Here is a 72,089-nt window from a genome sequence, read left to right on the forward strand (position 1 = left end):
AGTGTTTCAGAAAGGCTCAATCAAAAGTAAGGTTCAACTCTGTTAGTTGAATGCACAGAACAGAAAGAAGTTTCATACAATGCTTCTGTGTAATTTATATTTGAACATATTCTTTTTTCCACTATTACCCTCTTAGCGCTACGAATGTCCAGTTGCATTTTCTACAGACAGAGTGTTTCAAAACTGCTCAATCAAAAGTATGGTTTACCTCTGTTAGCTGAATGCTCAGATCAGAAAGAAGTTTCACAGAATGCTTCTGTGTAGTTTATATTTGAATATATTCCTTTTTCCACTAGTACGCTCTTAGCGCTCCAAATGTCCAGTTGCATTTTCTACAGAAAGAGTGTTCAGATCTGCTCAATCAAAAGTATGGTTTAACTCTGTTAGCTGAATGCACAGATCAGAAAGAAGTTTCACCGAATGATTCTGTGTAGTTTATATTTGAAGACATTCTTTTTTCCACTATTACCCACTTAGCGCTCCGAATCTCCACTTGCATTTTCTACAAAAAGAGTGTTTCATAACTGCTCAAACAAAAATATGTTTTATCTCTGTTAACTGAATTTACAGATCAGAAATAAGTTTCACAGAATGCATCTGTGTAGTTTTTATTTGAAGATATTCTTTTTCCCAATGTAGGCCTCTTAGCGCTTAGCATGTCCACTTGCAGTTTCTACAGAAAGAGTGTTTCAGAACGGCTCAATCAAAAGTAAGGTTCAACTCTGTTAGTTGAATGCACAGAACAGAAAGAATTTTCACAGAATGCTACTGTGTAGTTTATATTTGAATATATTCCTTTTTCCACTAATACCCTCTTAGCGCTCCGAATGTCCACTTGCATTTTCTACTGAAAGAGTGTTCAGAACTGCGCAATCAAAAGTATGGTTTAACTCTGTTAGCTTAATGAACATATCAGAAATAAGTTTCACACAATGCTTCTGTGTAGTTTTTATTTGAAGATATTATTTTTCCCAATAGAGGCCTCTTAGCGCTCAGAATGTCCAATTGCAGTTTCTACAGAAAGAGTGTTTCAGAAAGGCTCAATCAAAAGTGAGGTTCAACTCTGTTAGTTGAATGCACAGAACAGAAAGAAGTTTCATACAATGCTTCTGTGTAGTTTATATTTGAACATATTCTTTTTTCCACTATTACCCACTTAGCGCTACGAATGTCCAGTTGCATTTTCTACAGACAGAGTGTTTCAAAACTGCTCAATCAAAAGTATGGTTTAACTCTGTTAGCTGAATGCTCAGATCAGAAAGAAGTTTCACAGAATGCTTCTGTGTAGTTTATATTTGAATATATTCCTTTTTCCACTACTACTTTCTTAGCACTCCAAATGTCCAGTTGCATTTTCTACAGAAAGAGTGTTCATGTCTGCTCAATCAAAAGTATGGTTTAACTCTGTTAGCTGAATGCACAGATCAGAAAGAAGTTTCACAGAATGATTCTGTGTAGTTTATATTTGGAGACATTCCTTTTTCCACTATTACCCTCTTAGCGCTCCGAATCTCCACTTGCATTTTCTACAGAAAAAGTGTTTCAGAACGGCTCAATCAAAACTAAGGTTCAACTCTTTTAGTTGAACAAACAGAACAGAAAGAAGTTTCACACAATTCTTCTGTGTAGTTTTTATTTGTAGACATTCTTTTTCCCAATATAGGCCTCTTAGCGCTCCAAATGTCCAGTTGCATTTTCTACAGAAAGAGTGTTCAGATCTGCTCAATCAAAAGTATGGTTTAACTCTGTTAGCTGAATGCACAGATCAGAAAGAAGTTTCACATAATGATTCTGTGTAGTTTATATTTGGAGACATTCCTTTTTCCAGTATTACCCTCTTAGCGCTCCAAATCTCCACTTGCATTTTCTACAGAAAGAGTGTTTCAGAACGGCTCAATCAAAACTAAGGTTCAACTCTTTTAGTTGAACAAACAGAACAGAAAGAAGTTTCACACAATTCTTCTGTGTAGTTTTTATTTGTAGACATTCTTTTTCCCAATATAGGCCTCTTAGCGCTCAGAATGTCTAATTGCAGTTTCTACAGAAAGAGTGTTTCAGAACGGCTCAATCAAAAGTAAGGTTCAACTCTGTTAGTTGAATGCACAGAACAGAAAGAAGTTTCATACAATGCTTCTGTGTAGTTCATATTTGAACATATTCTTTTTTCCACTATTACCCACTTAGCGCTACGAATGTCCAGTTGCATTTTCTACAGACAGAGTGTTTCAAAACTGCTCAATCAAAAGTATGGTTTAACTCTGTTAGCTGAATGCTCAGATCAGAAAGAAGTTTCACAGAATGCTTCTGTGTAGTTTATATTTGAATATATTCCTTTTTCCACTAGTACGCTCTTAGCGCTCCAAATGTCCAGTTGCATTTTCTACAGAAAGAGTGTTCAGATCTGCTCAATCAAAAGTATGGTTTAACTCTGTTAGCTGAATGCACAGATCAGAAAGAAGTTTCACCGAATGATTCTGTGTAGTTTATATTTGAAGACATTCTTTTTTCCACTATTACCCACTTAGCGCTCCGAATCTCCACTTGCATTTTCTACAAAAAGAGTGTTTCATAACTGCTCAAACAAAAATATGTTTTATCTCTGTTAACTGAATTTACAGATCAGAAATAAGTTTCACAGAATGCATCTGTGTAGTTATTATTTGAAGATATTCTTTTTCCCAATGTAGGCCTCTTAGCGCTTAGCATGTCCACTTGCAGTTTCTACAGAAAGAGTGTTTCAGAACGGCTCAATCAAAAGTAAGGTTCAACTCTGTTAGTTGAATGCACAGAACAGAAAGAATTTTCACAGAATGCTACTGTGTAGTTTATATTTGAATATATTCCTTTTTCCACTAATACCCTCTTAGCGCTCCGAATGTCCACTTGCATTTTCTACAGAAAGAGTGTTCAGAACTGCGCAATCAAAAGTATGGTTTAACTCTGTTAGCTTAATGAACATATCAGAAATAAGTTTCACACAATGCTTCTGTGTAGTTTTTATTTGAAGATATTATTTTTCCCAATAGAGGCCTCTTAGCGCTCAGAATGTCCAATTGCAGTTTCTACAGAAAGAGTGTTTCAGAAAGGCTCAATCAAAAGTGAGGTTCAACTCTGTTAGTTGAAGGCACAGAACAGAAAGAAGTTTCATACAATGCTTCTGTGTAGTTTATATTTGAACATATTCTTTTTTCCACTATTACCCACTTAGCGCTACGAATGTCCAGTTGCATTTTCTACAGACAGAGTGTTTCAAAACTGCTCAATCAAAAGTATGGTTTAACTCTGTTAGCTGAATGCTCAGATCAGAAAGAAGTTTCACAGAATGCTTCTGTGTAGTTTATATTTGAATATATTCCTTTTTCCACTACTACTCTCTTAGCGCTCCAAATGTCCAGTTGCATTTTCTACAGAAAGAGTGTTCATGTCTCCTCAATCAAAAGTATGGTTTAACTCTGTTAGCTGAATGCACAGATCAGAAAGAAGTTTCACAGAATGATTCTGTGTAGTTTATATTTGGAGACATTCCTTTTTCCACTATTACCCTCTTAGCGCTCCGAATCTCCACTTGCATTTTCTACAGAAAAAGTGTTTCAGAACGGCTCAATCAAAACTAAGGTTCAACTCTTTTAGTTGAACAAACAGAACAGAAAGAAGTTTCACACAATTCTTCTGTGTAGTTTTTATTTGTAGACATTCTTTTTCCCAATATAGGCCTCTTAGCGCTCAGAATGTCCAATTGCAGTTTCTACAGAAAGAGTGTTTCAGAACGGCTCAATCAAAAGTAAGGTTCAACTCTGTTAGTTGAATGCACAGAACAGAAAGAAGTTTCATACAATGCTTCTGTGTAGTTTATATTTGAACATATTCTTTTTTCCACTATTACCCACTTAGCGCTACGAATGTCCAGTTGCATTTTCTACAGACAGAGTGTTTCAAAACTGCTCCATCAAAAGTATGGTTTAACTCTGTTAGCTGAATGCTCAGATCAGAAAGAAGATTCACAGAATGCTTCTGTGTAGTTTATATTTGAATATATTCCTTTTTCCACTACTACGCTCTTAGCGCTCCAAATGTCCAGTTGCATTTTCTACAGAAAGAGTGTTCAGATCTGCTCAATCAAAAGTATGGTTTAACTCTGTTAGCTGAATGCACAGATCAGAAAGAAGTTTCACCGAATGATTCTGTGTAGTTTATATTTGAAGACATTCCTTTTTCCACTATTACCCACTTAGCGCTCCGAATCTCCACTTGCATTTTCTACAAAAAGAGTGTATCATAACTGCTCAATCAAAAATATGTTTTATCTCTGTTAACTGAATTTACAGATGAGAAATAAGTTTCACAGAATGCATCTGTGTAGTTTTTATTTGAAGATATTATTTTTCCCAATGCAGGCCTCTTAGCGCTTAGCATGTCCAATTGCAGTTTCTACAGAAAGAGTGTTTCAGAACGGCTCAATCAAAAGTAAGGTTCAACTCTGTTAGTTGAATGCACAGAACAGAAAGAATTTTCACAGAATGCTACTGTGTAGTTTATATTTGAATATATTCCTTTCTCCACTATTACCCTCTTAGCGCTCCGAATGTCCACTTGCATTTTCTACAGAAAGAGTGTTCAGAACTGCGCAATCAAAAGTATGGTTTAACTCTGTTAGCTTAATGAACATATCAGAAATAAGTTTCACACAATGCCTCTGTGTAGTTTTTATTTGAAGATATTATTTTTCCCAATAGAGGCCTCTTAGCGCTCAGAATGTCCAATTGCAGTTTCTACAGAAAGAGTGTTTCAGAAAGGCTCAATCAAACGTAAGGTTCAACTCTGTTAGTTGAATGCACAGAACAGAAAGAAGTTTCATACAATGATTCTGTGTAGTTTATATTTGAACATATTCTTTTTTCCACTATTAACCACTTAGCGCTACCAATGTCCAGTTGCATTTTCTACAGACAGAGTGTTTCAAAACTGCTCAATCAAAAGTATGGTTTAACTCTGTTAGCTGAATGCTCAGATCAGAAAGAAGTTTCACAGAATGCTTCTGTGTAGTTTATATTTGAATATATTCCTTTTTCCACTACTACTCTCTTAGCGCTCCAAATGTCCAGTTGCATTTTCTACAGAAATAGTGTTCAGATCTGCTCAATCAAAAGTATGTTTTAACTCTGTTAGCTGAATGCACAGATCAGAAAGATGTTTCACAGAATGATTCTGTGTAGTTTATATGTGGACACATTCCTTTTTCCACTATTACCCTCTTAGCGCTCCGAATCTCCACTTGCATTTTCTACAGAAAGAGTGTTTCAGAACGGCTCAATCAAAACTAATGTTCAACTCTTTTAGTTGAACAAACAGAACAGAAAGAAGTTTCACACAATTCTTCTGTGTAGTTTTTATTTGTAGACATTCTTTTTCCCAATATAGGCCTCTTAGCGCTCAGAATGTCCAATTGCAGTTTCTACAGAAAGAATGTTTCAGAACGGCTCAATCAAAAGTAAGGTTCAACTCTGTTAGTTGAATGCACAGAACAGAAAGATGTTTCATACAATGCTTCTGTGTAGTTCATATTTGAACATATTCTTTTTTCCACTATTACCCACTTAGCGCTACGAATGTCCAGTTGCATTTTCTACAGAGTGTTTCAAAACTGCTCAATCAAAAGTATGGTTTAACTCTGTTAGCTGAATCCTCAGATCAGAAAGAAGTTTCACAGAATGCTTCTGTGAAGTTTATATTTGAATATATTCCTTTTTCCACTGCTACGCTCTTAGCGCTCCAAATGTCCAGTTGCATTTTCAACAGAAAGAGTGTTCAGATCTGCTCAATCAAAAGTATGGTTTAACTCTGTTAGCTGAATGCACAGATCAGAAAGAAGTTTCACAGAATGATTCTGTGTAGTTTATATTTGAAGACATTCTTTTCTCCACTATTACCCTCTTAGCGCTCCGAATCTACACTTGCATTTTCTACAAAAAGAGTGTTTCATAACTGCTCAATCAAAAATATGTTTTATCTCTGTTAACTGAATTTACAGATCAGAAATAAGTTTCACAGAATGCATCTGTGTAGTTTTTATTTGAAGATATTCTTTTTCCCAATGTAGGCCTCTTAGCGCTTAGCATGTCCAATTGCAGTTTCTACAGAAAGAGTGTTTCAGAACGGCTCAATCAAAAGTAAGGTTCAACTCTGTTAGTTGAATGCACAGAACAGAAAGAATTTTCACAGAATGCTACTGTGTAGTTTATATTTGAATATATTCCTTTTTCCACTATTACCCTCTTAGCGCTCCGAATGTCCACTTGCATTTTCTACAGAAAGAGTGTTCAGAACTGCGCAATCAAAAGTATGGTTTAACTCTGTTAGCTTAATGAACATATCATAAATAAATTTCACACAATGCTTCTGTGTAGTTTTTATTTGAAGATATTATTTTTCCCAATAGAGGCCTCTTAGCGCTCAGAATGTCCAATTGCAGTTTCTACAGAAAGAGTGTTTCAGAAAGGCTCAATCAAAAGTAAGGTTCAACTCTGTTAGTTGAATGCACAGAACAGAAAGAAGTTTCATACAATGCCTCTGTGTAGTTTATATTTGAAAATATTCTTTTTTCCACTATTACCCACTTAGCGCTACGAATGTCCAGTTGCATTTTCTACAGACAGAGTGTTTCAAAACTGCTCAATCAAAAGTATGGTTTAACTCTGTTAGCTGAATGCTCAGATCAGAAAGAAGTTTCACAGAATGCTTCTGTGTAGTTTATATTTGAATATATTCCTTTTTCCACTACTACGCTCTTAGCGCTCCAAATGTCCAGTTGCATTTTCTACAGAAAGAGTGTTCAGATCTGCTCAATCAAAAGTATGGTTTAACTCTGTTAGCTGAATGCACAGATCAGAAAGAAGTTTCACATAATGATTCTGTGTAGTTTATATTTGGAGACATTCCTTTTTCCACTATTACCCTCTTAGCGCTCCAAATCTCCACTTGCATTTTCTACAGAAAGAGTGTTTCAGAACGGCTCAATCAAAACTAAGGTTCAACTCTTTTAGTTGAACAAACAGAACAGAAAGAAGTTTCACACAATTCTTCTGTGTAGTTTTTATTTGTAGACATTCTTTTTCCCAATATAGGCCTCTTAGCGCTCAGAATGTCCAATTGCAGTTTCTACAGAAAGAGTGTTTCAGAACGGCTCAATCAAAAGTAAGGTTCAACTCTGTTAGTTGAATGCACAGAACAGAAAGAAGTTTCATACAATGCTTCTGTGTAGTTCATATTTGAACATATTCTTTTTTCCACTATTACCCACTTAGCGCTACGAATGTCCAGTTGCATTTTCTACAGACAGAGTGTTTCAAAACTGCTCAATCAAAAGTATGGTTTAACTCTGTTAGCTGAATGCTCAGATCAGAAAGAAGTTTCACAGAATGCTTCTGTGTAGTTTATATTTGAATATATTCCTTTTTCCACTACTACGCTCTTAGCGCTCCAAATGTCCAGTTGCATTTTCTACAGAAAGAGTGTTCAGATCTGCTCAATCAAAAGTATGGTTTAACTCTGTTAGCTGAATGCACAGATCAGAAAGAAGTTTCACCGAATGATTCTGTGTAGTTTATATTTGAAGACATTCTTTTTTCCACTATTACCCACTTAGCGCTCCGAATCTCCACTTGCATTTTCTACAAAAAGAGTGTTTCATAACTGCTCAAACAAAAATATGTTTTATCTCTGTTAACTGAATTTACAGATCAGAAATAAGTTTCACAGAATGCATCTGTGTAGTTTTTATTTGAAGATATTCTTTTTCCCAATGTAGGCCTCTTAGCGCTTAGCATGTCCACTTGCAGTTTCTACAGAAAGAGTGTTTCAGAACGGCTCAATCAAAAGTAAGGTTCAACTCTGTTAGTTGAATGCACAGAACAGAAAGAATTTTCACAGAATGCTACTGTGCAGTTTATATTTGAATATATTCCTTTTTCCACTAATACCCTCTTAGCGCTCCGAATGTCCACTTGCATTTTCTACAGAAAGAGTGTTCAGAACTGCGCAATCAAAAGTATGGTTTAACTCTGTTAGCTTAATGAACATATCAGAAATAAGTTTCACACAATGCTTCTGTGTAGTTTTTATTTGAAGATATTATTTTTCCCAATAGAGGCCTCTTAGCGCTCAGAATGTCCAATTGCAGTTTCTACAGAAAGAGTGTTTCAGAAAGGCTCAATCAAAAGTGAGGTTCAACTCTGTTAGTTGAATGCACAGAACAGAAAGAAGTTTCATACAATGCTTCTGTGTAGTTTATATTTGAACATATTCTTTTTTCCACTATTACCCACTTAGCGCTACGAATGTCCAGTTGCATTTTCTACAGACAGAGTGTTTCAAAACTGCTCAATCAAAAGTATGGTTTAACTCTGTTAGCTGAATGCTCAGATCAGAAAGAAGTTTCACAGAATGCTTCTGTGTAGTTTATATTTGAATATATTCCTTTTTCCACTACTACTCTCTTAGCGCTCCAAATGTCCAGTTGCATTTTCTACAGAAAGAGTGTTCATGTCTGCTCAATCAAAAGTATGTTTTAACTCTGTTAGCTGAATGCACAGATCAGAAAGATGTTTCACAGAATGATTCAGTGTAGTTTATATGTGGAGACATTCCTTTTTCCACTATTACCCTCTTAGCGCTCCGAATCTCCACTTGCATTTTCTACAGAAAGAGTGTTTCAGAACGGCTCAATCAAAACTAATGTTCAACTCTTTTAGTTGAACAAACAGAACAGAAAGAAGTTTCACACAATTCTTCTGTGTAGTTTTTATTTGTAGACATTCTTTTTCCCAATATAGGCCTCTTAGCGCTCAGAATGTCCAATTGCAGTTTCTACAGAAAGAATGTTTCAGAACGGCTCAATCAAAAGTAAGGTTCAACTCTGTTAGTTGAATGCACAGAACAGAAAGAAGTTTCATACAATGCTTCTGTGTAGTTCATATTTGAATATATTCTTTTTTCCACTATTACCCACTTAGCGCTACGAATGTCCAGTTGCATTTTCTACAGACAGAGTGTTTCAAAACTGCTCAATCAAAAGTATGGTTTAACTCTGTTAGCTGAATGCTCAGATCAGAAAGAAGTTTCACAGAATGCTTCTGTGAAGTTTATATTTGAATATATTCCTTTTTCCACTGCTACGCTCTTAGCGCTCCAAATGTCCAGTTGCATTTTCAACAGAAAGAGTGTTCAGATCTGCTCAATCAAAAGTATGGTTTAACTCTGTTAGCTGAATGCACAGATCAGAAAGAAGTTTCACAGAATGATTCTGTGTAGTTTATATTTGAAGACATTCTTTTTTCCACTATTACCCTCTTAGCGCTCCGAATCTCCACTTACATTTTCTACAAAAAGAGTGTTTCATAACTGCTCAATCAAAAATATGTTTTATCTCTGTTAACTGAATTTACAGATCAGAAATAAGTTTCACAGAATGCATCTGTGTAGTTTTTATTTGAAGATATTCTTTTTCCCAATGTAGGCCTCTTAGCGCTTAGCATGTCCAATTGCAGTTTCTACAGAAAGAGTGTTTCAGAACGGCTCAATCAAAAGTAAGGTTCAACTCTGTTAGTTGAATGCACAGAACAGAAAGAATTTTCACAGAATGCTACTGTGTAGTTTATATTTGAATATATTCCTTTTTCCACTAATACCCTCTTAGCGCTCCGAATGTCCACTTGCATTTTCTACAGAAAGAGTGTTCAGAACTGCGCAATCTAAAGTATGGTTTAACTCTGTTAGCTTAATGAACATATCATAAATAAGTTTCACACAATGCTTCTGTGTAGTTTTTATTTGAAGATATTATTTTTCCCAATAGAGGCCTCTTAGCGCTCAGAATGTCCAATTGCAGTTTCTACAGAAAGAGTGTTTCAGAAAGGCTCAATCAAAAGTAAGGTTCAACTCTGTTAGTTGAATGCACAGAACAGAAAGAAGTTTCATACAATGCCTCTGTGTAGTTTATATTTGAAAATATTCTTTTTTCCACTATTACCCACTTAGCGCTACGAATGTCCAGTTGCATTTTCTACAGACAGAGTGTTTCAAAACTGCTCAATCAAAAGTATGGTTTAACTCTGTTAGCTGAATGCTCAGATCAGAAAGAAGTTTCACAGAATGCTTCTGTGTAGTTTATATTTGAATATATTCCTTTTTCCACTACTACGCTCTTAGCGCTCCAAATGTCCAGTTGCATTTTCTACAGAAAGAGTGTTCAGATCTGCTCAATCAAAAGTATGGTTTAACTCTGTTAGCTGAATGCACAGATCAGAAAGAAGTTTCACCGAATGATTCTGTGTAGTTTATATTTGAAGACATTCCTTTTTCCACTATTACCCTCTTAGCGCTCCGAATCACCACTTGCATTTTCTACAAAAAGAGTGTTTCATAACTGCTCAATCAAAAATATGTTTTATCTCTGTTAACTGAATTTACAGATCAGAAATAAGTTTCACAGAATGCATCTGTGTAGTTTTTATTTGAAGATATTCTTTTTCCCAATGTAGGCCTCTTAGCGCTTAGCATGTCCAATTGCAGTTTCTACAGAAAGAGTGTTTCAGAACGGCTCAATCAAAAGTAAGTTTCAACTCTGTTAGTTGAATGCACAGAACAGAAAGAATTTTCACAGAATGCTACTGTGTAGTTTATATTTGAATATATTCCTTTTTCCACTATTACCCTGTTAGCGCTCCGAATGTCCACTTGCATTTTCTACAGAAACAGTGTTCAGAACTGCGCAATCAAAAGTATGGTTTAACTCTGTTAGCTTAATGAACATATCAGAAATAAGTTTCACACAATGCTTCTGTGTAGTTTTTATTTGAAGATATTATTTTTCCCAATAGAGGCCTCTTAGCGCTCAGAATGTCCAATTGCAGTTTCTACAGAAAGAGTGTTTCAGAAAGGCTCAATCAAAAGTAAGGTTCAACTCTGTTAGTTGAATGCACAGAACAGAAAGAAGTTTCATACAATGCTTCTGTGTAGTTTATATTTGAACATATTCTTTTTTCCACTATTACCCTCTTAGCGCTACGAATGTCCAGTTGCATTTTCTACAGACAGAGTGTTTCAAAACTGCTCAATCAAAAGTATGGTTTACCTCTGTTAGCTGAATGCTCAGATCAGAAAGAAGTTTCACAGAATGCTTCTGTGTAGTTTATATTTGAATATATTCCTTTTTCCACTACTACTCTCTTAGCGCTCCAAATGTCCAGTTGCATTTTCTACAGAAAGAGTGTTCAGATCTGCTCAATCAAAAGTATGGTTTAACTCTGTTAGCTGAATGCACAGATCAGAAAGAAGTTTCACATAATGATTCTGTGTAGTTTATATTTGGAGACATTCCTTTTTCCACTATTACCCTCTTAGCGCTCCAAATCTCCACTTGCATTTTCTACAGAAAGAGTGTTTCAGAACGGCTCAATCAAAACTAAGGTTCAACTCTTTTAGTTGAACAAACAGAACAGAAAGAAGTTTCACACAATTCTTCTGTGTAGTTTTTATTTGTAGACATTCTTTTTCCCAATATAGGCCTCTTAGCGCTCAGAATGTCCAATTGCAGTTTCTACAGAAAGAGTGTTTCAGAACGGCTCAATCAAAAGTAAGGTTCAACTCTGTTTGTTGAATGCACAGAACAGAAAGAAGTTTCATACAATGCTTCTGTGTAGTTCATATTTGAACATATTCTTTTTTCCACTATTACCCACTTAGCGCTACGAATGTCCAGTTGCATTTTCTACAGACAGAGTGTTTCAAAACTGCTCAATCAAAAGTATGGTTTAACTCTGTTAGCTGAATGCTCAGATCAGAAAGAAGTTTCACAGAATGCTTCTGTGTAGTTTATATTTGAATATATTCCTTTTTCCACTACTACGCTCTTAGCGCTCCAAATGTCCAGTTGCATTTTCTACAGAAAGAGTGTTCAGATCTGCTCAATCAAAAGTATGGTTTAACTCTGTTAGCTGAATGCACAGATCAGAAAGAAGTTTCACCGAATGATTCTGTGTAGTTTATATTTGAAGACATTCTTTTTTCCACTATTACCCACTTAGCGCTCCGAATCTCCACTTGCATTTTCTACAAAAAGAGTGTTTCATAACTGCTCAAACAAAAATATGTTTTATCTCTGTTAACTGAATTTACAGATCAGAAATAAGTTTCACAGAATGCATCTGTGTAGTTTTTATATGAAGATATTCTTTTTCCCAATGTAGGCCTCTTAGCGCTTAGCATGTCCACTTGCAGTTTCTACAGAAAGAGTGTTTCAGAACGGCTCAATCAAAAGTAAGGTTCAACTCTGTTAGTTGAATGCACAGAACAGAAAGAATTTTCACAGAATGCTACTGTGTAGTTTATATTTGAATATATTCCTTTTTCCACTAATACCCTCTTAGCGCTCCGAATGTCCACTTCCATTTTCTACAGAAAGAGTGTTCAGAACTGCGCAATCTAAAGTATGGTTTAACTCTGTTAGCTTAATGAACATATCAGAAATAAGTTTCACACAATGCTTCTGTGTAGTTTTTATTTGAAGATATTATTTTTCCCAATAGAGGCCTCTTAGCGCTCAGAATGTCCAATTGCAGTTTCTACAGAAAGAGTGTTTCAGAAAGGCTCAATCAAAAGTGAGGTTCAACTCTGTTAGTTGAATGCACAGAACAGAAAGAAGTTTCATACAATGCTTCTGTGTAGTTTATATTTGAACATATTCTTTTTTCCACTATTACCCACTTAGCGCTACGAATGTCCAGTTGCATTTTCTACAGACAGAGTGTTTCAAAACTGCTCAATCAAAAGTATGGTTTAACTCTGTTAGCTGAATGCTCAGATCAGAAAGAAGTTTCACAGAATGCTTCTGTGTAGTTTATATTTGAATATATTCCTTTTTCCACTACTACTCTCTTAGCGCTCCAAATGTCCAGTTGCATTTTCTACAGAAAGAGTGTTCATGTCTGCTCAATCAAAAGTATGGTTTAACTCTGTTAGCTGAATGCACAGATCAGAAAGAAGTTTCACAGAATGATTCTGTGTAGTTTATATTTGGAGACATTCCTTTTTCCACTATTACCCTCTTAGCGCTCCGAATCTCCACTTGCATTTTCTACAGAAAAAGTGTTTCAGAACGGCTCAATCAAAACTAAGGTTCAACTCTTTTAGTTGAACAAACAGAACAGAAAGAAGTTTCACACAATTCTTCTGTGTAGTTTTTATTTGTAGACATTCTTTTTCCCAATATAGGCCTCTTAGCGCTCAGAATGTCCAATTGCAGTTTCTACAGAAAGAGTGTTTCAGAACGGCTCAATCAAAAGTAAGGTTCAACTCTGTTAGTTGAATGCACAGAACAGAAAGAAGTTTCATACAATGCTTCTGTGTAGTTTATATTTGAACATATTCTTTTTTCCACTATTACCCACTTAGCGCTACGAATGTCCAGTTGCATTTTCTACAGACAGAGTGTTTCAAAACTGCTCAATCAAAAGTATGGTTTAATTCTGTTAGCTGAATGCTCAGATCAGAAAGAAGATTCACAGAATGCTTCTGTATAGTTTATATTTGAATATATTCCTTTTTCCACTACTACGCTGTTAGCGCTCCAAATGTCCAGTTGCATTTTCTACAGAAAGAGTGTTCAGATCTGCTCAATCAAAAGTATGGTTTAACTCTGTTAGCTGAATGCACAGATCAGAAAGAAGTTTCACCGAATGATTCTGTGTAGTTTATATTTGAAGACATTCCTTTTTCCACTATTACCCACTTAGCGCTCCGAATCTCCACTTGCATTTTCTACAAAAAGAGTGTTTCATAACTGCTCAATCAAAAATATGTTTTATCTCTGTTAACTGAATTTACACATGAGAAATAAGTTTCACAGAATGCATCTGTGTAGTTTTTATTTGAAGATATTCTTTTTCCCAATGTAGGCCTCTTAGCGCTTAGCATGTCCAATTGCAGTTTCTACAGAAAGAGTATTTCAGAACGGCTCAATCAAAAGTAAGGTTCAACTCTGTTAGTTGAATGCACAGAACAGAAAGAATTTTCACAGAATGCTACTGTGTAGTTTATATTTGAATATATTCCTTTCTCCACTATTACCCTCTTAGCGCTCCGAATGTCCACTTGCATTTTCTACAGAAAGAGTGTTCAGAACTGCGCAATCAAAAGTATGGTTTAACTCTGTTAGCTTAATGAACATATCAGAAATAAGTTTCACACAATGCTTCTGTGTAGTTTTTATTTGAAGATATTATTTTTCCCAATAGAGGCCTCTTAGCGCTCAGAATGTCCAATTGCAGTTTCTCCAGAAAGAGTGTTTCAGAAAGGCTCAATCAAACGTAAGGTTCAACTCTGTTAGTTGAATGCACAGAACAGAAAGAAGTCTCATACAATGATTCTGTGTAGTTTATATTTGAACATATTCTTTTTTCCACTATTAACCACTTAGCGCTATGAATGTCCAGTTGCATTTTCTACAGACAGAGTGTTTCAAAACTGCTCAATCAAAAGTATGGTTTAACTCTGTTAGCTGAATGCTCAGATCAGAAAGAAGTTTCACAGAATGCTTCTGTGTAGTTTATATTTGAATATATTCCTTTTTCCACTACTAATCTCTTAGCGCTCCAAATGTCCAGTTGCATTTTCTACAGAAAGAGTGTTCAGATCTGCTCAATCAAAAGTATGTTTTAACTCTGTTAGCTGAATGCACAGATCAGAAAGATGTTTCACAGAATGATTCAGTGTAGTTTATATTTGGAGACATTCCTTTTTCCACTATTACCCTCTTAGCGCTCCGAATCTCCACTTGCATTTTCTACAGAAAGAGTGTTTCAGAACGGCTCAATCAAAACTAATGTTCAACTCTTTTAGTTGAACAAACAGAACAGAAAGATGTTTCACACAATTCTTCTGTGTAGTTTTTATTTGTAGACATTGTTTTTCCCAATATAGGCCTCTTAGCGCTCAGAATGTCCAATTGCAGTTTCTACAGAAAGAATGTTTCAGAACGGCTCAATCAAAAGTAAGGTTCAACTCTGTTAGTTGAATGCACAGAACAGAAAGAAGTTTCATACAATGCTTCTGTGTAGTTTATATTTGAACATATTCTTTTTTCCACTATTACCCACTTAGCGCTACGAATGTCCAGTTGCATTTTCTACAGACAGAGTGTTTCAAAACTGCTCAATCAAAAGTATGGTTTAACTCTGTTAGCTGAATGCTCAGATCAGAAAGAAGTTTCACAGAATGCTTCTGTGTAGTTTATATTTGAATATATTCCTTTTTCCACTATTACGCTCTTAGCGCTCCAAATGTCCAGTTGCATTTTCTACAGAAAGAGTGTTCAGATCTGCTCAATCAAAAGTATGGTTTAACTCTGTTAGCTGAATGCACAGATCAGAAAGAAGTTTCACCGAATGATTCTGTGTAGTTTATATTTGAAGACATTCCTTTTTCCACTATTACCCTCTTAGCGCTCCGAATCTCCACTTGCATTTTCTACAAAAAGAGTGTTTCATAACTGCTCAATCAAAAATATGTTTTACCTCTGTTGCCTGAATTTACAGATCAGAAATAAGTTTCACAGAATGCATCTGTGTAGTTTTTATTTGAAGATATTCTTTTTCCCAATGTAGGCCTCTTAGCGCTTAGCATGTCCACTTGCAGTTTCTACAGAAAGAGTGTTTCAGAACGGCTCAATCAAAAGTAAGGTTCAACTCTGTTAGTTGAATGCACAGAACAGAAAGAATTTTCACAGAATGCTACTGTGTAGTTTATATATGAATATATTCCTTTTTCCACTAATACCCTCTTAGCGCTCCGAATGTCCACTTGCATTTTCTACAGAAAGAGTGTTCAGAACTGCGCAATCAAAAGTATGGTTTAACTCTGTTAGCTTAATGAACATATCAGAAATAAGTTTCACACAATGCTTCTGTGTAGTTTTTATTTGAAGATATTATTTTTCCCAATAGAGGCCTCTTAGCGCTCAGAATGTCCAATTGCAGTTTCTACAGAAAGAGTGTTTCAGAAAGGCTCAATCAAAAGTGAGGTTCAACTCTGTTAGTTGAATGCACAGAACAGAAAGAAGTTTCATACAATGCTTCTGTGTAGTTTATATTTGAACATATTCTTTTTTCCACTATTACCCACTTAGCGCTACGAATGTCCAGTTGCATTTTCTACAGACAGAGTGTTTCAAAACTGCTCAATCAAAAGTATGGTTTAACTCTGTTAGCTGAATGCTCAGATCAGAAAGAAGTTTCACAGAATGCTTCTGTGTAGTTTATATTTGAATATATTCCTTTTTCCACTACTACTCTCTTAGCGCTCCAAATGTCCAGTTGCATTTTCTACAGAAAGAGTGTTCATGTCTGCTCAATCAAAAGTATGGTTTAACTCTGTTAGCTGAATGCACAGATCAGAAAGAAGTTTCACAGAATGATTCTGTGTAGTTTATATTTGGAGACATTCCTTTTTCCACTATTACCCTCTTAGCGCTCCGAATCTCCACTTGCATTTTCTACAGAAAAAGTGTTTCAGAACGGCTCAATCAAAACTAAGGTTCAACTCTTTTAGTTGAACAAACAGAACAGAAAGAAGTTTCACACAATTCTTCTGTGTAGTTTTTATTTGTAGACATTCTTTTTCCCAATATAGGCCTCTTAGCGCTCAGAATGTCCAATTGCAGTTTCTACAGAAAGAGTGTTTCAGAACGGCTCAATCAAAAGTAAGGTTCAACTCTGTTAGTTGAATGCACAGAACAGAAAGAAGTTTCATACAATGCTTCTGTGTAGTTTATATTTGAACATATTCTTTTTTCCACTATTACCCACTTAGCGCTACGAATGTCCAGTTGCATTTTCTACAGACAGAGTGTTTCAAAACTGCTCAATCAAAAGTATGGTTTAATTCTGTTAGCTGAATGCTCAGATCAGAAAGAAGATTCACAGAATGCTTCTGTATAGTTTATATTTGAATATATTCCTTTTTCCACTACTACGCTGTTAGCGCTCCAAATGTCCAGTTGCATTTTCTACAGAAAGAGTGTTCAGATCTGCTCAATCAAAAGTATGGTTTAACTCTGTTAGCTGAATGCACAGATCAGAAAGAAGTTTCACCGAATGATTCTGTGTAGTTTATATTTGAAGACATTCCTTTTTCCACTATTACCCACTTAGCGCTCCGAATCTCCACTTGCATTTTCTACAAAAAGAGTGTTTCATAACTGCTCAATCAAAAATATGTTTTATCTCTGTTAACTGAATTTACACATGAGAAATAAGTTTCACAGAATGCATCTGTGTAGTTTTTATTTGAAGATATTCTTTTTCCCAATGTAGGCCTCTTAGCGCTTAGCATGTCCAATTGCAGTTTCTACAGAAAGAGTATTTCAGAACGGCTCAATCAAAAGTAAGGTTCAACTCTGTTAGTTGAATGCACAGAACAGAAAGAATTTTCACAGAATGCTACTGTGTAGTTTATATTTGAATATATTCCTTTCTCCACTATTACCCTCTTAGCGCTCCGAATGTCCACTTGCATTTTCTACAGAAAGAGTGTTCAGAACTGCGCAATCAAAAGTATGGTTTAACTCTGTTAGCTTAATGAACATATCAGAAATAAGTTTCACACAATGCTTCTGTGTAGTTTTTATTTGAAGATATTATTTTTCCCAATAGAGGCCTCTTAGCGCTCAGAATGTCCAATTGCAGTTTCTACAGAAAGAGTGTTTCAGAAAGGCTCAATCAAACGTAAGGTTCAACTCTGTTAGTTGAATGCACAGAACAGAAAGAAGTTTCATACAATGATTCTGTGTAGTTTATATTTGAACATATTCTTTTTTCCACTATTAACCACTTAGCGCTACGAATGTCCAGTTGCATTTTCTACAGACAGAGTGTTTCAAAACTGCTCAATCAAAAGTATGGTTTAACTCTGTTAGCTGAATGCTCAGATCAGAAAGAAGTTTCACAGAATGCTTCTGTGTAGTTTATATTTGAATATATTCCTTTTTCCACTACTAATCTCTTAGCGCTCCAAATGTCCAGTTGCATTTTCTACAGAAAGAGTGTTCAGATCTGCTCAATCAAAAGTATGTTTTAACTCTGTTAGCTGAATGCACAGGTCAGAAAGATGTTTCACAGAATGATTCAGTGTAGTTTATATTTGGAGACATTCCTTTTTCCACTATTACCCTCTTAGCGCTCCGAATCTCCACTTGCATTTTCTACAGAAAGAGTGTTTCAGAACGGCTCAATCAAAACTAATGTTCAACTCTTTTAGTTGAACAAACAGAACAGAAAGAAGTTTCACACAATTCTTCTGTGTAGTTTTTATTTGTAGACATTCTTTTTCCCAATATAGGCCTCTTAGCGCTCAGAATGTCCAATTGCAGTTTCTACAGAAAGAATGTTTCAGAACGGCTCAATCAAAAGTAAGGTTCAACTCTGTTAGTTGAATGCACAGAACAGAAAGAAGTTTCATACAATGCTTCTGTGTAGTTTATATTTGAACATATTCTTTTTTCCACTATTACCCACTTAGCGCTACGAATGTCCAGTTGCATTTTCTACAGACAGAGTGTTTCAAAACTGCTCAATCAAAAGTATGGTTTAACTCTGTTAGCTGAATGCTCAGATCAGAAAGAAGTTTCACAGAATGCTTCTGTGTAGTTTATATTTGAATATATTCCTTTTTCCACTATTACGCTCTTAGCGCTCCAAATGTCCAGTTGCATTTTCTACAGAAAGAGTGTTCAGATCTGCTCAATCAAAAGTATGGTTTAACTCTGTTAGCTGAATGCACAGATCAGAAAGAAGTTTCACCGAATGATTCTGTGTAGTTTATATTTGAAGACATTCCTTTTTCCACTATTACCCTCTTAGCGCTCCGAATCTCCACTTGCATTTTCTACAAAAAGAGTGTTTCATAACTGCTCAATCAAAAATATGTTTTATCTCTGTTAACTGAATTTACAGATCAGAAAAAATTTCACAGAATGCATCTGTGTAGTTTTTATTTGAAGATATTCTTTTTCCCAATGTAGGCCTCTTAGCGCTTAGCATGTCCAATTGCAGTTTCTACAGAAAGAGTGTTTCAGAACGGCTCAATCAAAAGTAAGGTTCAACTCTGTTAGTTGAATGCACAGAACAGAAAGAAGTTTCATACAATGCTTCTGTGTAGTTTATATTTGAACATATTCTTTTTTCCTCTATTACCCTCTTAGCGCTACGAATGTCCAGTTGCATTTTCTACAGACAGAGTGTTTCAAACCTGCTCAATCAAAAGTATGGTTTAACTCTGTTAGCTGAATGCTCAGATCAGAAAGAAGTTTCACAGAATGCTTCTGTGTAGTTTATATTTGAATATATTCCTTTTTCCACTACTACGCTCTTAGCACTCCAAATGTCCAGTTGCATTTTCTACAGAAAGAGTGTTCCGATCTGCTCAATCAAAACTATGGTTTAACTCTGTTAACTGAATGCACAGATCAGAAAGAAGTTTCACCGAATGATTCTGTGTAGTTTATATTTGAAGACATTCCTTTTTCCACTATTACCCTCTTAGCGCTCCGAATCTCCACTTGCATTTTCTACAAAAAGAGTGTTTCATAAATGCTCAATCAAAAATATGTTTTATCTCTGTTAACTGAATTTACAGATCAGAAATAAGTTTCAGAGAATGCATCTGTGTAGTATTTATTTGAAGATATTCTTTTTCCCAATGTAGGCCTCTTAGCGCTTAGCATGTCCAATTGCAGTTTCTACAGAAAGAGTGTTTCAGAACGGCTCAATCAAAAGTAACGTTCAACTCTGTTAGTTGAATGCACAGAACAGAAAGGATTTTCACAGAATGCTACTGTGTAGTTTATATTTGAATATATTCCTTTCTCCACTATTACCCTCTTAGCGCTCCGAATGTCCACTTGCATTTTCTACAGAAAGAGTGTTCAGAACTGCGCAATCAAAAGTATGGTTTAACTCTGTTAGCTTAATGAACATATCAGAAATAAGTTTCACACAATGCTTCTGTGTAGTTTTTATTTGAAGATATTATTTTTCCCAATATAGGCCTCTTAGCGCTCAGAATGTCCAATTGCAGTTTCTACAGAAAGAGTGTTTCAGAAAGGCTCAATCAAAAGTAAGTTTCAACTCTGTTAGTTGAATGCACAGAACAGAAAGAAATTTCATACAATGCTTCTGTGTAGTTTATATTTGAAGATATTCTTTTTTCCACTATTACCCACTTGGCGCTACGAATGTCCAGTTGCATTTTCTACAGACAGAGTGTTTCAAAACTGCTCAATCAAAAGTATGGTTTAACTCTGTTAGCTGAATGCTCAGATCAGAAAGAAGTTTCACAGAATGCTTCTGTGTAGTTTATATTTGAATATATTCCTTTTTCCACTACTACTATCTTAGCGCTCCAAATGTCCAGTTGCATTTTCTACAGAAAGAGTGTTCATATCTGCTCAATCAAAAGTATGGTTTAACTCTGTTAGCTGAATGCACAGATCAGAACGAAGTTTCACAGAATGATTCTGTGTAGTTTATATTTGGAGACATTCCTTTTTCCACTATTACCCTCTTAGCGCTCCGAATCTCCACTTGCATTTTCTACAGAAAGAGTGTTTCAGAACGGCTCAATCAAAACTAAGGTTCAACTCTTTTAGTTGAACAAACAGAACAGAAAGAAGTTTCACACAATTCTTCTGTGTAGTTTTTATTTGTAGACATTCTTTTTCCCAATATAGGCCTCTTAGCGCTCAGAATGTCCAATTGCAGTTTCTACAGAAAGAGTGTTTCAGAACGGCTCAATCAAAAGTAAGCTTCAACTCTGTTAGTTGAATGTACAGAACAGAAAGAAGTTTCATACAATGCTTCTGTGTAGTTTATATTTGAACATATTCTTTTTTCCTCTATTACCCACTTAGCGCTACGAATGTCCAGTTGCATTTTCTACAGACAGAGTGTTTCAAAACTGCTCAATCAAAAGTATGGTTTAACTCTGTTAGCTGAATGCTCAGATCAGAAAGAAGTTTCACAGAATGCTTCTGTGTAGTTTATATTTGAATATATTCCTTTTTCCACTACTACGCTCTTAGCGCTCCAAATGTCCAGTTGCATTTTCTACAGAAAGAGTGTTCAGATCTGCTCAATCAAAAGTATGGTTTAACTCTGTTAGCTGCATGCACAGATCAGAAAGAAGTTTCACCGAATGATTCTGTGTAGTTTATATTTGGAGACATTCCTTTTTCCACTATTACCCTCTTAGCGCTCCGAATCTCCACTTGCATTTTCTACAGAAAGAGTGTTTCAGAACGGCTCAATCAAAACTAATGTTCAACTCTTTTAGTTGAACAAACAGAACAGAAAGAAGTTTCACACAATTCTTCTGTGTAGTTTTTATTTGTAGACATTCTTTTTCCCAATATAGGCCTCTTAGCGCTCAGAATGTCCAATTGCAGTTTCTACAGAAAGAATGTTTCAGAACGGCTCAATCAAAAGTAAGGTTCAACTCTGTTAGTTGAATGCACAGAACAGAAAGAAGTTTCATACAATGCTTCTGTGTAGTTTATATTTGAACATATTCTTTTATCCACTATTACCCACTTAGCGCTACGAATGTCCAATTGCATTTTCTACAGACAGAGTGTTTCAAAACTGCTCAATCAAAAGTATGGTTTAACTCTGTTAGCTGAATGCTCAGATCAGAAAGAAGTTTCACAGAATGCTTCTGTGTAGTTTATATTTGAATATATTCCTTTTTCCACTATTACGCTCTTAGCGCTCCAAATGTCCAGTTGCATTTTCTACAGAAAGAGTGTTCAGATCTGCTCAATGAAAAGTATGGTTTAACTCTGTTAGCTGAATGCACAGATCAGAAAGAAGTTTCACCGAATGATTCTGTGTAGTTTATATTTGAAGACATTCCTTTTTCCACTATTACCCTCTTAGCGCTCCGAATCTCCACTTGCATTTTCTACAAAAAGAGTGTTTCATAACTGCTCAATCAAAAATATGTTTTATCTCTGTTAACTGAATTTACAGATCAGAAATAAGTTTCACAGAATGCATCTGTGTAGTTTTTATTTGAAGATATTCTTTTTCCCAATGTAGGCCTCTTAGCGCTTAGCATGTCCAATTGCAGTTTCTACAGAAAGAGTGTTTCAGAACGGCTCAATCAAAAGTAAGGTTCAACTCTGTTAGTTCAATGCACAGAACAGAAAGAATTTTCACAGAATGCTACTGTGTAGTTTATATTTGAATATATTCCTTTTTCCACTATTACCCTCTTAGCGCTCCGAATGTCCACTTGCATTTTCTACAGAAAGAGTGTTCAGAACTGCGCAATCAAAAGTATGGTTTAACTCTGTTAGCTTAATGAACATATCAGAAATAAGTTTCACACAATGCTTCTGTGTAGTTTTTATATGAAGATATTATTTATCCCAATAGAGGCATCTTAGCGCTCAGAATGTCCAATTGCAGTTTCTACAGAAAGAGTGTTTCAGAAAGGCTCAATCAAAAGTAAGGTTCAACTCTGTTAGTTGAATGCACAGAACAGAAAGAAGTTTCATACAATGCTTCTGTGTAGTTTATATTTGAACATATTCTTTTTTCCACTATTACCCACTTAGCGCTACGAATGTCCAGTTGCATTTTCTACAGACAGAGTGTTTCAAAACTGCTCAATCAAAAGTATGGTTTAACTCTGTTAGCTGAATGCTCAGATCAGAAAGAAGTTTCACAGAATGCTTCTGTGTAGTTTATATTTGAATATATTCCTTTTTCCACTACTACTCTCTTAGCGCTCCAAATGTCCAGTTGCATTTTCTACAGAAAGAGTGTTCAGATCTGCTCAATCAAAAGTATGGTTTAACTCTGTTAGCTGAATGCACAGATCAGAAAGAAGTTTCACAGAATGATTCTGTGTAGTTTATATTTGGAGACATTCCTTTTTCCACTATTACCCTCTTAACGCTCCGAATCTCCACTTGCATTTTCTACAGAAAGAGTGTTTCAGAACGGCTCAATCAAAACTAAGGTTCAACTCTTTTAGTTGAACAAACAGAACAGAAAGAAGTTTCACACAATTCTTCTGTGTAGTTTTTATTTGTAGACATTCTTTTTCCCAATATAGGCCTCTTAGCGCTAAGAATGTCCAATTGCAGTTTCTACAGAAAGAGTGTTTCAGAACGGCTCAATCAAAAGTATGGTTCAACTCTGTTAGTTGAATGCACAGAACAGAAAGAGGTTTCATACAATGATTCTGTGTAGTTTATATTTGAACATATTCTTTTTTCCACTATTACCCACTTAGCGCTACGAATGTCCAGTTGCATTTTCTACAGACAGAGTGTTTCAAAACTGCTCAATCAAAAGTATGGTTTAACTCTGTTAGCTGAATGCTCAGATCAGAAAGAAGTTTCACAGAATGCTTCTGTGTAGTTTATATTTGAATATATTCCTTTTTCCACTACTACGCTCTTAGCGCTCCAAATGTCCAGTTGCATTTTCTACAGAAAGAGTGTTCAGATCTGCACAATCAAAAGTATGGTTTAACTCTGTTAGCTGAATGCACAGATGAGAAAGAAGTTTCACCGAATGATTCTGTGTAGTTTATATTTGAAGACATTCCTTTTTCCACTATTACCCTCTTAGCGCTCCGAATCTCCACTTGCATTTTCTACAAAAAGAGTGTTTCATAACTGCTCAATCAAAAATATGTTTTATCTCTGTTAACTGAATTTACAGATAAGAAATAAGTTTCACAGAATGCATCTGTGTAGTTTTTATTTGAAGATATTCTTTTTCCCAATGTAGGCCTCTTAGCGCTTAGCATGTCCAATTGCAGTTTCTACAGAAAGAGTGTTTCAGAACGGCTCAATTAAAAGTAAGGTTCAACTCTGTTAGTTGAATGCACAGAACAGAAAGTATTTTCAGAGAATGCTACTGCGTAGTTTATATTTGAATATATTCCTTTTTCCACTATTACCCTCTTAGCGCTCCGAATGTCCACTTGCATTTTCTACAGAAAGAGTGTTCAGAACTGCACAATCAAAAGTATGGTTTAACTCTGTTAGCTTAATGAACATATCAGAAATAAGTTTCACACAATGCTTCTGTGTAGTTTTTATTTGAAGATATTATTTTTCCCAATAGAGGCCTCTTAGGAAACAGAATGTCCAATTGCTGTTTCTACAGAAAGAGTGTTTCAGAAAGGCTCAATCAAAAGTAAGGTTCAACTCTGTTAGTTGAATGCACAGATCAGAAAGAAGTTTCATACAATGCTTCTGTGTAGTTTATATTTGAACATATTCTTTTTTCCACTATTACCCACTTAGCGCTACGAATGTCCAGTTGCATTTTCTACAGACAGAGTGTTTCAAAACTGCTCAATCAAAAGTATGGTTTAACTCTGTTAGCTGAATGCACAGATCAGAAATTAGTTTCACAGAATGATTCTGTGTAGTTTATATTTGTAGACATTCCTTTTTCCACTATTACCCTCTTAGCGCTCCGAATCTCCACTTGCATTTTCTACAGAAAGAGTGTTTCAGAACGGCTCAATCAAAACTAAGGTTCAACTCTTTTAGTTGAACAAACAGAACAGAAAGAAGTTTCACACAATTCTTCTGTGTAGTTTTTATTTGTAGACATTCTTTTTCCCAATATAGGCCTCTTAGCGCTCAGAATGTCCAATTGCAGTTTCTACAGAAAGAGTGTTTCAGAACGGCTCAATCAAAAGTAAGGTTCAACTCTGTTAGTTGAATGCACAGAACAGAAAGAAGTTTCATACAATGCTTCTGTGTAGTTTATATTTGAACATATTCTTTTTTCCTCTATTACCCTCTTAGCGCTACGAATGTCCAGTTGCATTTTCTACAGACAGAGTGTTTCAAACCTGCTCAATCAAAAGTATGGTTTAACTCTGTTAGCTGAATGCTCAGATCAGAAAGAAGTTTCACAGAATGCTTCTGTGTAGTTTATATTTGAATATATTCCTTTTTCCACTACTACGCTCTTAGCGCTCCAAATGTCCAGTTGCATTTTCTACAGAAAGAGTGTTCAGAACTGCACAATCAAAAGTATGGTTTAACTCTGTTAGCTTAATGAACATATCAGAAATAAGTTTCACACAATGCTTCTGTGTAGTTTTTATTTGAAGATATTATTTTTCCCAATAGAGGCCTCTTAGGAAACAGAATGTCCAATTGCTGTTTCTACAGAAAGAGTGTTTCAGAAAGGCTCAATCAAAAGTAAGGTTCAACTCTGTTAGTTGAATGCACAGATCAGAAAGTAGTTTCATACAATGCTTCTGTGTACTTTATATTTGAACATATTCTTTTTTCCACTATTACCCACTTAGCGCTACGAATGTCCAGTTGCATTTTCTACAGACAGAGTGTTTCAAAACTGCTCAATCAAAAGTATGGTTTAACTCTGTTAGCTGAATGCACAGATCAGAACGAAGTTTCACAGAATGATTCTGTGTAGTTTATATTTGGAGACATTCCTTTTTCCACTATTAACCTCTTAGCGCTCCGAATCTCCACTTGCATTTTCTACAGAAAGAGTGTTTCAGAACGGCTCAATCAAAACTAAGGTTCAACTCTTTTAGTTGAACAAACAGAACAGAAAGAAGTTTCACACAATTCTTCTGTGTAGTTTTTATTTGTAGACATTCTTTTTCCCAATATAGGCCTCTTAGCGCTCAGAATGTCCAATTGCAGTTTCTACAGAAAGAGTGTTTCAGAACGGCTCAATCAAAAGTAAGCTTCAACTCTGTTAGTTGAATGTACAGAACAGAAAGAAGTTTCATACAATGCTTCTGTGTAGTTTATATTTGAACATATTCTTTTTTCCTCTATTACCCACTTAGCGCTACGAATGTCCAGTTGCATTTTCTACAGACAGAGTGTTTCAAAACTGCTCAATCAAAAGTATGGTTTAACTCTGTTAGCTGAATGCTCAGATCAGAAAGAAGTTTCACAGAATGCTTCTGTGTAGTTTATATTTGAATATATTCCTTTTTCCACTACTACGCTCTTAGCGCTCCAAATGTCCAGTTGCATTTTCTACAGAAAGAGTGTTCAGATCTGCTCAATCAAAAGTATGGTTTAACTCTGTTAGCTGCATGCACAGATCAGAAAGAAGTTTCACCGAATGATTCTGTGTAGTTTATATTTGAAGACATTCCTTTTTCCACTATTACCCTCTTAGCGCTCCGAATCTCCACTTGCATTTTCTACAAAAAGAGTGTTTCATAACTGCTCAATCAAAAATATGTTTTATCTCTGTTTACTGAATTTACAGATCAGAAATAAGTTTCACAGAATGCATCTGTGTAGTTTTTATTTGAAGATAGTCTTTTTCCCAATGTAGGCCTCTTAGCGCTTAGCATGTCCAATTGCAGTTTCTACAGAAAGAGTGTTTCAGAACGGCTCAATCAAAAGTAAGGTTCAACTCTGTTAGTTGAATGCACAGAACAGAAAGAATTTTCACAGAATGCTACTGTGTAGTTTATATTTGAATATATTCCTTTCTCCACTATTACCCTATTAGCGCTCCGAATGTCCACTTGCATTTTCTACAGAAAGAGTGTTCAGAACTGCGCAATCAAAAGTATGGTTTAACTCTGTTAGCTTAATGAACATATCAGAAATAAGTTTCACACAATGCTTCTGTGTAGTTTTTATTTGAAGATATTATTTTTCCCAATATAGGCCTCTTAGCGCTCAGAATGTCCAATTGCTGTTTCTACAGAAAGAGTGTTTCAGAAAGGCTCAAGCAAAAGTAAGGTTCAACTCTGTTAGTTGAATGCACAGAACAGAAAGAAATTTCATACAATACTTCTGTGTAGTTTATATTTGCAGATATTCTTTTTTCCACTATTACCCACTTGGCGCTACGAATGTCCAGTTGCATTTTCTACAGACAGAGTGTTTCAAAACTGCTCAATCAAAAGTATGGTTTAACTCTGTTAGCTGAATGCTCAGATCAGAAAGAAGTTTCACAGAATGCTTCTGTGTAGTTTATATTTGAATATATTCCTTTTTCCACTACTACTCTCTTAGCGCTCCAAATGTCCAGTTGCATTTTCTACAGAAAGAGTGTTCAGATCTGCTCAATCAAAAGTATGGTTTAACTCTGTTAGGTGAATGCACAGATCAGAAAAAAGTTTCACAGAATGATTCTGTGTAGTTTATATTTGGAGACATTCCTTTTTCCACTATTACCCTCTTAGCGCTCCGAATCTCCACTTGCATTTTCTACAGAAAGAGTGTTTCAGAACGGCTCAATCAAAACTAAGGTTCAACTCTTTTAGTTGAACAAACAGAACAGAAAGAAGTTTCACACAATTCTTCTGTGTAGTTTTTTTTGTAGACATTCTTTTTCCCAATATAGGCCTCTTAGCGCTCAGAATGTCCAATTGCAGTTGCTACAGAAAGAGTGTTTCAGAACGGCTCAATCAAAAGTAAGGTTCAACTCTGTTAGTTGAATGCACAGAACAGAAAGAAGTTTCATACAATGCTTCTGTGTAGTTTATATTTGAACATATTCTTTTTTCCTCTATTACCCACTAGCGCTACGAATGTCCAGTTGCATTTTCTACAGACAGAGTGTTTCAAAACTGCTCAATCAAAAGTATGGTTTAACTCTGTTAGCTGAATGCTCAGATCAGAAAGAAGTTTCACAGAATGCTTCTGTGTAGTTTATATTTGAATATATTCCTTTTTCCACTACTACGCTCTTAGCGCTCCAAATGTCCAGTTGCATTTTCTACAGAAAGAGTGTTCAGATCTGCTCAATCAAAAGTATGGTTTAACTCTGTTAGCTGAATGCACAGATCAGAAAGAAGTTTCACCGAATGATTCTGTGTAGATTATATTTGAAGACATTCCTTTTTCCACTATTACCCTCTTAGCGCTCCGAATCTCCACTTGCATTTTCTACAAAAAGAGTGTTTCATAACTGCTCAATCAAAAATATGTTTTATCTCTGTTAACTGAATTTACAGATCAGAAATAAGTTTCACAGAATGCATCTGTGTAGTTTTTATTTGAAGATATACTTTTTCCCAATGTAGGCCTCTTAGCGCTTAGCATGTCCAATTGCAGTTTCTACAGAAAGAGTGTTTCAGAACGGCTCAATCAAAAGTAAGGTTCAACTCTGTTAGTTGAATGCACAGAACAGAAAGAATTTTCACAGAATGCTACTGTGTAGTTTATATTTGAATATATTCCTTTCTCCACTATTACCCTCTTAGCGCTCCGAATGTCCACTTGCATTTTCTACAGAAAGAGTGTTCAGAACTGCGCAATCAAAAGTATGGTTTAACTCTGTTAGCTTAATGAACATATCAGAAATAAGTTTCACACAATGCTTCTGTGTAGTTTTTATTTGAAGATATTATTTTTCCCAATATAGGCCTCTTAGCGCTCAGAATGTCCAATTGCAGTTTCTACAGAAAGAGTGTTTCAGAAAGGCTCAATCAAAAGTAAGGTTCAACTCTGTTAGTTGAATGCACAGAACAGAAAGAAATTTCATACAATGCTTCTGTGTAGTTTATATTTGAAGATATTCTTTTTTCCACTATTACCCACTTGGCTCTACGAATGTCCAGTTGCATTTTCTACAGACAGAGTGTTTCAAAACTGCTCAATCAAAAGTATGGTTTAACTCTGTTAGGTGAATGCTCAGATCAGAAAGAAGTTTCACAGAATGCTTCTGTGTAGTTTATATTTGAATATATTCCTTTTTCCACTACTACTCTCTTAGCGCTCCAAATGTCCAGTTGCATTTTCTACAGAAAGAGTGTTCAGATCTGCTCAATCAAAAGTATGGTTTAACTCTGTTAGCTGAATGCACAGATCAGAAAGAAGTTTCACAGAATGATTCTGTGTAGTTTATATTTGGAGACATTCCTTTTTCCACTATTACCCTCTTAGCGCTCCGAATCTCCACTTGCATTTTCTACAGAAAGAGTGTTTCAGAACGGCTCAATCAAAACTAAGGTTCAACTCTTTTAGTTGAACAAACAGAACAGAAAGAAGTTTCACACAATTCTTCTGTGTAGTTTTTATTTGTAGACATTCTTTTTCCCAATATAGGCCTCTTAGCGCTCAGAATGTCCAATTGCAGTTTCTACAGAAAGAGTGTTTCAGAACGGCTCAATCAAAAGTAAGGTTCAACTCTGTTAGTTGAATGCACAGAACAGAAAGAAGTTTCATACAATGCTTCTGTGTAGTTTATATTTGAACATATTCTTTTTTCCACTATTACCCACTTAGCGCTACGAATGTCCAGTTGCATTTTCTACAGACAGAGTGTTTCAAAACTGCTCAATCAAAAGTATGGTTTAACTCTGTAAGCTGTATGCTCAGATCAGAAAGAAGTTTCACAGAATGCTTCTGTGTAGTTTATATTTGAATATATTCCTTTTTCCACTACTACGCTCTTAGCGCTCCAAATGTCCAGTTGCATTTTCAACAGAAAGAGTGTTCAGATCTGCTCAATCAAAAGAACGGTTTAACTCTGTTAGCTGAATGCACAGATCAGAAAGAAGTTTCACCGAATGATTCTGTGTAGTTTATATTTGGAGACATTCCTTTTTCCACTATTACCCTCTTAGCGCTCCGAATCTCCACTTGCATTTTCTACGAAAAGAGTGTTTCATAACTGCTCAATCAAAAATATGTTTTATCTCTGTTAACTGAATTTACAGATCAGAAATAAGTTTCACAGAATGCATCTGTATAGTTTTTATTTGAAGATATTCTTTTTCCCAATGTAGGCCTCTTAGCGCTTAGCATGTCCAATTGCAGTTTCTACAGAAAGAGTGTTTCAGAACGGCTCAATCAAAAGTAAGGTTCAACTCTGTTAGTTGAATGCACAGAACAGAAAGAATTTTCACAGAATGCTACTGTGTAGTTTATATTTGAATATATTCCTTTTTCCACTATTACCCTCTTAGCGCTCCGAATGTCAACTTGCATTTTCTACAGAAAGAGTGTTCAGAACTACGCAATCAAAAGTATGGTTTAACTCTGTTAGCTTAATGAACATATCAGAAATAAGTTTCACACAATACTTCTGTGTAGTTTTCATTTGAAGATATTATTTTTCCCAATAGAGGCCTCTTAGCGCTCAGAATGTCCAATTGCAGTTTCTACAGAGAGAGTGTTTCAGAAAGGCTCAATCAAAAGTAAGGTTCAACTCTGTTAGTTGAATGCACAGAACAGAAAGTAGTTTCATACAATGCTTCTGTGTAGTTTATATTTGAACATATTCTTTTTTCCACTATTACCCACTTAGCGCTATGAATGTCCAGTTGCATTTTCTACAGACAGAGTGTTTCAAAACTGCTCAATCAAAAGTATGGTTTAACTCTGTTAGCTGAATGCTCAGATCAGAAAGAAGTTTCACGGAATGCTTCTGTGTAGTTTATATTTGAATATATTCCTTTTTCCACTAATACGCTCTTAGCGCTCCAAATGTCCAGTTGCATTTTCAACAGAAAGAGTGTTCAGATCTGCTAAATCAAAAGTATGGTTTAACTCTGTTAGCTGAATGTACAGATCAGAAAGAAGTTTCACCGAATGATTCTGTGTAGTTTATATTTGAAGACATTGCTTTTTCCACTATTACCCTCTTAGCGCTCCGAATCTACACTTGCATTTTCTACAAAAAGAGTGTTTCATAACTGCTCAATCAAAAATATGTTTTATCTCTGTTAACTGAATTTACAAATCAGAAATAAGTTTCACAGAATGCATCTGTGTAGTTTTTATTTGAAGATATTCTTTTTCCCAATGTAGGCCTCTTAGCGCTTAGCATGTCCAATTGCAGTTTCTACAGAAAGAGTGTTTCAGAACGGCTCAATCAAAAGTAAGGTTCAACTCTGTTAGTTGAATGCACAGAACAGAAAGAATTTTCACAGAATGCTACTGTGTAGTTTATATTTGAATATATTCCTTTTTCCACTATTACCCTCTTAGCGCTCTGAATGTCCACTTGCATTTTCTACAGAAAGAGTGATCAGAACTTCGCAATCAAAAGTATGGTTTAACTCTGTTAGCCTAATGAACATATCAGAAATAAGTTTCCCACAATGCTTCTGTGTAGTTTTTATTTGAAGATATTATTTTTCCCAATAGAGGCCTCTTAGCGCTCAGAATGTCCAATTGCAGTTTCTACAGAAAGAGTGTTTCAGAAAGGCTCAATCAAAAGTAAGGTTCAACTCTGTTAGTTGAATGCACAGAACAGAAAGTAGTTTCATTCAATGCTTCTGTGTAGTTTATATTTGAACATATTCTTTTTTCCACTATTACCCACTTAGCGCTACGAATGTTCAGTTGCATTTTCTACAGACAGAGTGTTTCAAAACTGCTCAATCAAAAGTATGGTTTAACTCTGTTAGCTGAATGCTCAGATCAGAAAGAAGTTTCACGGAATGCTTCTGTGTAGTTTATATTTGAATATATTCCTTTTTCCACTAATACGCTCTTAGCGCTCCAAATGTCCAGTTGCATTTTCAACAGAAAGAGTGTTCAGATCTGCTCAATCAAAAGTATGGTTTAACTCTGTTAGCTGAATGCACAGATCAGAAAGAAGTTTCACCGAATGATTCTGTGTAGTTTATATTTGAAGACATTCCTTTTTCCACTAATACCCTCTTAGCGCTCCGAATCTCCACTTGCATTTTCTACAAAAAGAGTGTTTCATAACTGCTCAATCAAAAATATGTTTTATCTCTGTTAACTGAATTTACAAATCAGAAATAAGTTTCACAGAATGCATCTGTGTAGTTTTTATTTGAAGATATTCTTTTTCCCAATGTAGGCCTCTTAGCGCTTAGCATGTCCAATTGCAGTTTCTACAGAAAGAGTGTTTCAGAACGGCTCAATCAAAAGTAAGGTTCAACTCTGTTAGTTGAATGCACAGAACAGAAAGAATTTTCACAGAATGCTACTGTGTAGTTTATATTTGAATATATTCCTTTTTCCACTTTTACCCTCTTAGCGCTCCGAATGTCCACTTGCATTTTCTACAGAAAGAGTGATCAGAACTGCGCAATCAAAAGTATGGTTTAACTCTGTTAGCTTAATGAACATATCAGAAATAAGTTTCCCACAATGCTTCTGTGTAGTTTTTATTTGAAGATATTATTTTTCCCAATAGAGGCCTCTTAGCGCTCAGAATGTCCAATTGCAGTTTCTACAGAAAGAGAGTTTCAGAAAGGCTCAATCAAAAGTAAGGTTCAACTCTGTTAGTTGAATGCACAGATCAGAAAGAAGTTTCATACAATGCTTCTGTGTAGTTTATATTTGAACATATTCTTTTTTCCACTATTACCCACTTAGCGCTACGAATGTCCAGTTGCATTTTCTACAGACAGAGTGTTTCAAAACTGCTCAATCAAAAGTATGGTTTGACTCTGTTAGCTGAATGCACAGATCAGAAATAAGTTTCACAGAATGATTCTGTGTAGTTTATATTTGTAGACATTCCTTTTTCCACTATTACCCTCTTAGCGCTCCGAATCTCCACTTGCATTTTCTACAGAAAGAGTGTTTCAGAACGGCTCAATCAAAACTAAGGTTCAACTCTTTTAGTTGAACAAACATAACAGAAAGAAGTTTCACACAATTCTTCTGTGTAGTTTTTATTTGTAGACATTCTTTTTCCCAATATAGGCCTCTTAGCGCTCAGAATGTCCAATTGCAGTTTCTACAGAAAGAGTGTTTCAGAACGGCTCAATCAATTGTAAGGTTCAACTCTGTTAGTTGAATGCACAGAACAGAAAGAAGTTTCATACAATGCTTCTGTGTAGTTTATATTTGAACATATTCTTTTTTCCTCTATTACCCTCTTAGCGCTACGAATGTCCAGTTGCATTTTCTACAGACAGAGTGTTTCAAACCTGCTCAATCAAAAGTATGGTTTAACTCTGTTAGCTGAATGCTCAGATCAGAAAGAAGTTTCACAGAATGCTTCTGTGTAGTTTATATTTGAATATATTCCTTTTTCCACTACTACGCTCTTAGCGCTCCAAATGTCCAGTTGCATTTTCTACAGAAAGAGTGTTCAGATCTGCTCAATCAAAACTATGGTTTAACTCTGTTAACTGAATGCACAGATCAGAAAGAAGTTTCACCGAATGATTCTGTGTAGTTTATATTTGAAGACATTCCTTTTTCCACTATTACCCTCTTAGCGCTCCGAATCTCCACTTGCATTTTCTACAAAAAGAGTGTTTCATAACTGCTCAATCAAAAATATGTTTTATCTCTGTTAACTGAATTTACAGATCAGAAATAAGTTTCAGAGAATGCATCTGTGTAGTATTTATTTGAAGATATTCTTTTTCCCAATGTAGGCCTCTTAGCGCTTAGCATGTCCAATTGCAGTTTCTACAGAAAGAGTGTTTCAGAACGGCTCAATCAAAAGTAAGGTTCAACTCTGTTAGTTGAATGCACAGAACAGAAAGGATTTTCACAGAATGCTACTGTGTAGTTTATATTTGAATATATTCCTTTCTCCACTATTACCCTCTTAGCGCTCCGAATGTCCACTTGCATTTTCTACAGAAAGAGTGTTCAGAACTGCGCAATCAAAAGTATGGTTTAACTCTGTTAGCTTAATGAACATATCAGAAATAAGTTTCACACAATGCTTCTGTGTAGTTTTTATTTGAAGATATTATTTTTCCCAATATAGGCCTCTTAGCGCTCAGAATGTCCAATTGCAGTTTCTACAGAAAGAGTGTTTCAGAAAGGCTCAATCAAAAGTAAGGTTCAACTCTGTTAGTTGAATGCACAGAACAGAAAGAAATTTCATACAATGCTTCTGTGTAGTTTATATTTGAAGATATTCTTTTTTCCACTATTACCCACTTGGCGCTACGAATGTCCAGTTGCATTTTCTACAGACAGAGTGTTTCAAAACTGCTCAATCAAAAGTATGGTTTAACTCTGTTAGCTGAATGCTCAGATCAGAAAGAAGTTTCACAGAATGCTTCTGTGTAGTTTATATTTGAATATATTCCTTTTTCCACTACTACTCTCTTAGCGCTCCAAATGTCCAGTTGCATTTTCTACAGAAAGAGTGTTCATATCTGCTCAATCAAAAGTATGGTTTAACTCTGTTAGCTGAATGCACAGATCAGAACGAAGTTTCACAGAATGATTCTGTGTAGTTTATATTTGGAGACATTCCTTTTTCCACTATTAACCTCTTAGCGCTCCGAATCTCCACTTGCATTTTCTACAGAAAGAGTGTTTCAGAACGGCTCAATCAAAACTAAGGTTCAACTCTTTTAGTTGAACAAACAGAACAGAAAGATGTTTCACACAATTCTTCTGTGTAGTTTTTATTTGTAGACATTCTTTTTCCCAATATAGGCCTCTTAGCGCTCAGAATGTCCAATTGCAGTTTCTACAGAAAGAGTGTTTCAGAACGGCTCAATCAAAAGTAAGCTTCAACTCTGTTAGTTGAAAGTACAGAACAGAAAGAAGTTTCATACAATGCTTCTGTGTAGTTTATATTTGAACATATTCTTTTTTCCTCTATTACCCACTTAGCGCTAGGAATGTCCAGTTGCATTTTCTACAGACAGAGTGTTTCAAAACTGCTCAATCAAAAGTATGGTTTAACTCTGTTAGCTGAATGCTCAGATCAGAAAGAAGTTTCACAGAATGCTTCTGTGTAGTTTATATTTGAATATATTCCTTTTTCCACTACTACGCTCTTAGCGCTCCAAATGTCCAGTTGCATTTTCTACAGAAAGAGTGTTCAGATCTGCTCAATCAAAAGTATGGTTTAATTCTGTTAGCTGCATGCACAGATCAGAAAGAAGTTTCACCGAATGATTCCGTGTAGTTTATATTTGAAGACATTCCTTTTTCCACTATTACCCTCTTAGCGCTCCGAATCTCCACTTGCATTTTCTACAAAAAGAGTGTTTCATAACTGCTCAATCAAAAATATGTTTTATCTCTGTTTACTGAATTTACAGATCAGAAATAAGTTTCACAGAATGCATCTGTGTAGTTTTTATTTGAAGATATTCTTTTTCCCAATGTAGGCCTCTTAGCGCTTAGCATGTCCAATTGCAGTTTCTACAGAAAGAGTGTTTCAGAACGGCTCAATCAAAAGTAAGGTTCAAATCTGTTAGTTGAATGCACAGAACAGAAAGTATTTTCACAGAATGCTACTGTGTAGTTTATATTTGAATATATTCCTTTCTCCACTATTACCCTATTAGCGCTCCGAATGTCCACTTGCATTTTCTACAGAAAGAGTGTTCAGAACTGCGCAATCAAAAGTATGGTTTAACTCTGTTAGCTTAATGAACATATCAGAAATAAGTTTCACACAATGCTTCTGTGTAGTTTTTATTTGAAGATATTATATTTCCCAATATAGGCCTCTTAGCGCTCAGAATGTCCAATTGCAGTTTCTACAGAAAGAGTGTTTCAGAAAGGCTCAATCAAAAGTAAGGTTCAACTCTGTTAGTTGAATGCACAGAACAGAAAGAAATTTCATACAATGCTTCTGTGTAGTTTATATTTGAAGATATTCTTTTTTCCACTATTACCCACTTGGCGCTACGAATGTCCAGTTGCATTTTCTACAGACAGAGTGTTTCAAAACTGCTCAATCAAAAGTATGGTTTAACTCTGTTAGCTGAATGCTCAGATCAGAAAGAAGTTTCACAGAATGCTTCTGTGTAGTTTATATTTGAATATATTCCTTTTTCCACTACTACTCTCTTAGCGCTCCAAATGTCCAGTTGCATTTTCTACAGAAAGAGTGTTCATATCTGCTCAATCAAAAGTATGGTTTAACTCTGTTAGCTGAATGCACAGATCAGAACGAAGTTTCACAGAATGATTCTGTGTAGTTTATATTTGGAGACATTCCTTTTTCCACTATTAACCTCTTAGCGCTCCGAATCTCCACTTGCATTTTCTACAGAAAGAGTGTTTCAGAACGGCTCAATCAAAACTAAGGTTCAACTCTTTTAGTTGAACAAACAGAACAGAAAGAAGTTTCACACAATTCTTCTGTGTAGTTTTTATTTGTAGACATTCTTTTTCCCAATATAGGCCTCTTAGCGCTCAGAATGTCCAATTGCAGTTGCTACAGAAAGAGTGTTTCAGAACGGCTCAATCAAAAGTAAGGTTCAACTCTGTTAGTTGAATGCACAGAACAGAAAGAAGTTTCATACAATGCTTCTGTGTAGTTTATATTTGAACATATTCTTTTTTCCTCTATTACCCACTTAGCGCTACGAATGTCCAGTTGCATTTTCTACAGACAGAGTGTTTCAAAACTGCTCAATCAAAAGTATGGTTTAACTCTGTTAGCTGAATGCTCAGATCAGAAAGAAGTTTCACAGAATGCTTCTGTGTAGTTTATATTTGAATATATTCCTTTTTCCACTACTACGCTCTTAGCGCTCCAAATGTCCAGTTGCATTTTCTACAGAAAGAGTGTTCAGATCTGCTCAATCAAAAGTATGGTTTAACTCTGTTAGCTGAATGCACAGATCAGAAAGAAGTTTCACCGAATGATTCTGTGTAGTTTATATTTGAAGACATTCCTTTTTCCACTATTACCCTCTTAGCGCTCCGAATCTCCACTTGCATTTTCTACAAAAAGAGTGTTTCATAACTGCTCAATCAAAAATATGTTTTATCTCTGTTAACTGAATTTACAGATCAGAAATAAGTTTCACAGAATGCATCTGTGTAGTTTTTATTTGAAGATATTCTTTTTCCCAATGTAGGCCTCTTAGCGCTTAGCATGTCCAATTGCAGTTTCTACAGAAAGAGTGTTTCAGAACGGCTCAATCAAAAGTAAGGTTCAACTCTGTTAGTTGAATGCACAGAACAGAAAGAATTTTCACAGAATGCTACTGTGTAGTTTATATTTGAATATATTCCTTTCTCCACTATTACCCTCTTAGCGCTCCGAATGTCCACTTGCATTTTCTACAGAAAGAGTGTTCAGAACTGCGCAATCAAAAGTATGGTTTAACTCTGTTAGCTTAATGAACATATCAGAAATAAGTTTCACACAATGCTTCTGTGTAGTTTTTATTTGAAGATATTATTTTTCCCAATATAGGCCTCTTAGCGCTCAGAATGTCCAATTGCAGTTTCTACAGAAAGAGTGTTTCAGAAAGGCTCAATCAAAAGTAAGGTTCAACTCTGTTAGTTGAATGCACAGAACAGAAAGAAATTTCATACAATGCTTCTGTGTAGTTTATATTTGAAGATATTATTTTTTTCCACTATTACCCACTTGGCTCTACGAATGTCCAGTTGCATTTTCTACAGACAGAGTGTTTCAAAACTGCTCAATCAAAAGTATGGTTTAACTCTGTTAGCTGAATGCTCAGATCAGAAAGAAGTTTCACAGAATGCTTCTGTGTAGTTTATATTTGAATATATTCCTTTTTCCACTACTACTCTCTTAGCGCTCCAAATGTCCAGTTGCATTTTCTACAGAAAGAGTGTTCAGATCTGCTCAATCAAAAGTATTGTTTAACTCTGTTAGCTGAATGCACAGATCAGAAAGAAGTTTCACAGAATGATTCTGTGTAGTTTATATTTGGAGACATTCCTTTTTCCACTATTACCATCTTAGCGCTCCGAATCTCCACTTGCATTTTCTACAGAAAGAGTGTTTCAGAACGGCTCAATCAAAACTAAGGTTCAACTCTTTTAGTTGAACAAACAGAACAGAAAGAAGTTTCACAAAATTCTTCTGTGTAGTTTTTATTTGTAGACATTCTTTTTCCCAATATAGGCCTCTTAGCGCTCAGAATGTCCAATTGCAGTTTCTACAGAAAGAGTGTTTCAGAATGGCTCAATCAAAAGTAAGGTTCAACTCTGTTAGTTGAATGCACAGAACAGAAAGTAGTTTCATACAATGCTTCTGTGTAGTTTATATTTGAACATATTCTTTTATCCACTATTACCCACTTAGCGCTACGAATGTCCAGTTGCATTTTCTACAGACAGAGTGTTTCAAAACTGCTCAATCAAAAGTATGGTTTAACTCTGTTAGCTGTATGCTCAGATCAGAAAGAAGTTTCACAGAATGCTTCTGTGTAGTTTATATTTGAATATATTCCTTTTTCCACTACTACGCTCTTAGCGCTCCAAATGTCCAGTTGCATTTTCAACAGAAAGAGTGTTCAGATCTGCTCAATCAAAAGAATGGTTTAACTCTGTTAGCTGAATGCACAGATCAGAAAGAAGTTTCACCGAATGATTCTGTGTAGTTTATATTTGAAGACATTCCTTTTTCCACTATTACCCTCTTAGCGCTCCGAATCTCCACTTGCATTTTCTACGAAAAGAGTGTTTCATAACTGCTCAATCAAAAATATGTTTTATCTCTGTTAACTGAATTTACAGATCAGAAATAAGTTTCACAGAATGCATCTGTATAGTTTTTATTTGAAGATATTCTTTTTCTCAATGTAGGCCTCTTAGCGCTTAGCATGTCCAATTGCAGTTTCTACAGAAAGAGTGTTTCAGAACGGCTCAATCAAAAGTAAGGTTCAACTCTGTTAGTTGAATGCACAGAACAGAAAGAATTTTCACAGAATGCTACTGTGTAGTTTATATTTGAATATATTCCTTTTTCCACTATTACCCTCTTAGCGCTCCGAATGTCCACTTGCATTTTCTACAGAAAGAGTGTTCAGAACTACGCAATCAAAAGTATGGTTTAACTCTGTTAGCTTAATGAACATATCAGAAATAAGTTTCACACAATACTTCTCTGTAGTTTTCATTTGAAGATATTATTTTTCCCAATAGAGGCCTCTTAGCGCTCAGAATGTCCAATTGCAGTTTCTACAGAGAGAGTGTTTCAGAAAGGCTCAATCAAAAGTAAGGTTCAACTCTGTTAGTTGAATGCACAGAACAGAAAGTAGTTTCATACAATGCTTCTGTGTAGTTTATATTTGAACATATTCTTTTTTCCACTATTACCCACTTAGCGCTACGAATGTCCAGTTGCATTTTCTACAGACAGAGTGTTTCAAAACTGCTCAATCAAAAGTATGGTTTAACTCTGTTAGCTGAATGCTCAGATCAGAAAGAAGTTTCACGGAATGCTTCTGTGTAGTTTATATTTGAATATATTCCTTTTTCCACTAATACGCTCTTAGCGCTCCAAATGTCCAGTTGCATTTTCAACAGAAAGAGTGTTCAGATCTGCTAAATCAAAAGTATGGTTTAACTCTGTTAGCTGAATGTACAGATCAGAAAGAAGTTTCACCGAATGATTCTGTGTAGTTTATATTTGAAGACATTCCTTTTTCCACTATTACCCTCTTAGCGCTCCGAATCTCCACTTGCATTTTCTACAAAAAGAGTGTTTCATAACTGCTCAATCAAAAATATGTTTTATCTCTGTTAACTGAATTTACAAATCAGAAATAAGTTTCACAGAATGCATCTGTGTAGTTTTTATTTGAAGATATTCTTTTTCCCAATGTAGGCCTCTTAGCGCTTAGCATGTCCAATTGCAGTTTCTACAGAAAGAGTGTTTCAGAACGGCTCAATCAAAAGTAAGGTTCAACTCTGTTAGTTGAATGCACAGAACAGAAAGAATTTTCACAGAATGCTACTGTGTAGTTTATATTTGAATATATTCCTTTTTCCACTATTACCCTCTTAGCGCTCCGAATGTCCACTTGCATTTTCTACAGAAAGAGTGATCAGAACTTCGCAATCAAAAGTATGGTTTAACTCTGTTAGCTTAATGAACATATCAGAAATAAGTTTCCCACAATGCTTCTGTGTAGTTTTTATTTGAAGATATTATTTTTCCCAATAGAGGCCTCTTAGCGCTCAGAATGTCCAATTGCAGTTTCTACAGAAAGAGTGTTTCAGAAAGGCTCAATCAAAAGTAAGGTTCAAATCGGTTAGTTGAATGCACAGAACAGAAAGGAGTTTCATTCAATGCTTCTGTGTAGTTTATATTTGAACATATTCTTTTTTCCACTATTACCCACTTAGCGCTACGAATGTCCAGTTGCATTTTCTACAGACAGAATGTTTCAAAACTGCTCAATCAAAAGTATGGTTTAACTCTGTTAGCTGAATGCTCAGATCAGAAAGAAGTTTCACAGAATGCTTCTCTGTAGTTTATATTTGAATATATTCCTTTTTCCACTACTACTCTCTTAGCGCTCCAAATGTCCTGTTGCATTTTCTACAGAAAGAGTGTTCAGATCTGCTCAATCAAAAGTATGGTTTAACTCTGTTAGCTGAATGCACAGATCAGAAAGAAGTTTCACAGAATGATTCTGTGTAGTTTATATTTGGAGACATTCCTTTTTCCACTATTACCCTCTTAGCGCTCCGAATCTCCACTTGCATTTTCTACAGAAAGAGTGTTTCAGAACGGCTCAATCAAAACTAAGGTTCAACTCTTTTAGTTGAACAAACAGAACAGAAAGAAGTTTCACACAATTCTTCTGTGTAGTTTTTATTTGTAGACATTCTTTTTCCCAATATAGGCCTCTTAGCGCTCAGAATGTCCAATTGCAGTTTCTACAGAAAGAGTGTTTCAGAACGGCTCAATCAAAAGTAAGGTTCAACTCTGTTAGTTGAATGCACAGAACAGAAAGAAGTTTCATACAATGCTTCTGTGTAGTTTATATTTGAACATATTCTTTTTTCCACTATTACCCACTTAGCGCTACGAATGTCCAGTTGCATTTTCTACAGACAGAGTGTTTCAAAACTGCTCAATCAAAAGTATGGTTTAACTCTGTAAGCTGTATGCTCAGATCAGAAAGAAGTTTCACAGAATGCTTCTGTGTAGTTTATATTTGAATATATTCCTTTTTCCACTACTACGCTCTTAGCGCTCCAAATGTCCAGTTGCATTTTCAACAGAAAGAGTGTTCAGATCTGCTCAATCAAAAGAACGGTTTAACTCTGTTAGCTGAATGCACAGATCAGAAAGAAGTTTCACGGAATGATTCTGTGTAGTTTATATTTGAAGACATTCCTTTTTCCACTATTACCCTCTTAGCGCTCCGAATCTCCACTTGCATTTTCTACGAAAAGAGTGTTTCATAACTGCTCAATCAAAAATATGTTTTATCTCTGTTAACTGAATTTACAGATCAGAAATAAGTTTCACAGAATGCATCTGTATAGTTTTTATTTGAAGATATTCTTTTTCCCAATGTAGGCCTCTTAGCGCTTAGCATGTCCAATTGCAGTTTCTACAGAAAGAGTGTTTCAGAACGGCTCAATCAAAAGTAAGGTTCAACACTGTTAGTTGAATGCACAGAACAGAAAGAATTTTCACAGAATGCTACTGTGTAGTTTATATTTGAATATATTCCTTTTTCCACTATTACCCTCTTAGCGCTCCGAATGTCCACTTGCATTTTCTACAGAAAGAGTGTTCAGAACTACGCAATCAAAAGTATGGTTTAACTCTGTTAGCTTAATGAACATATCAGTAATAAGTTTCACACAATGCTTCTGTGTAGTTTTCATTTGAAGATATTATTTTTCCCAATAGAGGCCTCTTAGCGCTCAGAATGTCCAACTGCAGTTTCTACAGAGAGAGTGTTTCAGAAAGGCTCAATCAAAAGTAAGGTTCAACTCTGTTAGTTGAATGCACAGAACAGAAAGAAGTTTCATACAATGCTTCTGTGTAGTTTATATTTGAACATATTCTTTTTTCCACTATTACCCACTTAGCGCTACGAATGTCCAGTTGCATTTTCTACAGACAGAGTGTTTCAAAACTGCTCAATCAAAAGTATGGTTTAACTCTGTTAGCTGAATGCTCAGATCAGAAAGAAGTTTCACGGAATGCTTCTGTGTAGTTTATATTTGAATATATTCCTTTTTCCACTAATACGCTCTTAGCGCTCCAAATGTCCAGTTGCATTTTCAACAGAAAGAGTGTTCAGATCTGCTAAATCAAAAGTATGGTTTAACTCTGTTAGCTGAATGTACAGATCAGAAAGAAGTTTCACCGAATGATTCTGTGTAGTTTATATTTGAAGACATTCCTTTTTCCACTATTACCCTCTTAGCGCTCCGAATCTCCACTTGCATTTTCTACAAAAAGAGTGTTTCATAACTGCTCAATCAAAAATATGTTTTATCTCTGTTAACTGAATTTACAAATCAGAAATAAGTTTCACAGAATGCATCTGTGTAGTTTTTATTTGAAGATATTCTTTTTCCCAATGTAGGCCTCTTAACGCTTAGCATGTCCAATTGCAGTTTCTACAGAAAGAGTGTTTCAGAACGGCTCAATCAAAAGTAAGGTTCAACTCTGTTAGTTGAATGCACAGAACAGAAAGAATTTTCACAGAATGCTACTGTGTAGTTTATATTTGAATATATTCCTTTTTCCACTATTACCCTCTTAGCGCTCCGAATGTCCACTTGCATTTTCTACAGAAAGAGTGATCAGAACTTCGCAATCAAAAGTATGGTTTAACTCTGTTAGCTTAATGAACACATCAGAAATAAGTTTCCCACAATGCTTCTGTGTAGTTTTTATTTGAAGATATTATTTTTCCCAATAGAGGCCTCTTAGCGCTCAGAATGTCCAATTGCAGTTTCTACAGAAAGAGTGTTTCAGAAAGGCTCAATCAAAAGTAAGGTTCAAATCGGTTAGTTGAATGCACAGAACAGAAAGTAGTTTCATTCAATGCTTCTGTGTAGTTTATATTTGAACATATTCTTTTTTCCACTATTACCCACTTAGCGCTACGAATGTCCAGTTGCATTTTCTACAGACAGAATGTTTCAAAACTGCTCAATCAAAAGTATGGTTTAACTCTGTTAGCTGAATGCTCAGATCAGAAAGAAGTTTCACAGAATGCTTCTCTGTAGTTTATATTTGAATATATTCCTTTTTCCACTACTACTCTCTTAGCGCTCAAAATGTCCTGTTGCATTTTCTACAGAAAGAGTGTTCAGATCTGCTCAATCAAAAGTATGGTTTAACTCTGTTAGCTGAATGCACAGATCAGAAAGAAGTTTCACAGAATGATTCTGTGTAGTTTATATTTGGAGACATTCCTTTTTCCACTATTACCCTCTTAGCGCTCCGAATCTCCACTTGCATTTTCTACAGAAAGAGTGTTTCAGAACGGCTCAATCAAAACTAAGGTTCAACTCTTTTAGTTGAACAAACAGAACAGAAAGAAGTTTCACACAATTCTTCTGTGTAGTTTTTATTTGTAGACATTCTTTTTCCCAATATAGGCCTCTTAGCGCTCAGAATGTCCAATTGCAGTTTCTACAGAAAGAGTGTTTCAGAACGGCTCAATCAAAAGTAAGGTTCAACTCTGTTAGTTGAATGCACAGAACAGAAAGAAGTTTCATACAATGCTTCTGTGTAGTTTATATTTGAACATATTCTTTTTTCCACTATTACCCACTTAGCGCTACGAATGTCCAGTTGCATTTTCTACAGACAGAGTGTTTCAAAACTGCTCAATCAAAAGTATGGTTTAACTCTGTAAGCTGTATGCTCAGATTAGAAAGAAGTTTCACAGAATGCTTCTGTGTAGTTTATATTTGAATATATTCCTTTTTCCACTACTACGCTCTTAGCGCTCCAAATGTCCAGTTGCATTTTCAACAGAAAGAGTGTTCAGATCTGCTCAATCAAAAGAACGGTTTAACTCTGTTAGCTGAATGCACAGATCAGAAAGAAGTTTCACGGAATGATTCTGTGTAGTTTATATTTGAAGACATTCCTTTTTCCACTATTACCCTCTTAGCGCTCCGAATCTCCACTTGCATTTTCTACGAAAAGAGTGTTTCATAACTGCTCAATCAAAAATATGTTTTATCTCTGTTAACTGAATTTACAGATCAGAAATAAGTTTCACAGAATGCATCTGTATAGTTTTTATTTGAAGATATTCTTTTTCCCAATGTAGGCCTCTTAGCGCTTAGCATGTCCAATTGCAGTTTCTACAGAAAGAGTGTTTCAGAACGGCTCAATCAAAAGTAAGGTTCAACACTGTTAGTTGAATGCACAGAACAGAAAGAATTTTCACAGAATGCTACTGTGTAGTTTATATTTGAATATATTCCTTTTTCCACTATTACCCTCTTAGCGCTCCGAATGTCCACTTGCATTTTCTACAGAAAGAGTGTTCAGAACTACGCAATCAAAAGTATGGTTTAACTCTGTTAGCTTAATGAACATATCAGAAATAAGTTTCACACAATGCTTCTGTGTAGTTTTCATTTGAAGATATTATTTTTCCCAATAGAGGCCTCTTAGCGCTCAGAATGTCCAATTGCAGTTTCTACAGAGAGAGTGTTTCAGAAAGGCTCAATCAAAAGTAAGGTTCAACTCTGTTAGTTGAATGCACAGAACAGAAAGAAGTTTCATACAATGCTTCTGTGTAGTTTATATTTGAACATATTCTTTTTTCCACTATTACCCACTTAGCGCTACGAATGTCCAGTTGCATTTTCTACAGACAGAGTGTTTCAAAACTGCTCAATCAAAAGTATGGTTTAACTCTGTTAGCTGAATGCTCAGATCAGAAAGAAGTTTCACGGAATGCTTCTGTGTAGTTTATATTTGAATATATTCCTTTTTCCACTAATACGCTCTTAGCGCTCCAAATGTCCAGTTGCATTTTCAACAGAAAGAGTGTTCAGATCTGCTCAATCAAAAGTATGGTTTAACTCTGTTAGCTGAATGCACAGATCAGAAAGAAGTTTCACCGAATGATTCTGTGTAGTTTATATTTGAAGACATTCCTTTTTCCACTATTACCCTCTTAGCGCTCCGAATCTCCACTTGCATTTTCTACAAAAAGAGTGTTTCATAACTGCTCAATCAAAAATATGTTTTATCTCTGTTAACTGAATTTACAAATCAGAAATAAGTTTCACAGAATGCATCTGTGTAGTTTTTATTTGAAGATATTCTTTTTCCCAATGTAGGCCTCTTAGCGCTTAGCATGTCCAATTGCAGTTTCTACAGAAAGAGTGTTTCAGAACGGCTCAATCAAAAGTAAGGTTCAACTCTGTTAGTTGAATGCACAGAACAGAAAGAATTTTCACAGAATGCTACTGTGTAGTTTATATTTGAACATATTCTTTTTTCCACTATTACCCACTTAGCGCTACGAATGTCCAGTTGCATTTTCTACAGACAGAGTGTTTCAAAACTGCTCAATCAAATGTATGGTTTAACTCTGTTAGCTGAATGCTCAGATCAGAAAGAAGTTTCACAGAATGCTTCTGTGTAGTTTATATTTGAATATATTCCTTTTTCCACTACTACTCTCTTAGCGCTCCAAATGTCCAGTTGCATTTTCTACAGAAAGAGTGTTCAGATCTGCTCAATCAAAAGTATGGTTTAACACTGTTAGCTGAATGCACAGATCGGAAAGAAGTTTCACAGAATGATTCTGTGTAGTTTATATTTGGAGACACTCCTTTTTCCACTATTACCCTCTTAGCGCTCCGAATCTCCACTTGCATTTTCTACAGAATGTGTGTTTCAGAACGGCTCAATCAAAACTAAGGTTCAACTCTTTTAGTTGAACAAACAGAACAGAAAGAAGTTTCACACAATTCTTCTGTGTAGTTTTTATTTGTAGACATTCTTTTTCCCAATATAGGCCTCTTAGCGCTCAGAATGTCCAATTGCAGTTTCTACAGAAAGAGTGTTTCAGAACGGCTCAATCAAAAGTAAGGTTCAACTCTGTTAGTTGAATGCACAGAACAGAAAGAAGTTTCATACAATGCTTCTGTGTAGTTTATATTTGAACATATTCTTTTTTCCACTATTACCCACTTAGTGCTACGAATGTCCAGTTGCATTTTCTACAGACAGAGTGTTTCAAAACTGCTCAATCAAAAGTATGGTTTAACTCTGTTAGCTGAATGCTCAGATCAGAAAGAAGTTTCACAGAATGCTTCTGTGTAGTTTATATTTGAATATATTCCTTTTTCCACTACTACGCTCTTAGCGCTCCAAATGTCCAGTTGCATTTTCTACAGAAAGAGTGTTCAGATCTGCTCAATCAAAAGTATGGTTTAACTCTGTTAGCAGAATGCACATATCAGAAAGAAGTTTCACCGAATGATTCTGTGTAGTTTATATTTGAAGACATTCCTTTTTCCACTATTACCCTGTTAGCGCTCCGAATCTCCACTTGCATTTTCTACAAAAAGAGTGTTTCATAACTGCTCAATCAAAAATATGTTTTATCTCTGTTAACTGAATTTACAGATCAGAAATAAGTTTCACAGAATGCATCTGTGTAGTTTTTATTTGAAGATATTCTTTTTCCCAATGTAGGCCTCTTAGCGCTTAGCATGTCCACTTGCAGTTTCTACAGAAAGAGTGTTTCAGAACGGCTCAATCAAAAGTAAGGTTCAACTCTGTTAGTTTAATGCACAGAACAGAAAGAAGTTTCATACAATGCTTCTGTGTAGTTTATATTTGAACATATTGTTTTTTCCACTATTACCCACTTAGCGCTACGAATGTCCATTTGCATTTTCTACAGACAGAGTGTTTCAAAACTGCTCAATCAAAAGTATGGTTAAACTCTGTTAGCTGAATGCACAGATCAGAAAGAAGTTTCACAGAATGATTCTGTGTAGTTTATATTTGTAGACATTCCTTTTTCCACTATTACCCTCTTAGCGCTCCGAATCTCCACTTGCATTTTCTACAGAAAGAGTGTTTCAGAACGGCTCAATCAAAACTAAGGTTCAACTCTTTTAGTTGAACAAACAGATCAGAAAGAAGTTTCACACAATTCGTCTGTGTAGTTTTTATTTGTAGACATTCTTTTTCCCAATATAGGCCTCTTAGCGCTCAGAATGTCCAATTGCAGTTTCTACAGAAAGAGTGTTTCAGAACGGCTCAATCAAAAGTAAGGTTAAACTCTGTTAGTTGAATGCACAGAACAGAAAGAATTTTCATACAATGCTTCTGTGTAGTTTATATTTGAACATATTCTTTTTTCCTCTATTACCCAATTAGCGCTACGAATGTCCAGTTGCATTTTCTACAGACAGAGTGTTTCAAAACTGCTCAATCAAAGTATGGTTTAACTCTGTTAGCTGAATGCTCAGATCAGAAAGAAGTTTCACCGAATGATTCTGTGTAGTTTATATTTGAAGACATTCCTTTTTCCACTATTACCCTCTTAGCGCTCCGAATCTCCACTTGCATTTTCTACAAAAAGTGTGCTTCATAACTGCTGAATCAAAAATATGTTTTATCTCTGTTAACTGAATTTACAGATCAGAAATAAGTTTCACAGAATGCATCTGTGTAGTTTTTATTTGAAGATATTCTTTTTCCCAATGTAGGCCTCTTAGCGCTTAGCATGTCCAATTGCAGTTTCTACAGAAAGAGTGTTTCAGAACGGCTCAACAAAAGTAAGGTTAAACTCTGTTAGTTGAATGCACAGAACAGAAAGAATTTTCACAGAATGCTACTGTGTAGTTTATATTTGAATATATTCCTTTTTCCCCTATTACCCTCTTAGCGCTCCGAATGTCCACTTGCATTTTCTACAGAAAGAGGTTTCAGCACTGCGCAATCAAAACTATGGTTTAACTCTGTTAGCTTAATGAACATATCAGAAATAAGTTTCACACAATGCTTCTGTGTAGTTTTTATTTGAAGATATTATTTTTCCCAATATAGGCCTCTTAGCGCTCAGAATGTCCAATTGCAGTTTCTACAGAAAGAGTGTTTCAGAAAGGCTCAATCAAAAGTAAGGTTCAACTCTGTTAGTTGAATGCACAGAACAGAAAGAAGTTTCATACAATGCTTCTGTGTAGTTTATATTTGAACATATTCTTTTTTCCACTATTACCCACTTAGCACTACGAATGTCCAGTTGCATTTTCTACAGACAGAGTGTTTCAAAACTGCTCAATCAAAAGTATGGTTTAACTCTGTTAGCTGAATGCTCAGATCAGAAAGAAGTTTCACAGAATGCTTCTGTGTAGTTTATATTTGAATATATTCCCTTTTCCACTACTACGCTCTTAGCGCTCCAAATGTCCAGTTGCATTTTCTACAGAAAGAGTGTTCAGATCTGCTCAATCAAAAGTATGGTTTAACTCTGTTAGCTGAATGCACAGATCAGAAAGAAGTTTCACAGAATGATTCTGTGTAGTTTATATTTGGAGACATTCCTTTTTCCACTATTACCCTCTTAGCGCTCCGAATCTCCACTTGCATTTTCTACAGAAAGAGTGTTTCAGTACGGCTCAATCAAAACTAAGGTTCAACTCTTTTAGTTGAACAAACAGAACAGAAAGAAGTTTCACACAATTCTTCTGTGTAGTTTTTATTTGTAGACATTCTTTTTCCCAATATAGGCCTCTTAGCGCTCAGAATGTCCAATTGCAGTTTCTACACAAAGAGTGTTTCAGAAAGGCTCAATCAAAAGTAAGGTTCAACTCTGTTAGTTGAATGCACAGAACAGAAAGAAGTTTCATACAATGCTTCTGTGTAGTTTATATTTGAACATATTCTTTTTTCCACTATTACCCACTTAGCGCTACGAATGTCCAGTTGCATTTTCTACAGACAGAGTGTTTCAAAACTGCTCAATCAAAATTATGGTTTAACTCTGTTAGCTGAATGCTCAGATCAGAAAGAAGTTTCACAGAATGCTTCTGTGTAGTTTATATTTGAATATATTCCTTTTTCCACTACTACACTCTTAGCGCTCCAAATGTCCAGTAGCATTTTCTAAAGAAAGAGTGTTCAGATCTGCTCAATCAAAAGTATGGTTTAACTCTGTTAGCTGAATGCACAGATCAGAGTGAAGTTTCACCGAATGATTCTGTGTAGTTTATATTTGAAGACATTCCTTTTTCCACTATTACCCACTTAGCGCTCCGAATCTCCACTTGCATTTTCTACAAAAAGAGTGTTTCATAACTGCACAATCCAAAACATGTTTTATCTCTGTTAACTGAATTTACAGATCAGAAATAAGTTTCACAGAATGCATCTGTGTAGTTTTTATTTGAAGATATTCTTCTTCCCAATGTAGGCCTCTTAGCGCTTAGCATGTCCAATTGCAGTTTCTACAGAAAGAGTGTTTCAGAACGGCTCAATCAAAAGTAAGGTTCAACTCTGTTAGTTGAATGCACAGAACAGAAAGAATTTTCACAGAATGCTACTGTGTAGTTTATATTTGAATATATTCCTTTTTCCACTATTACCCTCTTAGCGCTCCGAATGTCCACTTGCATTTTCTACAGAAAGAGTGTTCAGAACTGCGCAATCAAAAGTATGGTTTAACTCTGTTAGCTTAATGAACATATCAGAAATAAGTTTCACACAATGCTTCTGTGTAGTTTTTATTTGAAGATATTATTTTTCCCAATAGAGGCCTCTTAGCGCTCAGAATGTCCAATTGCAGTTTCTACAGAAAGAGTGTTTCAGAAAGGCTCAATAAAAGTAAGGTTCAACTCTGCTAGTTGAATGCACAGAACAGAAAGAAGTTTCATACAATGCTTCTGTGTAGTTTATATTTGAACAGATTCTTTTTTCCACTATTACCCACTTAGCACTACGAATGTCCAGTTGGATTTTCTACAGACAGAGTGTTTCAAAACTGCTCAATCAAAAGTATGGTTTAACTCTGTTAGCTGAATGCTCAGATCAGAAAGAAGTTTCACAGAATGCTTCTGTGTAGTTTATATTTGAATATATTCCTTTTTCCACTACTACGCTCTTAGCGCTCCAAATGTCCAGTTGCATTTTCTACAGAAAGATTGTTCAGATCTGCTCAATCAAAAGTATGGTTTAACTCTCTTAGCTGAATGCACAGATCAGAAAGAAGTTTCACAGAATGATTCTGTGTAGTTTATATTTGGAGACATTCCTTTTTCCACTATTACCCTCTTAGCGCTCCGAATCTCCACTTGCGTTTTCTACAGAAAGAGTGTTTCAGTACGGCTCAATCAAAACTAAGGTTCAACTCTTTTAGTTGAACAAACAGAACAGAAAGAAGTTTCACACAATTCTTCTGTGTAGTTTTTATTTGTAGACATTCTTTTTCCCAATATAGGCCTCTTAGCGCTCAGAATGTCCAATTGCAGTTTCTACAGAAAGAGTGTTTCAGAAAGGCTCAATCAAAAGGAAGGTTCAACTCTGTTAGTTGAATGCACAGAACAGAAAGAAGTTTCATACAATGCTTCTGTGTAGTTTATATTTGAACATATTCTTTTTTCCACTATTACCCACTTAGCGCTACGAATGTCCAGTTGCATTTTCTACAGACAGAGTGTTTCAAAACTGCTCAATCAAAAGTATGGTTTAACTGTGTTAGCTGAATGCTCAGATCAGAAAGAAGTTTCACAGAATGCTTCTGTGTAGTTTATATTTGAATATATTCCTTTTTCCACTACTACGCTCTTAGCGCTCCAAATGTCCAGTTGCATTTTCTACAGAAAGAGTGTTCAGATCTGCTCAATCAAAAGTATGGTTTAACTCTGTTAGCTGAATGCACAGATCAGAAAGAAGTTTCACCGAATGATTCTGTGTTGTTTATATTTGAAGACATTCCTTTTTCCACTATTACCCCCTTAGCGCTCCGAATCTCCACTTGTATTTTCTACAAAGAGAGTGTTTCATAACTGCACAATCAAAAATATGTTTTATCTCTGTTAACTGAATTTACAGATCAGAAATAAGTTTCACAGAATGCATCTGTGTAGTTTTTATTTGAAGATATTCTTTTTCCCAAAGTAGGCCTCTTAGCGCTTAGCATGTCCAATTGCAGTTTCTACAGAACGAGTGTTTCAGAACGGCTCAATCAAAAGTAAGGGTCAACTCTGTTAGTTGAATGCACAGAACAGAAAGAATTTTCACAGACTGCTACTGTGTAGTTTATATTTGAATATAGTCCTTTTTCCACTATTACCCTCTTAGCGCTCCGAATGTCCACTTGCATTTTCTACAGAAAGAGGGTTCAGCACTGCGCAATCAAAAGTATGGTATAACTCTGTTAGCTTGATGAACATATCAGAAATAAGTTTCACACAATGCTTCTGTGTAGTTTTTATTTGAAGATATTATTTTTACCAATAGAGGCCTCTTAGCGCTCAGAATGTCCAATTGCAGTTTCTACAGAAAGAGTGTTTCAGAAAGGCTCAATCAAAAGTAAGGTTCAACTCTGTTAGTTGAATGCACAGAACAGAAAGGAGTTTCATACAATGCTTCTGTGTAGTTTATATTTGAACATATTCTTTTTTCCACTATTACCCACTTAGCGCTACGAATGTCCAGTTGCATTTTCTACAGACAGAGTGTTTCAAAACTGCTCAATCAAAAGTATGGTTTAACTCTGTTAGCTGAATGCTCAGATCAGAAAGAAGTTTCACAGAATGCTTCTGTGTAGTTTATATTTGAATATATTCCTTTTTCCACTACTACTCTCTTAGCGCTCCAAATGTCCAGTTGCATTTTCTACAGAAAGAGTTTTCAGATCTGCTCAATCAAAAGTATGGTTTAACTCTGTTAGCTGAATGCACAGATCAGAAAGAAGTTTCACAGAATGATTCTGTGTAGTTTATATTTGGAGACATTCCTTTTTCCACTATTACCCTCTTAGCGCTCCGAATCTCCACTTGCATTTTCTACAGAAAGAGTGTTTCAGAACGGCTCAATCAAAACTAAGTTTCAACTCTTTTAGTTGAACAAACAGAACAGAAAGAAGTTTCACACAATTCTTCTGTGTAGTTTTTATTTGTAGACATTCTTTTTCCCAATATAGGCCTCTTAGCGCTCAGAATGTCCAATTGCAGTTTCTACAGAAAGAGTGTTTCAGAACGGCTCAATCAAAAGTAAGGTTCAACTCTGTTAGTTGAATGCACAGAACAGAAAGAAGTTTCATACAATGCTTCTGTGTAGTTTATATTTGAACATATTCTTTTTTCCACTATTACCCACTTAGCGCTACGAATGTCCAGTTGCATTTTCTACAGACAGAGTGTTTCAAAACTGCTCAATCAAAAGTATGGTTTAACTCTGTTAGCTGAATGCTCAGATCAGAAAGAAGTTTCACAGAATGATTCTGTGTAGTTTATATTTGAATATATTCCTTTTTCCACTACTACGCTCTTAGGGCTCGAAATGTCCAGTTGCATTTTCTACAGAAAGAGTGTTCAGATCTGCTCAATCAAAAGTATGGTTTAACTCTGTTAGCTGAATGCACAGATCAGAAAGAAGTTTCACCGAATGATTCTGTGTAGTTTATATTTGAAGACATTCCTTTTTCCACTATTACCCTCTTAGCGCTCCGAATCTCCACTTGCATTTTCTACAAAAAGAGTGTTTCATAACTGCTCAATCAAAAATATGTTTTATCTCTGTTAACTGAATTTACATATCAGAAATAAGTTTCACAGAATGCATCTGTGTAGTTTTTATTTGAAGATATTCTTTTTCCCAATGTAGGCCTCTTAGCGCTTAGCATGTCCAATTGCAGTTTCTACAGAAAGAGTGTTTCAGAACGGCTCAATCAAAATTAAGGTTCAACTCTGTTAGTTGAATGCACAGAACAGAAAGAATTTTCACAGAATGCTACTGTGTAGTTTATATTTGAATATATTCCTTTTTCCACTATTACCCTCTTAGCGCTCCGAATGTCCACTTGCATTTTCTACAGAAAGAGGGTTCAGCACTGCGCAATCAAAAGTATGGTTTAACTCTGTTAGCTTAATGAACATATCAGAAATAAGTTTCACACAATGCTTCTGTGTAGTTTTTATTTGAAGATATTATTTTTCCCTATAGAGGCCTCTTAGCGCTCAGAATGTCCAATTGCAGTTTCTACAGAAAGAGTGTTTCAGAAAGGCTCAATCAAAAGTAATGTTCAACTCTGTTAGTTGAATGCACAGAACAGAAAGAAGTTTCATACAATGCTTCTGTGTAGTTTATATTTGAACATATTCTTTTTTCCACTATTACCCACTTAGCGCTACGAATGTCCAGTTGCATTTTCTACAGACAGAGTGTTTCAAAACTGCTCAATCAAAAGTACGGTTTAACTCTGTTAGCTGAATGCTCAGATCAGAAAGAAGTTTCACAGAATGCTTCTGTGTAGTTTATATTTGAATATATTACTTTTTCCACTACTACTCTCTTAGCGCTCCAAATGTCCAGTTGCATTTTCTACAGAAAGAGTGTTCAGATCTGCTCAATCAAAAGTATGGTTTAACTCTGTTAGCTGAATGCACAGATCAGAAAGAAGTTTCACAGAATGATTCTGTGTAGTTTATATTTGGAGACATTCCTTTTTCCACTATTACCCTCTTAGCGCTCCGAATCTCCACTTGCATTTTCTACAGAAAGAGTGTTTCAGAACGGCTCAATCAAAACTAAGGTTCAACTCTTTTAGTTGAACAAACAGAACAGAAAGAAGTTTCACACAATTCTTCTGTGTAGTTTTTATTTGTAGACATTCTTTTTCCCAATATAGGCCTCTTAGCGCTCAGAATGTCCAATTGCAGTTTTTACAGAAAGAGTGTTTCAGAACGGCTCAATCAAAAGTAAGGTTCAACGCTGTTAGTTGAATGCACAGAACAGAAAGAAGTTTCATACAATGATTCTGTGTAGTTTATATTTGAACATATTCTTTTTTCCACTATTACCCACTTATCGCTACGAATGTCCAGTTGCATTTTCTACAGACAGAGTGTTTCAAAACTGCTCAATCAAAAGTATGGTTTAACTCTGTTAGCTGAATGCTCAGATCAGAAAGAAGTTTCACAGAATGCTTCTGTGTAGTTTATATTTGAATATATTCCTTTTTCCACTACTACGCTCTTAGCGCTCCAAATGTCCAGTTGCATTTTCTACAGAAAGAGTGTTCAGATCTGCTCAATCAAAAGTATGGTTTAACTCTGTTAGCTGAATGCACAGATCAGAAAGAAGTTTCACCGAATGATTCTGTGTAGTTTATATTTGAAGACATTCCTTTTTCCACTATTACCTTCTTAGCGCTCCGAATCTCCACTTGCATTTTCTACAAAAAGAGTGTTTCATACCTGCTCAATCAAAAATATGTTTTATCTCTGTTAACTGAATTTACATATCAGAAATAAGTTTCACAGAATGCATCTGTGTAGTTTTTATTTGAAGATATTCTTTTTCCCAATGTAGGCCTCTTAGCGCTTAGCATGTCCAATTGCAGTTTCTACAGAAAGAGTGTTTCAGAACGGCTCAATCAAAAGTAAGGTTCAACTCTGTTAGTTGAATGCACAGAACAGAAAGAATTTTCACAGAATGCTACTGTGTAGTTTATATTTGAATATATTCCTTTTTCCACTATTTCCCTCTTAGCGCTCCGAATGTCCACTTGCATTTTCTACAGAAAGAGGGTTCAGCACTGCGCAATCAAAAGTATGGTTAACTCTGTTAGCTTAATGAACATATCAGAAATAAGTTTCACACAATGCTTCTGTGTAGTTTTTATTTGAAGATATTATTTTTCCCTATAGAGGCCTCTTAGCGCTCAGAATGTCCAATTGCAGTTTCTACAGAAAGAGTGTTTCAGAAAGGCTCAATCAAAAGTAAGGTTCAACTCTGTTAGTTGAATGCACAGAACAGGAAGAAGTTTCATACAATGCTTCTGTGTAGTTTATATTTGAACATATTCTTTTTTCCACTATTACCCACTTAGCGCTACGAATGTCCAGTTGCATTTTCTACAGACAGAGTGTTTCAAAACTGCTCAATCAAAAGTACGGTTTAACTCTGTTAGCTGAATGCTCAGATCAGAAAGAAGTTTCACAGAATGCTTCTGTGTAGTTTATATTTGAATATATTCCTTTTTCCACTACTACTCTCTTAGCGCTCCAAATGTCCAGTTGCATTTTCTACAGAAAGAGTGTTCAGATCTGCTCAATCAAAAGTATGGTTTAACTCTGTTAGCTGAATGCACAGATCAGAAAGAAGTTTCACAGAATGATTCTGTGTAGTTTATATTTGGAGACATTCCTTTTTCCACTATTACCCTCTTAGCGCTCCGAATCTCCACTTGCATTTTCTACAGAAAGAGTGTTTCAGAACGGCTCAATCAAAACTAAGGTTCAACTCTTTTAGTTGAACAAACAGAACAGAAAGAAGTTTCACACAATTCTTCTGTGTAGTTTTTATTTGTAGACATTCTTTTTCCCAATATAGGCCTCTTAGCGCTCAGAATGTCCAATTGCAGTTTCTACAGAAAGAGTGTTTCAGAAAGGCTCAATCAAAAGGAAGGTTCAACTCTGTTAGTTGAATGCACAGAACAGAAAGAAGTTTCATACAATGCTTCTGTGTAGTTTATATTTGAACATATTCTTTTTTCCACTATTACCCACTTAGCGCTACGAATGTCCAGTTGCATTTTCTACAGACAGAGTGTTTCAAAACTGCTCAATCAAAAGTATGGTTTAACTCTGTTACCTGAATGCTCAGATCAGAAAGAAGTTTCACAGAATGCTTCTGTGTAGTTTATATTTGAATATGTTCCTTTTTCCACTACTACGCTCTTAGCGCTCCAAATGTCCAGTTGCATTTTCTACAGAAAGAGTGTTCAGATCTGCTCAATCAAAAGTATGGTTTAACTCTGTTAGCTGAATGCACAGATCAGAAATAAGTTTCACCGAATGATTCTGTGTAGTTTATATTTGAAGACATTCCTTTTTCCACTATTACCCTCTTAGCGCTCCGAATCTCCACTTGTATTTTCTACAAAGAGAGTGTTTCATAACTGCTCAATCAAAAATATGTTTTATCTCTGTTAACTGAATTTACAGATCAGAAATAAGTTTCACAGAATGCATCTGTGTAGTTTTTATTTGGAGATATCCTTTTTCCCAAAGTAGGACTCTTAGCGCTTAGCATGTCCAATTGCAGTTTCTACAGAAAGAGTGTTTCAGAACGGCACAATCAAAAGTAAGGTTCAACTCTGTTAGTTGAATGCACAGAACAGAAAGAATTTTCACAGAATGCTACTGTGTAGTTTATATTTGAATATAGTCCTTTTTCCACTATTAACCTCTTAGCGCTCCGAATGTCCACTTGCATTTTCTACAGAAAGAGGGTTCAGCACTGCGCAATCAAAAGTATGGTTTAACTCTGTTAGCTTAATGAACATATCGAAATAAGTTTCACACAATGCTTCTGTGTAGTTTTTATTTGAAGATATTATTTTTCCCAATAGAGGCCTCTTAGCGCTCAGAATGTCCAATTGCAGTTTCTACAGAAAGAGTGTTTCAGAAAGGCTCAATCAAAAGTAAGGTTCAACTCTGTTAGTTGAATGCACAGTACAGAAAGAAGTTTCATACAATGCTTCTGTGTAGTTTATATTTGAACATATTCTTTTTTCCACTATTACCCACTTAGCGCTACGAATGTCCAGTTGCATTTTCTACAGACAGAGTGTTTCAAAACTGCTCAATCAAAAGTATGGTTTAACTCTGTTAGCTGAAGGCTCAGATCAGAAAGAAGTTTCACAGAATGCTTCTGTGTAGTTTATATTTGAATATATTCCTTTTTCCACTACTACTCTCTTAGCGCTCCAAATGTCCAGTTGCATTTTCTACAGAAAGAGTGTTCAGATCTGCTCAATCAAAAGTATGGTTTAACTCTGTTAGCTGAATGCACATATCAGAAAGAAGTTTCACAGAATGATTCTGTGTAGTTTATATTTGGAGACATTCCTTTTTCCACTATGACCCTCATAGCGCTCCGAATCTCCACTTGCATTTTCTACAGAAAGAGTGTTTCAGAACGGCTCAATCAACACTAAGGTTCAACTCTTTAAGTTGAACAAACAGAACAGAAAGAAGTTTCACACAATTCTTCTGTGTAGTTTTTATTTGTAGACATTCTTTTTCCCAATATAGGCCTCCTAGCGCTCAGAATGTCCAATTGCAGTTTCTACAGAAAGAGTGTTTCAGAACGGCTCAATCAAAAGTAAGGTTCAACTCTGTTAGTTAAATGCACAGAACAGAAAGAAGTTTCATACAATGCTTCTGTGTAGTTTATATTTGAACATATTCTTTTTTCCACTATTACCCACTTAGCGCTACGAATGTCCAGTTGCATTTTCTACAGACAGAGTGTTTCAAAACTGCTCAATCAAAAGTATGGTTTAACTCTGTTACCTGAATGCTCAGATCAGAAAGAAGTTTCACAGAATGCTTCTGTGTAGTTTATATTTGAATATATTCCTTTTTCCACTTCTACGCTCTTAGCGCTCAAAATGTCCAGTTGCATTTTCTACAGAAAGAGTGTTCAGATCTGCTCAATCAAAAGTATGGTTTAACTCTGTTAGCTGAATGCACAGATCAGAAAGAAGTTTCACCGAATGTTTCTGTGTAGTTTATATTTGAAGACATTCCTTTTTCCACTATTACCCTCTTAGCGCTCCGAATCTCCACTTGCATTTTCTACAAAAAGAGTGTTTCATAACTGCTCAATCAAAAATATGTTTTATCTCTGTTAACTGAATTTACAGATCAGAAATAAGTTTCACAGAATGCATCTGTGTAGTTTTTATTTGAAGATATTCTTTTTCCCAAAGTAGGCCTCTTAGCGCTTAGCATGTCCAATTGCAGTTTCTACAGAAAGAGTGTTTCAGAACGGCTCAATCAAAAGTAAGGTTCAACTCTGTTAGTTGAATGCACAGAACAGAAAGAATTTTCACAGAATGCTACTGTGTAGTTTATATTTGAATATATTCCTTTTTCCACTATTACCCTCTTAGCGCTCCGAATGTCCACTTGCATTTTCTACAGAAAGAGTGTTCAGAACTGCGCAATCAAAAGTATGGTTTAACTCTGTTAGCTTAATGAACATATCAGAAATAAGTTTCACACAATGCTTCTGTGTAGTTTTTATTTGAAGATATTATTTTTCCCAATAGAGGCCTCTTAGCGCTCAGAATGTCCAATTGCAGATTCTACAGAAAGAGTGTTTCAGAAAGGCTCAATCAAAAGTAAGGTTCAACTCTGTTAGTTGAATGCACAGAACAGAAAGAAGTTTCATACAATGCTTCTGTGTAGTTTATATTTGAACATATTCTTTTTTCCACTATTACCCACTTAGCGCTACGAATGTCCAGTTGCATTTTCTACAGACAGAGTGTTTCAAAACTGCTCAATCAAAAGTATGGTTTAACTCTGTTAGCTGAATGCTCAGATCAGAAAGAAGTTTCACAGAATGCTTCTGTGTAGTTTATATTTGAATATATTCCTTTTTCCACTACTACTCTCTTAGCGCTCCAAATGTCCAGTTGCATTTTCTACAGAAAGAGTGTTCAGATCTGCTCAATCAAAAGTATGGTTTAACTCTGTTAGCTGAATGCACAGATCAGAAAGAAGTTTCACAGAATGATTCTGTGTAGTTTATATTTGGAGACATTCCTTTTTCCACTATTACCCTCTTAGCGCTCCGAATCTCCACTTGCATTTTCTACAGAAAGAGTGTTTCAGAACGGCTCAATCAAAACTAACGTTCAACTCTTTTAGTTGAACAAACAGAACAGAAAGAAGTTTCACACAATTCTGCTGTGTAGTTTTTATTTGTAGATATTCTTTTTCCCAATATAGGCCTCTTAGCGCTCAGAATGTCCAATTGCAGTTTCTACAGAAAGAGTGTTTCAGAACGGCTCAATCAAAAGTAAGGTTCAACTCTGTTAGTTGAATGCACAGAACAGAAAGAAGTTTCATACAATGCTTCTGTGTAGTTTATATTTGAACATATTATTTTTTCCACTATTACCCACTTAGCGCTACGAATGTCCAGTTGCATTTTCTACAGACAGAGTGTTTCAAAACTGCTCAATCAAAAGTATGGTTTAACTCTGTTAGCTGAATGCTCAGATCGGAAGGAAGTTTCACAGAATGCTTCTGTGTAGTTTATATTTGAATATATTCCTTTTTCCACTACTACGCTCTTAGCGCTCCAAATGTCCAGTTGCATTTTCTACAGAAAGAGTGTTCAGATCTGCTCAATCAAAAGTATGGTTTAACTCTGTTAGCTGAATGCACAGATCAGAAAGAAGTTTCACCGAATGTTTCTGTGTAGTTTATATTTGAAGACATTCCTTTTTCCACTATTACCCTCTTAGCGCTCCGAATCTCCACTTGTATTTTCTACAAAAAGAGTGTTTCATAACTGCTCAATCAAAAATATGTTTTATCTCTGTTAACTGAATTTACAGATCAGAAATAAGTTTCACAGAATGCATCTGTGTAGTTTTTATTTGAAGATATTCTTTTTCCCAAAGTAGGCCTCTTAGCGCTTAGCATGTCCAATTGCAGTTTCTACAGAAAGAGTGTTTCAGAACGGCTCAATCAAAAGTAAGGTTCAACTCTGTTAGTTGAATGCACAGAACAGAAAGAATTTTCACAGAATGCTACTGTGTAGTTTATATTTGAATATAGTCCTTTTTCCACTATTACCCTCTTAGGGCTCCGAATGTCCACTTGCATTTTCTACAGAAATAGGGTTCAGCACTGCGCAATCAAAAGTATGGTTTAACTCTGTTAGCTTAATGAACATATCAGAAATAAGTTTCACACAATGCTTCTGTGTAGTTTTTATGTGAAGATATTATTTTTCCCAATAGAGGCCTCTTAGAGCTCAGAATTTCCAATTGCAGTTTCTACAGAAAGAGTGTTTCAGAAAGGCTCAATCAAAAGTAAGATTCAACTCTGTTAGTTGAATGCACAGAACAGAAAGAAGTTTCATACAATGCTTCTGTGTAGTTTATATTTGAACATATTCTTTTTTCCACTATTAACCACTTAGCGCTACGAATGTCCAGTTGCATTTTCTACAGACAGAGTGTTTCAAAACTGCTCAATCAAAATTATGGTTTAACTCTTTTAGCTGAATGCTCAGATCAGAAAGAAGTTTCACAGAATGCTTCTGTGTAGTTTATATTTGAATATATTCCTTTTTCCACTACTACTCTCTTAGCGCTCCAAATGTCCAGTTGCATTTTCTACAGAAAGAGTGTTCAGATCTGCTCAATCAAAAGTATGGTTTAACTCTGTTAGCTGAATGCACAGATCGGAAAGAAGTTTCACAGAATGATTCTGTGTAGTTTATATTTGGAGACATTACTTTTTCCACTATTACCCTCTTAGCGCTCCGAATCTCCACTTGCATTTTCTACAGAAAGAGTGTTTCAGAACGGCTCAATCAAAACTAAGGTTCAACTCTTTTAGTTGAACAAACAGAACAGAAAGGAGTTTCACACAATTCTTCTGTGTAGTTTTTATTTGTAGACATTCTTTTTCCCAATATAGGCCTCCTAGCGCTCAGAATGTCCAATTGCAGTTTCTACAGAAAGAGTGTTTCAGAACGGCTCAATCAAACGTAAGGTTCAACTCTGTTAGTTGAATGCACAGAACAGAAAGTAGTTTCATACAATGCTTCTGTGTAGTTTATATTTGAACATATTCTTTTTTCCACTATTACCCACTTAGCGCTAGGAATGTCCAGTTGCATTTTCTACAGACAGAGTGTTTCAAAACTGCTCAATCAAAAGTATGGTTTAACTCTGTTAGCTGAATGCTCAGATCAGAAAGTAGTTTCACAGAATGCTTCTGTGTAGTTTATATTTGAATATATTCCCTTTTCCACTATTACCCACTTAGCGCTCCAAATGTCCAGTTGCATTTTCTACAGAAAGAGTGTTCAGATCTGCTCAATCTAAAGTATGGTTTAACCCTGTTAGCTGAATGCACAGATCAGAAAGAAGTTTCACCGAATGATTCTGTGTAGTTTATATTTGAAGATATTCCTTTTTCCACTATTACCCTCTTAGCGCTCCGAATCTCCACTTGCATTTTCTACAGAAAGAGTGTTTCATAACTGCTCAATCAAAAATATGTTTTATCTCTGTTAACTGAATTTACGGATAAGAAATAAGTTTCACAGAATGCATCTTTGTAGTTTTTATTTGAAGATATCCTTTTTCCCAATGTAGGCCTCTTAGCGCTTAGCATGTCCAATTGCAGTTTCTACAGAAAGAGTGTTTCAGAACGGCTCAATCAAAAGTAAGGTTCAACTCTGTTAGTTGAATGCACAGAACAGAAAGAATTTTCACAGAATGCTACTGTGTGGTTTATATTTGAATATATTCCTTTTTCCACTATTACCCTCTTAGCGCTCCGAATGTCCACTTGCATTTTCTACAGAAAGAGTGTTCAGAACTGCGCAATCAAAAGTATGGTTTAACTCTGTTAGCTTAATGAACATATCAGAAATAAGTTTCACACAATGCTTCTGTGTAGTTTTTATTTGAAGATATTATTTTCCCAATAGAGGCCTCTTAGCGCTCAGAATGTCCAATTGCAGTTTCTACAGAAAGAGTGTTTCAGAAAGGCTCAATCAAAAGTAAGGTTCAACTCTGTTAGTTGAATACACAGAACAGAAAGATGTTTCATACAATGCTTCTGTGTAGTTTATATTTGAACATATTCTTTTTTCCACTATTACCCACTTAGCGCTACGAATGTCCAGTTGCATTTTCTACAGACAGAGTGTTTCAAAACTGCTCAATCAAAAGTATGGTTTAACTCTGTTAGCTGAATGCTCAGATCAGAAAGAAGTTTCACAGAATGCTTCTGTGTAGTTTATATTTGAATATATTCCTTTTTCCACTACTACTCTCTTAGCGCTCCAAATGTCCAGTTGCATTTTCTACAGAAAGAGTGTTCAGATCTGCTCAATCAAAAGTATGGTTTAACTCTGTTAGCTGAATGCACAGATCAGAAAGAAGTTTCACAGAATGATTCTGTGTAGTTTATATTTGGAGACATTCCTTTTTCCACTATTACCCTCTTAGCGTTCCGAATCTCCACTTGCATTTTCTACAGAAAGAGTGTTTCAGAACGGCTCAATCAAAACTAAGGTTCAACTCTTTTAGTTGAACAAACAGAACAGAAAGAAGTTTCACACAATTCTTCTCTGTAGTTTTTATTTGTAGACATTCTTTTTCCCAATATAGGCCTCCTAGCGCTCAGAATGTCCAATTGCAGTTTCTACAGAAAGAGTGTTTCAGAACGGCGCAATCAAAAGTAGGGTTCAACTCTGTTAGTTGAATGCACAGAACAGAAAGAAGTTTCATACAATGCTTCTGTGTAGTTTATATTTGAACATATTCTTTTTTCCACTATTACCCACTTAGCGCTACGAATGTCCAGTTGCATTTTCTACAGACAGAGTGTTTCAAAACTGCTCAATCAAAAGTATGGTTTAACTCTGTTAGCTGAATGCTCAGATCAGAAAGAAGTTTCACAGAATGCTTCTGTGTAGTTTATATTTGAATATATTTCTTTTTTCACTACTACGCTCTTAGCGCTCCAAATGTCCAGTTGCATTTTCTACAGAAAGAGTGTTCAGATCTGCTCAATCAAAAGTATGGTTTAACTCTGTTAGCTGAATGCACAGATCAGAAAGAAGTTTCACAGAATGATTCTGTGTAGTTTATATTTGGAGACATTCCTTTTTCCACTATTACCCTCATAGCGCTCCGAATCTCCACTTGCATTTTCTACAGAAAGAGTGTTTCAGAACGGCTCAATCAAAACTAAGGTTCAACTCTTTTAGTTGAACAAACAGAACAGAAAGGAGTTTCACACAATTCTTCTGTGTAGTTTTTATTTGTAGACATTCTTTTTCCCAATATAGGCCTCCTAGCGCTCAGAATGTCCAATTGCAGTTTCTACAGAAAGAGTGTTTCAGAACGGCTCAATCAAACGTAAGGTTCAACTCTGTTAGTTGAATGCACAGAACAGAAAGTAGTTTCATACAATGCTTCTGTGTAGTTTATATTTGAACATATTCTTTTTTCCACTATTACCCACTTAGCGCTACGAATGTCCAGTTGCATTTTCTACAGACAGAGTGTTTCAAAACTGCTCAATCAAAAGTATGGTTTAACTCTGTTAGCTGAATGCTCAGATCAGAAAGTAGTTTCACAGAATGCTTCTGTGTAGTTTATATTTGAATATATTCCCTTTTCCACTATTACCCACTTAGCGCTCCAAATGTCCAGTTGCATTTTCTACAGAAAGAGTGTTCAGATCTGCTCAATCTAAAGTATGGTTTAACCCTGTTAGCTGAATGCACAGATCAGAAAGAAGTTTCACCGAATGATTCTGTGTAGTTTATATTTGAAGATATTCCTTTTTCCACTATTACCCTCTTAGCGCTCCGAATCTCCACTTGCATTTTCTACAGAAAGAGTGTTTCATAACTGCTCAATCAAAAATATGTTTTATCTCTGTTAACTGAATTTACGGATAAGAAATAAGTTTCACAGAATGCATCTTTGTAGTTTTTATTTGAAGATATCCTTTTTCCCAATGTAGGCCTCTTAGCGCTTAGCATGTCCAATTGCAGTTTCTACAGAAAGAGTGTTTCAGAACGGCTCAATCAAAAGTAAGGTTCAACTCTGTTAGTTGAATGCACAGAACAGAAAGAATTTTCACAGAATGCTACTGTGTGGTTTATATTTGAATATATTCCTTTTTCCACTATTACCCTCTTAGCGCTCCGAATGTCCACTTGCATTTTCTACAGAAAGAGTGTTCAGAACTGCGCAATCAAAAGTATGGTTTAACTCTGTTAGCTTAATGAACATATCAGAAATAAGTTTCACACAATGCTTCTGTGTAGTTTTTATTTGAAGATATTATTTTCCCAATAGAGGCCTCTTAGCGCTCAGAATGTCCAATTGCAGTTTCTACAGAAAGAGTGTTTCAGAAAGGCTCAATCAAAAGTAAGGTTCAACTCTGTTAGTTGAATACACAGAACAGAAAGATGTTTCATACAATGCTTCTGTGTAGTTTATATTTGAACATATTCTTTTTTCCACTATTACCCACTTAGCGCTACGAATGTCCAGTTGCATTTTCTACAGACAGAGTGTTTCAAAACTGCTCAATCAAAAGTATGGTTTAACTCTGTTAGCTGAATGCTCAGATCAGAAAGAAGTTTCACAGAATGCTTCTGTGTAGTTTATATTTGAATATATTCCTTTTTCCACTACTACTCTCTTAGCGCTCCAAATGTCCAGTTGCATTTTCTACAGAAAGAGTGTTCAGATCTGCTCAATCAAAAGTATGGTTTAACTCTGTTAGCTGAATGCACAGATCAGAAAGAAGTTTCACAGAATGATTCTGTGTAGTTTATATTTGGAGACATTCCTTTTTCCACTATTACCCTCTTAGCGTTCCGAATCTCCACTTGCATTTTCTACAGAAAGAGTGTTTCAGAACGGCTCAATCAAAACTAAGGTTCAACTCTTTTAGTTGAACAAACAGAACAGAAAGAAGTTTCACACAATTCTTCTCTGTAGTTTTTATTTGTAGACATTCTTTTTCCCAATATAGGCCTCCTAGCGCTCAGAATGTCCAATTGCAGTTTCTACAGAAAGAGTGTTTCAGAACGGCGCAATCAAAAGTAGGGTTCAACTCTGTTAGTTGAATGCACAGAACAGAAAGAAGTTTCATACAATGCTTCTGTGTAGTTTATATTTGAACATATTCTTTTTTCCACTATTACCCACTTAGCGCTACGAATGTCCAGTTGCATTTTCTACAGACAGAGTGTTTCAAAACTGCTCAATCAAAAGTATGGTTTAACTCTGTTAGCTGAATGCTCAGATCAGAAAGAAGTTTCACAGAATGCTTCTGTGTAGTTTATATTTGAATATATTTCTTTTTTCACTACTACGCTCTTAGCGCTCCAAATGTCCAGTTGCATTTTCTACAGAAAGAGTGTTCAGATCTGCTCAATCAAAAGTATGGTTTAACTCTGTTAGCTGAATGCACAGATCAGAAAGAAGTTTCACAGAATGATTCTGTGTAGTTTATATTTGGAGACATTCCTTTTTCCACTATTACCCTCATAGCGCTCCGAATCTCCACTTGCATTTTCTACAGAAAGAGTGTTTCAGAACGGCTCAATCAAAACTAAGGTTCAACTCTTTTAGTTGAACAAACAGAAGAGAAAGAAGTTTCACACAATTCTTCTGTGTAGTTTTTATTTGTAGACATTCTTTTTCCCAATATAGGCCTCCTAGCGCTCAGAATGTCCAATTGCAGTTTCTACAGAAAGAGTGTTTCAGAACGTCTCAATCAAAAGTAAGGTTCAACTCTGTTAGTTGAATGCACAGAACAGAAAGATGTTTCATACAATGCTTCTGTGTAGTTTATATTTGAACATATTCTTTTTTCCACTATTACCCACTTAGCGCTACGAATGTCCAGTTGCATTTTCTACAGACAGAGTGTTTCAAAACTGCTCAATCAAAAGTATGGTTTAACTCTGTTAGCTGAATGCTCAGATCAGAAAGAAGTTTCACAGAATGCTTCTGTGTAGTTTATATGTGAATATATTTCTTTTTCCACTACTACGCTCTTAGCGCTCCAAATGTCCAGTTGCATTTTCTACAGAAAGAGAGTTCAGATCTGCTCAATCAAAAGTATGGTTTAACTCTGTTAGCTGAATGCACAGATCAGAAAGAAGTTTCACCAAATGATTCTGTGTAGTTTATATTTGAAGACATTCCTTTTTCCACTATTACCCTCTTAGCGCTCCGAATCTCCACTTGCATTTTCTACAAAAAGAGTGTTTCATAACTGCTCAATCAAAAATATGTTTTATCTCTGTTAACTGAATTTACAGATCAGAAATAAGTTTCACAGAATGCATCTGTGTAGTTTTTATTTGAAGATATGCTTTTTCCCAATGTAGGCCTCTTAGCGCTTAGCATGTCCAATTGCAGTTTGTACAGAAAGAGTGTTTCAGAACGGCTCAATCAAAAGTAAGGTTCAACTCTGTTAGTTGAATGCACAGAACAGAAAGAATTTTCACAGAATGCAACTGTGTAGTTTATATTTGAATATATTCCTTTTTCCACTATTACCCTCTTAGCGCTCCGAATGTCCACTTGCATTTTCTACACAAAGAGTGTTCAGAACTGCGCAATCAAAAGTATGGTTTAACTCTGTTAGCTTACTGAACATATCAGAAATAAGTTTCACACAATGCTTCTCTGTAGTTTTTATTTGAAGATATTATTTTTCCCAATAGAGGCCTCTTAGCGCACAGAATGTCCAATTGCAGTTTCTACAGAAAGAGTGTTTCAGAACGGCTCAATCAAAACTAAGGTTCAACTCTTTTAGTTGAACAAACAGAACAGAAAGAAGTTTCACACAATTCTTCTGTGTAGTTTTTATTTGTAGACATTCTTTCTCCCAATATAGGCCTCCTAGCGCTCAGAATGTCCAATTGCAGTTTCTACAGAAAGAGTGTTTCAGAACGGCTCAATCAAAAGTAAGGTTCAACTCTGTTAGTTGAATGCACAGAACAGAAAGAAGTTTCATACAATGCTTCTGTGTAGTTTATATTTGAACATATTCTTTTTTCCACTATTACCCACTTAGCGCTACGAATGTCCAGTTGCATTTTCTACAGACAGAGTGTTTCAAAACTGCTCAATCAAAAGTATGGTTTAACTCTGTTAGCTGAATGCTCAGATGAGAAAGAAGTTTCACAGAATGCTTCTGTGTAGTTTATATTTGAATATATTCCTTTTTCCACTACTACACTGTTAGCGCTCCAAATGTCCAGTTGCATTTTCTACAGAAAGAGTGTTTCATAACTGCTCAATCAAAAATATATTTTATTTCTGTTAACTGAATTTACAGATCAGAAATAAGTTTAACAGAATGCATCTTTGTATTTTTTATATGAAGATATTCTTTTTCCCAATGTAGGCCTCTTAGCGCTTAGCATGTCCAATTGCAGTTTCTACAGAAAGAGTGTTTCAGAACGGCTCAATCAAAAGTAAGGTTCAACTCTGTTAGTTGAATGCACAGAACAGAAAGTATTTTCACAGAATGCTACTGTGTAGTTTATATTTGAATATATTCCTTTTTCCACTATTACCCTCTTAGCGCTCCGAATGTCCACTTGCATTTTCTACAGAAAGAGTGTTCAGAACTGCGCAATCAAAAGTATGGTTTAACTCTGTTAGCTTAATGAACATATCAGAAATAAGTTTCACACAATGCTTCTGTGTAGTTTTTATTTGAAGATATTATTTTCCCAATAGAGGCCTCTTAGCGCTCAGAATGTCCAATTGCAGTTTCTACAGAAAGAGTGTTTCAGAAAGGCTCAATCAAAAGTAAGGTTCAACTCTGTTAGTTGAATACACAGAACAGAAAGAAGTTTCATACAATGCTTCTGTGTAGTTTATATTTGAACATATTCTTTTTTCCACTATTACCCACTTAGCGCTACGAATGTCCAGTTGCATTTTCTACAGACAGAGTGTTTCAAAACTGCTCAATCAAAAGTATGGTTTAACTCTGTTAGCTGAATGCTCAGATCAGAAAGAAGTTTCACAGAATGCTTCTGTGTAGTTTATATTTGAATATATTCCTTTTTCCACTACTACTCTCTTAGCGCTCCAAATATCCAGTTGCATTTTCTACAGAAAGAGTGTTCACATCTGCTCAATCAAAAGTATGGTTTAACTCTGTTAGCTGAATGCACAGATCAGAAAGAAGTTTCACAGAATGATTCTGTGTAGTTTATATTTGGAGGCATTCCTTTTTCCACTATTACCCTCTTAGCGCTCCGAATCTCCACTTGCATTTTCTACAGAAAGAGGGTTTCAGAACGGCTCAATCAAAACTAAGGTTCAACTCTTTTAGTTGAACAAACAGAACAGAAAGAAGTTTCACACAATTCTTCTGTGTAGTTTTTATTTGTAGACATTCTTTTTCCCAATATAGGCCTCCTAGCGCTCAGAATGTCCAATTGCAGTTTCTACAGAAAGAGTGTTTCAGAACGTCTCAATCAAAAGTAAGGTTCAACTCTGTTAGTTGAATGCACAGAACAGAAAGAAGTTTCATACACTGCTTCTGTGTAGTTTATATTTGAACATATTCTTTTTTCCACTATTACCCACTTAGCGCTACGAATGTCCAGTTGCATTTTCTACAGACAGAGTGTTTCAAAACTGCTCAATCAAAAGTATGGTTTAACTCTGTTAGCTGAATGCTCAGATCAGAAAGAAGTTTCACAGAATGCTTATGTGTAGTTTATATTTGAATATATTCCTTTTTCCACTACTACGCTCTTAGCGCTCCAAATGTCCAGTTGCATTTTCTACAGAAAGAGAGTTCAGATCTGCTCAATCAAAAGTATGGTTTAAATCTGTTAGCTGAATGCACAGACCAGAAAGAAGTTTCACCGAATGATTCTGTGTAGTTTATATTTGAAGACATTCCTTTTTCCACTATTACCCTCTTAGCGCTCCGAATCTCCACTTGCATTTTCTACAAAAAGAGTGTTTCATAACTGCTCAAAAATATGTTTTATCTCTGTTAACTGAATTTACAGATCAGAAATAAGTTTCACAGAATGCATCTGTGTAGTTTTTATTTGAAGATATGCTTTTTCCCAATGTAGGCCTCTTAGCGCTTAGCATGTCCAATTGCAGTTTGTACAGAAAGAGTGTTTCAGAACGGCTCAATCAAAAGTAAGGTTCAACTCTGTTAGTTGAATGCACAGAACAGAAAGAATTTTCACAGAATGCAACTGTGTAGTTTATATTTGAATATATTCCCTTTTCCACTATTACCCTCTTAGCGCTCCGAATGTCCACTTGCATTTTCTACAGAAAGAGTGTTCAGAACTGCGCAATCAAAAGTATGGTTTAACTCTGTTAGCTTACTGAACATATCAGAAATAAGTTTCACACAATGCTTCTCTGTAGTTTTTATTTGAAGATATTATTTTTCCCAATAGAGGCCTCTTAGCGCTCAGAATGTCCAATTGCAGTTTCTACAGAAAGAGTGTTTCAGAACGGCTCAATCAAAACTAAGCCTCAACTCTTTTATTTGAACAAACAGAACAGAAAGTAGTTTCACGCAATTCTTCTGTGTAGTTTTTATTTGTAGACATTCTTTCTCCCAATATAGGCCTCCTAGCGCTCAGAATATCCAATTGCAGTTTCTCCAGAAAGAGTGTTTCAGAACGGCTCAATCAAAAGTAAGGTTCAACTCCGTTAGTTGAATGCACAGAACAGAAAGAAGTTTCATACAATGCTTCTGTGTAGTTTATATTTGAACATATTCTTTTTTCCACTATTACCCACTTAGCGCTACGAATGTCCAGTTGCATTTTCTACAGACAGAGTGTTTCAAAACTGCTCAATCAAAAGTATGGTTTAACTCTGTTAGCTGAATGCTCAGATGAGAAAGAAGTTTCACAGAATGCTTCTGTGTAGTTTATATTTGAATATATTCCTTTTTCCACTACTACACTGTTAGCGCTCCAAATGTCCAGTTGCATTTTCTACAGAAAGAGTGTTTCATAACTGCTCAATCAAAAATATATTTTATCTCTGTTAACTGAATTTACAGATCAGAAATAAGTTTCACAGAATGCATCTGTGTAGTTTTTATTTGAAGATATTCTTTTTCCCAATGTAGGCCTCTTAGCGCTTAGCATGTCCAATTGCAGTTTCTACAGAAAGAGTGTTTCAGAACGGCTCAATCAAAATTAAGGTTCAACTCTGTTAGTTGAATGCACAGAACAGAAAGAATTTTCACAGAATGCTACTGTGTAGTTTATATTTGAATATATTCCTTTTTCCACTATTACCCTCTTAGCGCTCCGAATGTCCACGTGCATTTTCTACAGAAAGAGTGTTCAGAACTGCGCAATCAAAAGTATGGTTTAACTCTGTTAGCTGAATGCACATATCAGAAATAAGTTTCACACAATGCTTCTGTGTAGTTTTTATTTGAAGATATTATTTTTCCCAATAGAGGCCTCTTAACGCTCAGAATGTCCAATTGCAGTTTCTACAGAAAGAGTGTTTCAGAACGGCTCAATCAAAAGTAAGGTTCAACTCTGTTAGTTGAATGCACAGAACAGAAAGAAGTTTCATACAATGCTTCTGTGTAGTTTATATTTGCACATATTCTTTTTTCCACTATTACCCACTTAGCGCTACGAATGTCCAGTTGCGTTTTCTACAGACAGAGTTTTTCAAAACTGCTCAATCAAAAGTATGTGTTAACTCTGTTAGCTGAATGCTCAGATCAGAAAGAAGTTTCACAGAATGCTTCTGTGTAGTTTATATTTGAATATATTCCTTTTTCCACTACTACCCTCTTAGCGCTTCAAATGTCCAGTTGCATTTTCTACAGAAAGTGTGTTCAGATCTGCTCAATCAAAAGTATGGTTTAACACTGTTAGCTGAATGCACAGATCAGAAACAAGTTTCACAGAATGATTTTGTGTAGTTTATATTTGAAGACATTCCTTTTTCCACTATTACCCTCTTAGCGCTCCGAATCTCCACTTGCATTTTCTACAGAAAGAGTGTTTCAGAATGGCTCAATCAAAACTAAGTTTCAATCCTTTTAGTTGAATGAACAGAACAGAAAGAAGTTTCACAGAATGCTTCTGTGTAGTTTTTATTTGTAGATATTCTTTTTCCCAATATAGGCCTCTTAGCGCTCAGAATGTCCAATTGCAGTTTCTACAGAAAGAGTGTTTCAGAACGGCTCAATCAAAATTAAGGTTCAACCCTGGCAGTTGAGTGCACAGAACAGAAAGAAGTTTCACAGAATGCTTCTGTGTAGTTTATATTTGAATATATTCCTTTTTCCACTATTACCCTCTTAGCGCTCCGAATGTCCACTTGCATTTTCTACAGAAAGTGTGTTCTGAACTGCGCAATCAAAAGTATCGTTTAACTCTGTTAGCTGAATGCACATATCGGAAATAAGTTTCAAACAATGCTTCTGTGTAGTTTTTATATGAAGATATTTTTATTCCCAATATAGGCCTCCTAGCGCTCAGAATGTCCAATTGCAGTTTCTACAGAAAGAGTGTTTCAGAACGTCTCAATCAAAGGTAAGGTTCAACTCTGTTAGTTGAATGCACAGAACAGAAAGAAGTTTCATACAATGCTTCTGTGTAGTTTATATTTGAACATATTCTTTTTTCCACTATTACCCACTTAGCGCTACGAATGTCCAGTTGCATTTTCTACAGACAGAGTGTTTCAAAACTGCTCAATCAAAAGTATGGTTTAACTCTGTTAGCTGAATGCTCAGATCAGAAAGAAGTTTCACAGAATGCTTCTGTGTAGTTTATATTTGAATATATTCCTTTTTCCACTACTACGCTCTTAGCGCTCCAAATGTCCAGTTGCATTTTCTACAGAAAGAGAGTTCAGATCTGCTCAATCAAAAGTATGGTTTAACTCTGTTAGCTGAATGCACAGATCAGAAAGAAGTTTCACCGAATGATTCTGTGTAGTTTATATTTGAAGACATTCCTTTTTCCACTATTACCCTCTTAGCGCTCCGAATCTCCACTTGCATTTTCTTCAAAAAGAGTGTTTCATAACTGCTCAATCAAAAATATGTTTTATCTCTGTTAACTGAATTTACAGATCAGAAATAAGTTTCACAGAATGCATCTGTGTAGTTTTTATTTGAAGATATGCTTTTTCCCAATGTAGGCCTCTTAGCGCTTAGCATGTCCAATTGCAGTTTGTACAGAAAGAGTGTTTCAGAACGGCTCAATCAAAAGTAAGGTTCAACTCTGTTAGTTGAATGCACAGAACAGAAAGAATTTTCACAGAATGCAACTGTGTAGTTTATATTTGAATATATTCCTTTTTCCACTATTACCCTCTTAGCGCTCCGAATGTCCACTTGCATTTTCTACAGAAAGAGTGTTCAGAACTGCGCAATCAAAAGTATGGTTTAACTCTGTTAGCTTACTGAACATATCAGAAATAAGTTTCACACAATGCTTCTCTGTAGTTTTTATTTGAAGATATTATTTTTCCCAATAGAGGCCTCTTAGCGCTCAGAATGTCCAATTGCAGATTCTACAGAAAGAGTGTTTCAGAACGGCTCAATCAAAACTAAGGTTCAACTCTTTTAGTTGAACAAACAGAACAGGAAG

Source organism: Symphalangus syndactylus, chromosome 22 (assembly GCF_028878055.3).
Source record: "Symphalangus syndactylus isolate Jambi chromosome 22, NHGRI_mSymSyn1-v2.1_pri, whole genome shotgun sequence".
NCBI classification, from domain to species: domain Eukaryota; kingdom Metazoa; phylum Chordata; class Mammalia; order Primates; family Hylobatidae; genus Symphalangus; species Symphalangus syndactylus.